This window comes from Cyprinodon tularosa, unplaced genomic scaffold (assembly GCF_016077235.1).
Source record: "Cyprinodon tularosa strain WSP-4 unplaced genomic scaffold, ASM1607723v1 ctg87, whole genome shotgun sequence".
Taxonomy (NCBI): domain Eukaryota; kingdom Metazoa; phylum Chordata; class Actinopteri; order Cyprinodontiformes; family Cyprinodontidae; genus Cyprinodon; species Cyprinodon tularosa.
The window spans coordinates 500,246-572,334 of record NW_024039640.1 but is presented as its reverse complement, the minus strand read 5'-3'; positions in this window follow the sequence as shown (position 1 = coordinate 572,334).

The window sequence follows — 72,089 nt, the reverse complement described above, 5'->3', positions numbered from 1 at the left end:
TTTTTTAATTCAAGTTACTGGAACTTTCAAGTCTGTAAAAACTTATTATTTTAAATTCAGATTACCATCCCCTGTAATAACTTACATTTTTGAGTTCAGTCCCCCCCCCATTAAATCATCCACTGACAGTAAACCATCCACCCATTTTCTTACACTTGTCCCAAGTGGGGCAGGGTCCACCCTGGACAGGTCACCAGACACACAGGACTAACAACCATTCATGCACACACTCAACAATTTAGAGTAGCCAATCAACCTAACAGTCATGTTTTTGGACAAGGCCAGAGTACCCAGAGAGAACCCACACATGCTCAGGGAGAACATGCAAACTCCATGCAGAAAAACCCCAGGCCAGGAATCGAACCCAGAACCTTCTTGCTGCAAGGCAGCAGTGCTACCCACTGTGCCACCGAGCAGCCCTGACAGTAATTCAGTTAAATTTTGCATTTTTATTTGAACCACTTTGGCAAAAACAGGTTTACAATTTCACAAGGTAAACAAGTAATCTTATGCTTAAAGCAAATCAGGTTTCAGCACATATTTTTTTTACTTTCCAACTCCTGTTAAAACCTTACAAATAATGCAATATTGCCAGAGATGACAGGAAACTAGTGCCTTAGTCTTCTCTTGGACGAGTGACCAGATGGCTGAACCAAACTTTAGAAGGGAGCTCCTGGGAAAATCCATGGAAACCCTGTAGCAGCCGGTTGCCATGACAAATTTGAAATGAGCATGCGCAGATAAGTTGACCTCGCTCGGACTGGGTGTCAACTACAACTTCAAAGTAAACTCAACTTAATTTATTGAATAAGATGAACTTTTCATCAGAAACTTATGAAAGTGAGTTCAACTGGCTCACAAAAGACAGTTCAAGTTCCAACTGGCAATTTTATTGTCAGTGAATGCAAAAATCTTAGTAAGGTGAACAATTTTGAGTTGTCGTTTTTACAGTGTAAGCCTGGCTCCAGGGAGGAGACCAGTTTAAAGTCCTGCTTCAAGTTCCGGTTCCGCGTCCTGTCTCGGCTACCCTCTTCCACTGATCCTACCTGTCTGCTCCGGTGCGTGACCACCTGGTCATGCTTCTGGTCCCAGTCAGACTCTGAACCCTCCTGGGAGCCTGTGAATGCCTGGAAGTCTGGATCCTGCCACCTGTTTCCGTTCCTGCCTGATCTGGATCCTGCCTGTTCTGTCTGTCCCTGTCTGTTCTGGATCCCTGACCAGGATCAGCTTCCAGCATGACCTCTGGGACTGCAGCACTGGGGGACATTCTTGGTCTGGACTGTTAAACCAGAGTGTCTGAGATTGGGCGGTGCCCCGCCCCCCCGCCTGCAGTGTCCACGAGCCACAGCTCCACTTTTGTTTTGTTTATTTAATAAACGTTTTGAACTTTCCTACTGACTGTCTCGCCTTGAATACTGGGTCCATCTGTCCTCGGTTCTTGACAAGAAGATGCTAATCAGCTCAGATGTAGTGCACCTGCCCGTCCATCCCTGCTGAGGAGAGAGAGAGAGAGAAAACCTGGCATGCACCCAGAGCCCAGAGTTTGACAAATAACACTTATTTAGGCTAAAATTAGTAAGGGGACAGATATAAATAATGCCGACCAACACTGAATATGATATAATAATAATATAACAAAATATCAGTGTTGTTTTTGTACTGTATTTGGAGAAACACAATATCTGACTTGAATGAAGAAATTGATTAACTGCACTTTTCAGTAGTAACAATTTATGCAGATTTTATATTTTTGCATTTAATGTCTGGAACTTGGAAGCTGTACAAAACCGAGCAGACAGAAATATGAAGCAGAAGTAGTTTTATAAGTTAACAACATGCTTTACAAAGATGTCAGTTCTACTTTAGGCAATGAACCTCTGGGTCTAAAAACCCAGCTGGCTGATTTGTATATATGTTCACATTCACCCATTCAGAATCTTTGTCTGAAATCAAGTTAGTAATTTATCATTAATCAATAATGGGAGTAAATCTTTAGGACTAAAATTCCCCCAAAAAATAAGATCTGGTCCTTTTCTCTTTTGGTGTTTGTCTTCAAGGTTAAATGATGATATAAGCATGTAATAACTGTGCATAACAACACCAATAGGATAAAATGACAATAACAACTCACGCAGTTTATATTAATTACTTTTATTAATTTTGATTGTGACTGACTATTTTATTTTAGGAGGTATTATCTATATTTTCACACTTCTCTGAGTAGATAAGCATAACCACTAAGGACATAAATTATGCAATATTTTCATTTTACTAATATATGGGCAGGCACAGACACGTATTGCATATAAACTTTTACTCAACCTCATCCACTGCATGCTCTGTCTCTCTGCAGTGAGCTCCCTGCTGGGGTTCCAATACAGCTTTATTTAACTGCTCAGAGCAAGTGTAAGCAGGTTTTATGAGATCTGGAGTGGGCTGAAGGGCATGCTAGTGTCACTATTAGTCTGCAGTTCAGCACAGCTTCCTGAGGCACAGATGAGTAGATCAATAAGGGAGATGAGAGTTTAGCAACAGTAAAGTCTGACACATATCTGCTCCAATTCCCTAATGGAATAAAGCACAAGATGAACACAGAGGTACCAAGTCTCTAGATCAACAATTTGCTTTGAAAACGACAGAACAAAAATACTCTGTTCCTCTCTGTAATTTACACAATGTTATAGCCACATTAGTCAATGTTGGATTATGAAAGCAAAAAACATTTTATTATCTTGGCTAATTGCAAACAGATTGCAATCCTGATTTCTGAAAAGCAATCGATGGATCTCAAACTCTTAGAACAGTGGGTCAAGATTCATTCATCTGTGCTTTAAGAGTCATCTTCAGAAACACAGACAGACCTGCAGCCAATTGAAAAGGCCCCCTGCTGAAGATGCATGGTGTTCCTTTCTTAAGGATAATTATTTAATCCGTTTTAAATTTTAATATATGTTATGTATGTATGTTATTAGAAATAAAAACAAAACAGACTTTACTAGTGTATTACAGCGTTGATTGTAATAAAAATAAAACTTGGAACTGTTCTTAAAGTTTAATTAACACATATTTAGGGGATTTGAAACAAGAAAAGTTTTTTTAAAACTCATGTTACAGCTGCTGTTAATTTGTATGCAAATGTAAGTGTGCAGGTGCCAGTTGCTGATTGGTTCCAGGACGATGACGACATGACATCCCATTGGTGGCTTCCTGGAAGTGACAACTATAATTCAGCGTCTGCTCTGCCGATAATGAAAGTGTAGAAGAAGAAATGTGCTGTTTACCTGTGCAAAGAAAGAAACAACGAAAGAAAAATGTCTGAGGACTTCAGTGTTGAGGAAGAGCATGAGTTCTTTGCCGAGCTGAATGCGCACTTTCATCTGGTTTGGTCTGCCGCGGTTTCCGTAGACTTGTGAGCACGCTTTTAGGAAATCCTATACACTACTGTTTATGCTCTAAAAACATTCTAAATGACTTCATTTCGAGTAAATTATGGACGCTACCCACTCAGGACACTTGGAATACATTGGAAGAGCAGTATGGAGGAATATTGACACGTTTTTTGTGGACTTTTATGGACCTTTCTGCCTCGGGCGACATAGACCTCCATAATTTGAATGTCAGCAGACAGCAAGAAGCCTCCCAGATCTCCAGATGCATTTGAGATATCAAAAAAGTACTCCAGAGTGTTGTTCAGCATGGGGGTGAGTAGAAAATGAAGGCTAATCATGTTTTGGGTGCACTATTCCTTTAACTAAGAGCTCAAAGAGATACTAAAGGTTTTGGGCCTAACCTATTGTCGACACACCATTAAAATAATGAAAAGAACACCACTGTGCCCCATAAAACAATTCAGTCAATGTGGGATTTGAACCCTTCCAGCTGGAAAACGTACAGTATTTAATATGCTTATTTTTTATATATTAAACTGTGTCACTTATTTAGTTATTTTTATACACTTTTCCAGGTCCACATTGGTATGAACACTTTTGCTGAAAGCTTTTGCTGCTGTAATACAATAAAGGCCTTTTCTAATAGTCAAGATGACCTTTAGACTTCTTATATAGGTTTAGTGCTTTTAACAGTTCTTTTTTTATGTTTCCCATTAAAGTCATTAACTTTTTAATGGAAACCAGAAACTGCATAGATAATGAGAATACTTGGATGTATTTAAAAGTATAGATAAGTTCAAGAGTGAAAGAAAAATAGAGCTGCACAGTATGCTATTGTGTAACATGCAGTCCTCCTGTTATTAATCAGTAAGCCAGAATGTTGGGTACAGCAGGGAAAACTTGCATGGATTATAAATCCTGCAAATGTTGCTTTGGGAACGTTCTGCTTTAAGCCTAAACCAGCCTTTAAGTGTAGGAATTAGTCCTGAGAGGACAGTGGACAGCTGATTCAGGATAAGGATCTGTTCCAGCACTTCATAACAGTGCTATATGAGCAGGGGAGATATTTCCCACACCTACACAACACCTGGAAGAGGGGAGAGCAGCTACCTGCAACTGTTTACCCATCACTTTTTTCTACCCACCTGAATGGTCTCTAAACTGTCCAACTGTGCTGTGTGCTTTCCACCCCGCCTCTCTTCTCTACCTGCTGAAGGGATATTATTCTACTATTTTTACTTCTAACAGTCCAAATATGTTTACATCTGCACAGAGTCTCTTCCCACTGAGTCTTTGTAAAAAAAAAAATCCCCTTTTGTACTAAAATAAACTAAAAAACTGCACCTGATTTCCAAAAAAAACCGTATTCCCAATAACTTTCATGTTGGATTACTTGTTTTGTGGGTATCAATAATTATATAGTAGCAGCCACTCAAAATGTCTCTTTTCAGTCAAAAGCCAGCCAAATGGTAGCCCACTTCCCTACAACTCCCGGCTAAATCCACTTCAACTTCCAGCCACTGGAGTAAATTACTAGATTACAGGGTCTGACCAGGAGATAAAACTTCTCTTTAGATCTTAATGTCCACAAATCATGACTGAAAGAATATTTTAGTACAAATATTGATGTTTTAAAGTGAATTGTAGGGGACCATCCAAGAACCATTTCTAGGGCTCATCAGGGAAAGTGGAGAAATTTTGAATGGCTACTACGTACATGCCATAACAGACAAGACCATAAGATACGACTGCAGCTGCAGTAGAGAAATTCTTTAATTATGTTTTCCATTCACAACAGTTATATGACTGGTTCTAAACTTTTTTCTGACTGTGTTTGTCCCACCTCTGAAATCAGGCCCTATCCACTAATTTTCGGAATATGTTGAGTACACCACAGAAATTAGTCTAGCTGGCCAGGCTAGAGTTGGTGCCCTCATCCAACTGTCTTAACCTGACTCCGCCAGATGGATTTGCTCCGCATATCCGTTGAAGTTAATTTTGAGAAGCGGCGAAAATACTGGTTAGCTGATTGGCCTATGTTGGTGATAGACGGGCCAAATAAACCAATCAGATCAACGAAGCATATGACGTACTAACAGAGTGACGACGAAAACACAACCACAAGCCAGGCTACTCTTGCCGAAACCAGTCGGGAAAAGAGCCAAAACATCTTTTCCTCTGAGAAAAGCCTCCAAAGCAGTGTTTTGCTCTTATTTCAGTGAAGAAATACTCTGTAATTCTGATAAAACTTGCTCGATAGCCACGCTAACGCTAGTTTCATCGGCTGACGCCGCCATGTTCTGTAGACTGTCGCGCTTCTCGTTGCGTCACACCTCAACCCGCCTCAAATCCAACGCTGATTCAACGTTCGTTTGGTGAACAGCTCCAAATTTTCTTTAACGGAGAGTCTCCAGACTGATCTGCGAGTGAAACCTTGAAAGCTCGCGGGATCAGGATGGTCTCACGAGGCTACAACTGTCTCACAAACTAAAGCTTAATTGCAATCCAGAATAAACTTCCTCTTTATTCACATCAGTATTTAAATTTCAATGAATTTAATAAAAAAAAGGCCAAACATATTTTCTGTTATTGTGCAATTAAATGCTGTTGTGTGTTTATGTTACTTGATTGAATAACTTTTACTTTGAAATGATGCTCTGTAAAAACATGCCGAATTAGCTGCATGTTTGGAAAATAAATGAAAGAGTGATTCAAATAGGCTCAAATCATGGTCAAATTTGATTTAAACAGAACATTTAACTTTTAACTCCAAGTCTAACATATTTCAGTTAAATACGTTTGACTAAACCAGTGAAAGTCAGCTAAACTACTGTAAACTGGAAGTGCAATCCAATAACACAAAATCTGTGTCAGGAATCCAGTTTGTGTGGTCTGTTTTTGTGTTTCCTTTCCTCCTCTACCAGGTGGTGCCCCGTCCTCATTGGGTCTCCCTGCACACCTGCAGCTCGTTGCCTCATTACCTGTGGAGTGTTCTTAAGCTGCTGACTGCCACTACCTTGACGCCAGAATGTTTGCCAATACTGGGTACTCTAGCCATGCTTAGTTTAGCAGAGCCTAACCTGAGTTTTTGTTTGCCAGTTCTTGGGTACTCTGGCCAAGGTGAGTTTGCTGAGTCAAACTGAGTTTCTTGTTTACCTGAGTTTTAATCTTGCTGTTTTTGTCTTTGCCTCTCGGCAGGAAGTCATCCTGCAAACTGGATGTTACAGACCTTCTCTCCCCTGGAAGGATCTTCTGTGAACCAAACTGAGCTGAGGATTAAAGTTTGTGGTTTGGATTAACCTTTTCCCCCAAGGATTGTCTGGGACTTCTCTGAGCAAGGGGTTCATCTCCACAATAACCCGTTCAAGGACCGCAGGAAATCTAAGTTGCAGTCGGCTTCTCCGTTCACCAAGGAACAACCGCAGACTGAGTAAACCCCGTCCGCCCACCATCAAACAAGACAATCACTGGAACATCCCACACAGACTGGATTCAATAAGGACACCTTTTTTTCTGGAAATGTGAGTCTGCAACCTATTCCTCCTCATCAAACTTCCCACTGAGCCTGAACTAACCGCAGTGTCTTCCCCTCACTTTCCAGTTCCGGTTTGACAGTGTTCAGAGCAGCACTGGACTCATCTCAATATTCTAAATAAACCTCTTAAACTTTTCCCTGGTCTCTCTGTTTGGTCTTCTGCATTTTGGGTCAGACCTTTAGATAAAATCATGACAATCTGAAACACTTAAACAAATATTGAAACAAATTTACATTTCAGAAAACAAATCAACAACACATATAAAACTTTTACAAATCTTGAAGCAAATTTGTGTCAGTTTGTTTTCTGAAATGTAAATTAGTTTTCAACACCTTGAAGCTCTCTTCCTAATTCTTTCCTGAGAAGCAATCACTCAGGACAAATTTCTGCCCTTTCTCCTACCCCCTTTCCTGTCGGCCTACTGTTAAGCGAGCCACTTGTGCCGCAAAACTCAAAATAAAAAAAGTAACACATCATGATGTATATGTTTTAAAAAAGCATGAGACATGACAAGAGTTTGACAGAATTTGCAATCTTACTCAGACCAGAGAAATTGCTTACGGTTACAGGTGGCAGTGCTTACCATGCAGGCTCACTTGTTGAAGCACAGTTAATTTATTAAAAAAAAAGAACATCGTCATAATTTTTTTATAGTGTTATTTCATGTGTTGCCCAACTCTCTACTCATCAAGAATGTATAAAATGTTTTTGTTCAAGAACCATGAATAGGATAGGCCTTGCATTAAAGAGTCAAATTAAATACAGTTTGAATTATAATTCATTTATGCAGTTTAGCTTATATATTGATACGGAAGTGTACAAAAACACAGAAAAATGAACAATGATACGGTAATCTCTGCTGTCTTGAATACAGGTTGAGAGTTTGAAAAGAAAAAAGCTGTGATGATAGGGTTTATTTTCTGATTGATTGCCTTTAATATTATGGTACACTTTATTATGCCAAACACCTTCTCCTTCAGAGGAAACTATATATTAACTTGGATCTATATACATATTTATGCAAAACAGTCACAGGTAGTTTATAATACAGTGGTGAAATCCTGAATTGTTTTTCAGCTGACATTTTCACTTCTAAAGGGTCAATTGACAATGACAGACATTAGTCCACAACACACAGTCTGAATAGACAAGTAGGCACTGTTCCTTCTCTCCTGATAGTAAACTCAAGGTTGTACTGATTTTTTTCAAGGGAAAAAAAGTGTGGAGGTAGGTAATGTAATTAGGTGTTAGGTTTGTTATTATGACAGAGCTTGCATTATTTTTTAGATATGTCTTGTATTAAAAAGGCTCAGTGTGTCAGGGTTCTGCCCTTTGTTTAGGTTTCTTTTTAAGTTTTTAGTTTCTCTGTAATTTTGTGTCTTAGTAGTTGCCCCCTTGTGCCAGTTTCCCTTCGTTCCTCTCTAGCTGCTTCTGTCCACACCTGCTCCCAATTAACTAATTACCCCACTCTTGGTTCTGTCTCCCATATAATCCTCCTCTGCAGTTCATCAGTGCTGGTTTCTCTTCATTGCTTTGCTCCCCGTGTGTGCTTATCTCTAGCAACTCCTGGTTTGGGTTCTTTTATTGTTTCTGGGTTTGTGTTTCTGTTCCCATCAGAATTTAAATTAAGTCTACAAGAACTCATCTCTGCCTCATTATCTATGCATTTGTGTCCTCAACTAACTTTGACCAATCCTGACAGAGTCCCATATCAGCTTGTATAAATGTGTACCTGACTAAAAAAGAATGGAAGTGGGAAAATGAAGATCCATACTCTGTTTAATGTTCTGCATCTGCAAAAGCCAACATACTCACTTTGCAATCTGTCCCCATTATTAAGGTACTGTGCAGAAAGACTCAAACATTTTAAACTAACACAGGCACACAATTTCTCAGATCAGCTTTTTTTTTATCACAATCATACTTGACTTCCTTTTGTTATTGAGTCATCTTTGCTTCATTGCAGTGCATTCCTCTAGCTGACAGGGAGACAAACAGACATAATTTGTTTTCCTGTTCGTTCTACTGTCAACTCCCTGCAGATCTTGATCACATTCCCCACATGACTAAACAATCCAAAGTTCTGTTGGCCATCAAACTTTTTTTCTGATCCGTATTTTTTCTCAGGCTGTTGGTCAATTCCTTAATCCAAACATGAAAATAGAAAACACAACACACAACAGCTTACATGTATTAATAACTAACATTACAGATGTTTCCCAAAGATATTTGGAATAAACCACACAAAGAACAGAAAATGTACCACAACATTTTCATTTTTTACAAATACACAGTTCCAAAATGTTGACTATTTCTTTCATTCCTCACTGTGCCTTAGCAGCTGGTTAGCTTGTCGAAACACAGCAATGTTTCAGAGGGAGTCTAACTGGGATGATGAATGTTATCAGCAAGCTCAAACATACGTTGTTATCAGTTCAACTCAATAGCAGAACAATTATTTGTTTTTATGCACTCGCTAAATTCCCATTGATCATAATTTAAAAAGTCACAACATAGTGAAAAAAAACCTGACTGCTTTCCATGAATAATGACAAACTGCTTCTAAAGTGATGCCAACATCTATCTTAATGTTAGAACTTCCACTGTACCAGAAAGCTGAAAATAATGTCTGCACAGCCTAAATCACTGTGTTGACTTTTCATTATGAGCTGTTCTGTCACCAAGACAACTGAAACTCATGATTGCCGTTCATCAAACAAATACAAACCAGCCATATGGGTGTCAACACATTGTGTGAGAAAACACAAGCTGGCAGCAAACAGCGAGAGTGAAAACAGCCTGATATGGGCTCATTGAAAATCCTTATACCCACACAAAACCATATAAATGGCAAATCATTTTGCAGAAAAAAAAGCAATATTCTGTGCAAAGCATTGATTATTTGAAGCTATAATAAATCTGGACATCTACCTCGGCCAACTTGCCAAATTGGAAGATTGGTCTTATGCTATATCTTTTCGAAAAGTCAACAAAAAAAAAAAAAAAAAAAAAAAAAAAAATATATATATATATATATATATATATATGCTTTGCATTTTGAACCCAGACTGATTAGCAAAATAGGTGAACTGTTCTATGGAGTACTTTATTCTCCTCAATGCTATCCTTCAGAAGTTAAATGTATGTAGCTGATTTTAATTGAAAGCTGATTAACAGGCTTCTTATTCTATTGCAATCATTATTATCAGCTGTGCTAAAGCAGGGAAACCTCTAAAACCTGCAGGACAGCGGGCCTCGATTACCGAGGTTTGGGGATGCCTGGTTTAACATACAGGTGCTGGTCATAAAATTAGAATATCATGAAAAAGTAGATTGATTTCAGTAATTCCATTTAAAAAGTGAAACTTGTATATTATATTCATACATTACATACAAACTCATATATTTCAGATGTTTATTTTGTTTAATTTTGATGATTACAAATGACAACAAATGAAAATCTCAAATTCATCATATCAGAAAATTAGAATATTACTGAAGACCAATAAAAACAAAGGATTTATAGAAATGTTGGTCAACTGAAAAGTATGAACATGAAAAGTATGAGCATGTACAGCACTCAGTATTTAGTTGGGCCTCCTTTGGCCTGTATTACTGCAGCAATGCGGCGTGGCATGGAGTCGATCAGTCTGTGGCACTGCTCAGGTGTTATGATAGCCCAGGTTGCTCTAATAGTGGCTTTTAGCTCTTCTGAATTGTTGGGTCTGGTGTATTGCATCTTCTTCTTCACAATACCCCATAGATTTTCTATGGGGTTAAGGTCAGGAGAGTTTGCTGGCCAATTAAGAACAGGGATACCATGGTCCTTCAACCAGGTACTGGTAGCTTTGGCACTGTGTGCAGGTGCCAAGTCCTGTTGGAAAATGAAATCTGCATCTCCAAAAAGTTGGTCAGCTGCAGGAAGCATGAAGTGCTCTAAAACTTCCTGGTATGTGGCTGCGTTGACCCTGGACCTCAGAAAACACAATGGACCAACACCAGCAGATGACATGGCACCCCAAACCATCACTGACTGTGGAAACTTTACACTGGACTTCAAGCAACGTGGATGAAGTGCCTCTCTTCTTTTCCTCCAGACTCTGGGACCTTGATTTCCAAAGGAAATGCAAAATTTACTTTCATCAGAGAACATGACTTTGGACCACTCACCAGCAGTCCAGTCCTGTTTCTCTTTAGACGCTTCTGACGCTGTCTGTGGTTCAAGAGTGGCTTGACACAAGGAATGCGACAGCAGAAACCCATGTCTTTCATACGTCTGTGTGTGGTGGTTCTTGAAGCACTCACTCCAGCTGCAGTCCACTCTTTGTGAATCTCCCCCACATTTTTGAATGGGTTTTGTTTCACAATCCTCTCCAGGGTGCGGTTATCTCTCTTGCTTGTACACTTTTTTCGACCACATCTTTTCCTTCCCTTCGCCTCTCTATTAATGTGCTTGGACACTGAGCTCTGTGAACAGCCAGCCTCTTTAGCGATGACCTTTTGTGTCTTGCCCTCCTTGTGCAAGGTGTCGATGGTCGTCTTTTGGACAACTGTCAAGTCAGCAGTCTTCCCCATGATTGTGTAGCCTATAGAACTAGACTGAAAGACCATTTAAAGGCTTTTGCAGGTGGTTTGAGTTAATTAGCTGATTAGAGTGTGGCACCAGGGGCCATCAATTTTGAACCTTTTCACAATATTCTACTTTTCTGATATGATGAATTTGAGATTTTCATTTGTTGTCATTTGTAATCATCAAAATTAAACAAAAAAAACATCTGAAATATATGAGTTTGTATGTAATGTATGAATATAATATACAAGTTTCACTTTTTAAATGGAATTACTGAAATCAATCCACTTTTTCATGATATTCTAATTTTATGACCAGCACCTGTACATGCGAGTGTGTTTATTTTGCTCCCAGCTGTTTCAAAATAAATATGATGCCGTAAGCATTGATTAAGCTCTACATTGACCTGAAAAATTATTTAATACATATCAAACTAAGCTCATAGTTAGATGAAGCAGTATTGTAGTGTTGCTCTAAATGTTGCCCATATATTGATAATTCTGAAAAAACCATAAGGTCCTGTATTATGCTTGTTCTAAAGACCAGTCAGTTTGCTCAAGGTAGAATCCAAATCTTTTCAAAGATTTTGGCTGTAAGACTGGAAAATGGTGCTGCTGTTCAAGGTGAAGCCTGTTGAGCCAAACTAGAAAACCTTTTATTTTCCTGGAAAAGGCAAGACTTTATTGGCACCATTTTATTTTGCTTGATGTTGTTTTGTTCTTTTTTATATTGCAGCTTTTATATGACAGGACACAGCATTTAACTGTCAAATGAAATTCAATACAGAGGCTCATTGAGATGTTAATTTCAAACATGTCTCAGCATGAACCACAAATAAAACTGACCGTCATCTTTTATTTAACAGCACAGGTTTGCCTCAATAAACACAGATAAAGCACTTTCTCAAATTAAATCTTGACTATATAATAGTGAGTTTTACCGATCTGTCTGAGGAAAGGAAAAAATATAAATCTTTTACAGATGCAGTAAGTTTGAATAAATTTTGCTTTTCGCTAAATTCATTTTGAATCAATCAGTTTTACCAGGCTTGGAACTTGGAGGGGAGCTAAACCCTTGTTAGGGAAAGATGAAAAAGAAGTCTGTGATTTACTGCAAGGAGTCACAAGTATTTAAAACCAAAGCTGAAATTTTACAAGAGTGAAAATCGAATTCTTGCCTGAGAGCTTTTCTGCGGACCCAGGTTACGAAGTGAAAAAACAAAAATCATCATGTATAACCCTGTTTCAATTAAGATCTGATCTAATAGATCATTCCTTATTTTCATATACATGTAATCAGAAACAGAGATGGACTTTTTCCCTCGTTCTTATTTTGCCATGATTCCAGAGCTCCCCAAATGAACACCACAACACAGCCTGCTGGTTCCAGCTCAGAGGCAGATCAGGAAATCTGCCAAACTTACAATAACTAGAGGCAGACTTTCAAATTTCATCACAACCTAAAATTGGAGGAGATTCAAAGGGATTTATTGCAGCTTGTTTGCCTTTGCAGCTTATAAGGATTCAGGTAATGCAGTCAGATGTAAAAATGTAGTCTGCTCACCTATGGGTTTGGAGATCAGATAAATACAAACAATAATCAATGACGATCTGTGCAAATTATCACGTTAGCTACACAACAGAGACAGGAAACACATTTGGGATGTGCCCTGCACCAGTGGCCACTGGAAATCAGCAGTCCTCTTGAAATTCTCCAGGGATAGACGGTTAGGAACAATAAAATTGGAGTTGGAGGTGAGAAGCAATATTTTTGGCATTATTTGTTAAATATTTTTAAAGACAAAAAAGGCAGTTGACATCAGAGACCGAAGTATTAATTTCTATTATTCTGTAACCCATTGAACCTTACTTCTTTACTTTAAACGCAGGACTTTTGGAGGGCAGGGAACTTAAACTGCCGCACAGTTAATTAATGTGTTCCATAATGTTTTGGATGATTAAATGAGTCATTTCAGGTCGAAGAAAGGTTTTCTCGGCCGCCCTGGTGGTCTGTAGGGGAAATACCGTACTTGCAATTGCAGGAACCCTCAGCCCGCACCCACAGGCTCAGAAGTCTTGTGCATAGCGAGAGTCGGTCTTGCTTTACGGCGAGAACTGCTACACGGCCCCAGTGAAAGGCATGCTCGTTGCCAGCGCAGTGGCGATATTTGTGCAGTTATCATGGCGGAACCAGCGAGAATTTTCAAACTCGAAAATTGGAACAAAACAGTCACTTACCGCAGTAGACATGGTGATTCGTTGCGTTCGCCTGTCTGCTAAGCTCAAAACAACCGCTTCTGGCTTGACGGAGAAACCAGGAGAACAGCTGAGCATATTTATGACAATGCACTTTTACTTTCACCCTCTGGAGGAAGCCTCGCTGGAAAATCAACACCGGTTGCATAGTATACCTTTAAGGCAATGTATACGATGTTGTTGAGAGCAGCTAAGCTATTTTACGCTATTATGGTTTATTGATCTTCACCCACTGGTGAGATAATCTGTCACATTCAAATCTTATAGCCTTTAAATCCCAATTTCAATCTTAAGATTTAGAATCCTTAATTAATTTTTAAAAGTCTAAAATGGCTTCTTTGGTGGATCATGGAAACAGTTAACCTCAACCTTAGAAACAAATAATTTACAATCACAACTGCGGAGAATAAAGTAGGAAAGTTCAGTAATAGAGCTCAACAGTACAATTGAAGAGTTACTACTTTTTCTTTTAAATTGTAACAATTGAATAGAAATCATTCTATTCATAGTAATGGAACAGGACATTCTGAGGTCAATTGAGCTAAACACATGGGCCCAGAAGCATTAAACACCACAGCAAGATATTATACACACACTCCCACACACATATGTATATATTTATATTTCTATGTGCTAGAGTGTACATTTTTTAAGCCATTTCATCTCTTCAGCTTCCACTCCCCCTTTTTCCACTCTGCTAACTTTCCATTAGAGGACTGGCAGATCTGATCAGATAATGCTATACTTGACTCCTTTCCTTTGAGAATCAGTGGTAACATTTAATCATATGGCTGGAAGCTAATGGCCTCAGTGGGATCAAAGAGGAGGGTCTGAACAACTGGTTTGGCAGCATCTGACAGGGGACTGACCTGCTCGCTCCAAAACCTTTCACTTGCACACTGCAGTCAGGGCAGCTCTTTTCACCTGGAAACAAAGAGTAATTTACTAGGCTACAAGACGAAGAGGCTATATCTCCAATGGACTATATCTTTAATAATACACCAACCTTCTTTCACTGAATCTCTGTACTATTATGACTGTAATGTGCCCCATAAGCTTATCGACTTATTGAATGTAGATTGAAAGCCGAAGCAGAGATCTGGTATTTGTTCAGCATTTTATCTCCTTCTCTAAAAAGGGAATTATTTCTCTATTTCTATGGTTAACTTTTCTCATTCATGCACGGGTGTGTAGACATGGGTGGGGAGGAAGGGTGTTCTATTATTGATGACACAAATTTGTATAGACTTTACAAAATTTTGGCTACTTGTGCTTGGTGCACTTGTTCCTCCTCTAATGTACAAAATGTGAAAAACAATAAAAAATTGATCACAAAAAAACTTTTCTTATTCATGTATCAAATCTGAGGTTTCTTAACTTTTCTTTTACAGACAGTATCAATGGAAAAAATTATACACTTACACTTAAAAGCAGCAGCATGATGAAAGAAGGCTTCAGCTAAGACAGTGCATCAGAGCTTTGATGTTTTAGAGCTTTGAGAGGTCAAAGAATGTCACAAATACAGATGCACTGAGACTTTTATTCTTTGTGTTCTGATTTTACCCAAATTCAGGTTCTCTAATCATAAAGCTTTAATTACCCCAAAAAAAAAAAAAAAAAAAAAAAAAAAAAATATATATATATATATATATATATATATATATATATATATATATATATATATATATATATATATATATATATATATATATATACATTGTTGGGATCTGGAGGTCTGTCCACTTTTCTCCACCACAGGGCGTTCTAGGTCTCCTGGAGCTGGAGCTGACTGCACCACCTGCGGCTCGTTTGCTCATCAGGAGACCAGTACTTAAGGAGGCGGAGAGCTACACCCTGGCGCCAGAGTGTTTGCAAGTTATGGTTAGCAAGCCTGAGCCAACCAGCCTGTCTGAATCTCTGACTCCCAGAAAACCTGAACTTAATCTGTTTTGTCCTCTCTGCTTCCCAGGTTGAACCTGCCTGAAACCTTGCAGAGTTTCTCTGTTGGAAATCTGTCAGTCTGATCTCTGAAGAACCCTGGAGAATCAAACCTGTCAAAGACCTGCCTGCCCGCTCTCTGAAGAATCTGAAAGGGAAACTCAAACCTGTTGTCTGCAAACTCTCAAACCAAGCTCTGCCTCCGCCAAGCCCTCAGCCTGCCGACAGCCTCTGGACCCTCCTGGTTCCCCCTCTCTGCCGCCCAGCTCAAACTCCAGATCAGGTACAGACCTGCACACACTCAACCCTGCAAATTACCTGGACTTCAGCTAACCACTCTGTCCCCCTCTGCAGTGAACCCAGTCGAGACCAATCCTGGATCTGATAATCCCTTGGAACAGTTCTTTATTCAACTGTGTTGTTCAATAAACCTTTCAACTTTTTCTCCTGTTTCTGTGTGTTCTGCATGTGGGTTAGGAACCTAAAACCAAACATGACATATATATATATATATATATATATATATATATATATATATATATATCATATTCTTTTTGATACAGCAGAGCTTGAAATTAGTCTAACGATTTGATAATAAATTGTTTTTGATGTATTTCTTTTTTCAGATATAGTGAAATTAGAGCTCCACTGTTTCCTTCATTCATTGTGGAAAAAAATAAACCTCCCACAGGAAAACCTGTTAGAACCATGAATGCCTAAGGCTGTTTTACAAATAATCAAAAACTACAGCTTTGTTATTGGAGACAACACTATTGGCAAACATAACATAAATCCAATCAAATAAAATTGTATGAACATTAGGATATGGTCACCAACACGTATATGTAGACACAGTCATAAAGCTCCCTTTGCAATAGCATGAACTAAAATAAAGTATCACAGAAGGAGCAGCATGGGAGATTCAAATGCCTGGGGGGGTAGTTAATCTTTATACACAGATCTGCAACATGCTTTAAGATTAGATGAAGTCCTGGTTGCATAAAGGATTGGGCTGTGAATAGAGAGAAAGAAATGGATGCATAGATAAGCACAGAGAAATACCTTGTTTAGATTATACCGAGTTCAACGCCACATCTTTAGGATATATTCCCCATGCTTACCTACTTTCCTTCAAGATTACATTACTGTCTTTGAAAGTCAACGAGAGACATTCAACTTAAACTTTAATTACTTTGCCTCCATTAAGGTGAAACCAGTTGGTTGATCCTTTGGAGAGTTTTATATTCCCCTTTTTACCTGAATTAAACAGCTATATGTGAGTTGAAAGCAAAGTTCAGTAAATTATACTTTGCTCTGTCCTACCTTATAATTATTTTCCAAAGACAGAGAGCCACAAAAAGACAAAAATTACTTATTAGGTGTGGAGTAAATGGAGCAACCAAAACAGAAAGACCTCCTTAATGAAGGATAGGACTCTAAATTAGGCTTTTTGAGAAAGAAAATAATAATCTCGTAATATTTGTTAATAATGCTGTACTAATGGTTGCATTATAACCTTGGAAGATAGCAGGTGTACAGTGTAGTATACATTTGTTTTTGTTTGCCTCAACCAAAATCTGTTGGCCGTGCTTATTGAGACATCATCCACTTGCCAGCTTCGATGAATGTCTGAGTGTTCATGCTGCATTCTGGGCGCGACTTCCGATATTTTTTGCCTTTCCTTAATGCTGGAATTTTCCCTTTTTCTTCGTTCACTGTGGAAATTCTGACTTGCTTGATTCTGAAACAAGTAAAAAAAAAAAGACATCTTACCCATGTTGCTATGAATGAGTGTCTAGTTTTATAAAGCCCAACGTCATACAAGTTTGCCTTTTTAAATGAGTGGATCTGTTGTTTTGAGTCTGAAGTCGTTTTTATTATGAAGCTCATTTTCAAGTCAAGTCAAATACTTAAAAAAAGAAAAAATGGCAAAGACCTTACAGAAATGCAGAAGTACATATGCTCATCCAAACCATAGTTGTGAATGTAATGCAATGCTTTAATTATTCTTGTCTGAAATCAGGTTTACTTACTACATGGAACTGAGCTGTTAAAGTTTTTTAAGAAGCAAATAACTCCCATATAGTGATGGGTTTCTCAGACGAATCCTTAGGAACATCATGTACTGATGTGTTCACCACAGGAGAAAGGAAACTTTTGAAATCAAATTTTCTCCTTAAATCATATAATGCCTTAAAGCAAAAAGAGACAGAGCATAGCAATTTTATACTCTTCCCATACAACTGCTGTTGTGGGAGGTGAAAACATGGGCAAGTCTTTGGCTCAGCCAGTGCATCCAGCCCATGAATGTAAATTTGATATTATGATAAACTATGATAAATTCTGGCCAGAATTGAAATGAAACGTTGTCATTAACTTAAAACTATCAGCCACATTCAAGAAGAACACAGCTATTGCTGCAACATTCACTCCAGCAACCATCATAAATGCTTTAGACTTGTGAATACTTAAATCTAGATTTAAACAAAAAAATAATGTAAGATATTTCAGAAGCTTAAAATAGATTATTAACATTTGGACTCTAACTGTAACAGAGTGGAAAATCCTCCAGGCACACCCCTACCCACGAGGATCTACCCTAGCTGGTAAGTAAGTTAAATAGAAGTTGATTACACTTTACTCTATTTCCTAATTGGTATCATCTAAATACACCTAAGTGACCCAGTTAATTAGTATTTGCAAAATTAGAGGATTTTTCTTTGTCCAAGTACACATCTGCAAAATAGGAAAAATCTTAATTTGAAAAAGCTGTGTTGGAAATCGAATAAAAACTGTTTATTCTTAAGCCCTATTTACACTACCGTCTGAAAATTGATCTGTTCTGAGTTTGGACCGAGCTAAGATCAGTTAACCGTGCTGAGCTTGGTTCCTTACCACCATTTTCACATCATGCTAGCACAGTTCCTCGCCTCCTAGGGACGATCTATGGTACTACTGCCCTCTAGAAGGAGCAAATCAACGTGGCAGCTCCCGTAACTTTCAGGAATTGTGGTTATAATTGTGATTTTTTTTTGTTTGCGGAGAGTCAGGCGAAGAAGCCAGGCTTTTGTGAATTTACTTGACAGTCGGCTTTTTGGAGGTGGATAAGACAAACGATAGTCTAATCAGGTCTTACAGATACAGGAAACAATGACAGACAATGAGGTACATCACACTGCTAAAAAAGAATCATCACTGGAAATTGCGTGGCATGGTAGGGAAGCTAGTATTTTTTATAAATGTCTGAAATTTCATGATGACGGAGGCTGACTGTAAGGAGATGAAACGGTCTGCTCATGAGCTATTTGTTACCTGAGAAACGATTCAGAACTGAACTGAGCCGAGCCCTACTGATGAACTAGTTCCATTTTAGCTTGGTTTGGTTGTGTCTGGCACGGTCCAGTTCAGTTTCGTGTACCATTTACACTCAACAGTTATCCCAGTTACGGTGCTCGGACCGAGCTCAGCACGGTTTCAAAAAGGTAGTATAAATGGGGGCCTTAGTTTTTTTGTGTTTTTTTTGTGTTTTGGAGAATCTTGAAGGGCACTGAATAGATGCAAACCGGTATATCAAATGATGGTTATATTCTCTGGAATTTGATGCAAAAGAAATACATGTTAATATAAATCGTATCAACTTCTGTTAAGACCATGTTCTTGTTTGCATAGAGATTTTCTGTTCTCTTCATTTTAGCATGTCTAGGCACCCTGTGTAATTCCCTTTTTGTTATTTTCACCCTGTCACATCATGGCAAAGACATAATAGTTGAACAAAATTACCAAAATCATTTAGATCAAGAAAACCTGATGGTTCATATACGATAAAGAGAAAAGGCAGAAACTTGTCAGGAAGGCTGGCAAGAGCCTGAGAGCAATATGCAAGAATTTCTGGCTAGTACGTGTATATATATATATATATATATATATATATATATATATATATATATATATATATATATATATATATATACTTACTCAGAGATACTGCGCAGAACCCTCAAACTCCCAGGCCTCTGGTAGAGGACCCGAGCTTGAGGATGACACATACCACCCCACGAGGGGTGAGAAAACAGTTTTTTTATTTTTTTTATAGATATGTAAATTAAGTTATGTGTAATAAAGTGATGTGACACAGGGAAAAGGTATTAAACTTACTTAAATGTATTTAATACTTTTTACAAAAGCTTTTTTTAGCTTCAAGGCGCCTCCTGTATGAAGAAGTTAGCTGCATGCATTGCTCAGGTGTGATTTTGGCCCATTCTTCCACACAAACAGTCCTCAAATCTTAAAGGTATCATGGGCCTCTTCTTTGAACTCTCATCTTTTGTAGTTGTACTATTGGATTCAAGTCAGGTGATTGACTGGGCCATTCTAGCGGCTTTATTTTCTTTGAAACCAATTGAAAGTTTCCAGTTGAGAGTGGCTGTGTGTTTAGGGTTATTGTCTTGCTGAAATGTCCACCCAAGTTTCTTTTTTAGGGCTCTGGCAGTGTTCCTTCTGTTCCTCCTTACATAAAGGCAGGCTTAGCAGTCCTGCTCCTGGATTGTTGCCTTCTTAAAGTTTCCTCCACATCTCCTGGTGTGCTGGTCTGACTCCTGGTCTGTATGCCCTGGTGCTTCAGGTTTTACAGACTTGTCGCCACGGAGGTTTTAGGTACACCTTATTTTGGGGATGAAAAGAAAAAAAAATACCAGAATTTAATTAATTATTTGTTTCAATCAAGAATCATCAAATACCTATACTTATTTAAGGCCTCATTTAATAAACTTATGGAGCAGTATGGACTTGTAGGTTAAATATGAATCAGGAATATTTCTGTTATATTTCTCATTTTTGTTTCTTTTTTTTTCATTCATTCATTCATTCATTCATAATCAAACAGTGTCATAAATTGAATATAATGTTAATACAACAGATAAACACACGCAAACATACAAATAATAATTTGCAAATCAACAGAAAAATTACTATTAATTGCCTTTTTTTAACAAATAAATTTTCTAAACCACAGATAAAATATTTTTAGCTTTTGGGGGTGTGATTCACGATGTCTGCTTTCACACTCCAAATGTAAAACATTCTAGACCACCTTACAGCCCCAATCAGGAGGGACAAGGGCCATAGTACAACTAATTAGAGGTTTCACAATTACTAAATCTAATAAAATAAATAAATAAATAAATAAATAAATAAATAAATAAATAAATAAATAAATAAATAAATAAAAAAACAGATCAGCATCAATTTAGAGAAAAATTAGTAAATTTAATATCAGCAACATCTGGAACAATAAAACAATAGGATAAAATTCTGCCTGTGAATAGTTAGATGGTTGTAGCAATCTTTCACACAAATCTGTCAATAACCAAGGTTCATAAAGAATACATCTAAGCCAGTGAGAAAGCTTCATTTTTTGAAAATCATTAATAAACAATGCTTATGAATACTGGTAGAAAAATCATCTTTTAAGCCAACATTTCATTGCTGAAAAGCAGAAAAAACTAAAAGTTGTAATTTTATAATTAAACCATTTGATTTCAGCATAGATGTGAGGGTACATTTTGTCCCTGGCTACTACTTTCCAAATTGAGAGCAGGTTAGATTCTCTGAGCAACTCATTTAAAACCTTTTGTGTTAGAAAGAACAAAATGTGCTGGGATTTTGATCAATGGGAAAATGGTTCTTCTGCTGGATGTGACAGAGGAAACATTATGAAGGAACAAAAGAAAAAAAATCTCTGCAGCTGCCAAGATTTAAATATTATAGCCCTTTTAGATAATCCATCACATTTTTCAATGCGGCTCTATCTACTTGAGTTTCTTTATTTTAACTCACTTATTTATAAGTTCTGTTTCTATTAATCCTTTCTGTTCAGTCAGTTCTTCTTTTTATGCAACCCCAAATGACAGTTTTATATGAAGTAAAAGTCATATAGCATTTTCATCTGAAACATTTCCATTGCAATAAAAAAAAAAAGTCTCAATTGATTTACTATTTTAAAGTTCCATGGGTGGTGGCAATTTATCTCTTCGCTGCTCTGTAACTTTTCTTTTGGGGTTTGGGTGAAAAGAGAGTTTGATTTAGCTCTTTTCAGGAGCTGAAAGGGGGAAAAAAAAGGTTTTTTGAGCAAATACTGTGGTTGACGTTGATGAGTTGACGTTGAAACTACAGAAAGAAAAATATAGCTTCTTCTGATTTAATAAGAAGTTTGTTTTATTAAATGTCAGGGTAAAAACTCAACGGAACAAGTTCAGATACAAATTACTTCGCAGCAGTAGTCATAGGTTATGTCTGGCAGATGTTTTGATTTATTGAATTTCACACTGTGTGAATTCACACAGCGATTTCATCCTCTCTCCCCAAATCAAAGTAACAGGAACAGAAGATAACCAGAAGGGGGGAAAAAAATAGAACTTTAAAGTTTAATCTTTTTTTCTGTATCGGTAACGAACACTTTTTCCTTGCAAACTGTACATCAGATGTTTGGAAACATAGGAAACCTAATTGATTCAATTTATACACTAATTTGGTCTGTTTATATATTTTTTTCTTTTAATTATACTCAAAAAGAAGAAAATGTATTCATATATATATATATATATATACACCTCTTCCTCACCCACTGTGGGTGGTTTCCCTCTTTATTTCTCCAAGCTCCTAAACCAGCTTAAAGGGTTCTGCACAGTATTTTTGCTGTTCGTAGAACTGCACTTTTCTGCACTGTCTGATGTATTTCCAGGAATCTGCTGTTTTCTCCAACCAACTCTCTTTGTTTAGTTCCTCATGTGTATATATATATATAGATCAGTTTTAAAGTAACAAGCGACACACAAAGCTCACGTTCAAAATTGTGTGTACACACACACACATATATATATATATATATATATATATATATATATATATATATATATATATATATATATGTATTATGGGTGTGCAAAATAATCGTTATGACGAATCATTGCGATTCTAAAAATAATCGCGATGCTTTTATTTTCGCCATAATAATCGATTCTTGAAGGCAAGAATCGATTATTAATAAAAAATAATTAACATATAAAATACATTAATGGTTGGCGCACATCAGCCAAACCAAGTGGATGTCCAGCAGATGTCGCTGCGGATTAAGGGTGTGCAAAATAATCGTCATGACGATGCATCGTGATTCTAATTTTTGTGATCTCCTGCATCGATTCTTGAAGGCAAGAATCGATTATAAAAAAAAAAAATGAACAAATAAAATAGATTATTGGTTGGCGCACATCAGCCAAACCAAGTGGATGTCCAGCAGATGTCGCTGCGGATGTGTTGACGCTCGCTGCCTTGTGTCACAAGCATGTCCGGCCGCGGGATACTGTGACGAGTCATATGAAATAAAACATGGAGGACACTATGAAAATTCGCCCCGCGGCTCACATTTCAAGTCAGATGCTTGGTTTCATTTTGGCCTTAAAACAAAGAAGGTAAAAACGAAATTGATATGATACACGTCATTTGCAAAAGGGGAAATATACATTTGAATGTTTTCATTTCATTGGTTTAAAGGACCACTGAGGCCATGTAAACGGCACTGATTATCCTTATTTTGTTATCTTAAGTTTGATAAATCCTAAGATCTTTTTGTCAGTGTGTCCACGCCAGTAATAGTAATATTTGTGTCCAGTATTTGTTTTCGTGGCAACACCTCCAAAAGTCGTTTCAATAAATACAGCTATGTATGAATTCAGTTGCTTTCAGTTATGTATCAATTGGAGACACTATCCAGATCATACAAAGCCAATCAGCCACTGGTAAGGGCTGTATCTTTTTCATAAAGTGTTTAGTGAATATATCGCAATATTTCAAGTATCGTGATGCATCGTGATAGAATCGCATTGTGACATGTGAATCGTAATTTGAATCAAATCGTGACTTCTTTGCCAATACCCACCCCTAATTATATATATATATATATATATATATATATATATATATATATATATATATATATGTATATGTATACTCATGCCCAGCAGAATCCTTATGGAATAAGCAATTGATTACACAGTGATAGGAGTAATGCGTTACACGTTACCCCCAATATTGTGTAACTGGAGGTAAGATTTACTGTATGTAGGGGAAAGAAAATCAATAATTTTACATTTTGTACTTCTCTACACAATGTTATTTTTTTTTAAGTGCAGCCTTAAAAAAACTGTAAAAAAAAATAGTAGTATTATATATAAAAATAGTAATATAAACATATGACTGTATACTTACGGTTCTATCATTTCAGTTGGATTTGGAATTCTGTGTTTTTTTTATCCAGTCTTAGTTTCATTCAAATTGATGTTGTATTTCATAAAAAAAATCTTGTCCATCTAAGCACCTTAATTGTCATTTAGACACAAAGTGGTTTCCTCTAGTGCTGAATAAAATCTTATCTGTAATAGCCTTGTATCTCTACAAAAAAAAAAAAAAAAATCTGTAATCTAATCTCACCTTTGGCGCAGATTACACATTTCTTTTTCCCCCCTGTCTGCTCCTTGTCCTTGGCAACACCTGAATGCTGAAACCAGCTGAATATCCTTCGGCAGTAAGAAAGTGTATGTATACAGGTGCTGGTCATAAAATTAGAATATCATGAAAAAGTAGATTGATTTCAGAAATTCCATTTAAAAAGTGAAACTTGTATATTATATTCATACATTACATACAAACTCATATATTTCAGATGTTTATTTAGTTTAATTTTGATGATTACAAATGACAACAAATGAAAAATCTATTTTTCTTTGTATGGTTTTCTTAGTATGTTTGATTTGGTGATAAGTGGAGGCGTTGCAGAGACAAGGGTGGAACAAAACGGAGAAATAACGGCTGTTTCTCTGTAACTTGATTTTGACGCTTTGTGTTTCGCGCTTCGCATGTGCGACTCCACTGCCTTAATTCCCATCGTTCTGAGCTTGAATCGCTTCTTGCACAAATTCCACTGAGCCTCATGTACAGGTGCTGGTCATAAAATTAGAATATCATGAAAAAGTAGATTGATTTCAGTAATTCCATTTAAAAAGTGAAACTTGTATATTATATTCATACATTACATACAAACTCATATATTTCAGATGTTTATTTTGTTTAATTTTGATGATTACAAATGACAACAAATGAAAATCTCAAATTCATCATATCAGAAAATTAGAATATTGTGAAAAGGTTCAAAATTGATGGCCCCTGGTGCCACACTCTAATCAGCTAATTAACTCAAACCACCTGCAAAAGCCTTTAAATGGTCTTTCAGTCTAGTTCTATAGGCTACACAATCATGGGGAAGACTGCTGACTTGACAGTTGTCCAAAAGACGACCATCGACACCTTGCACAAGGAGGGCAAGACACAAAAGGTCATCGCTAAAGAGGCTGGCTGTTCACAGAGCTCAGTGTCCAAGCACATTAATAGAGAGGCGAAGGGAAGGAAAAGATGTGGTCGAAAAAAGTGTACAAGCAAGAGAGATAACCGCACCCTGGAGAGGATTGTGAAACAAAACCCATTCAAAAATGTGGGGGAGATTCACAAAGAGTGGACTGCAGCTGGAGTGAGTGCTTCAAGAACCACCACACACAGACGTATGAAAGACATGGGTTTCTGCTGTCGCATTCCTTGTGTCAAGCCACTCTTGAACCACAGACAGCGTCAGAAGCGTCTTGCCTGGGCTAAAGAGAAACAGGACTGGACTGCTGGTGAGTGGTCCAAAGTCATGTTCTCTGATGAAAGTAAATTTTGCATTTCCTTTGGAAATCAAGGTCCCAGAGTCTGGAGGAAAAGAAGAGAGGCACTTCATCCACGTTGCTTGAAGTCCAGTGTAAAGTTTCCACAGTCAGTGATGGTTTGGGGTGCCATGTCATCTGCTGGTGTTGGTCCATTGTGTTTTCTGAGGTCCAGGGTCAACGCAGCCACATACCAGGAAGTTTTAGAGCACTTCATGCTTCCTGCAGCTGACCAACTTTTTGGAGATGCAGATTTCATTTTCCAACAGGACTTGGCACCTGCACACAGTGCCAAGCTACCAGTACCTGGTTGAAGGACCATGGTATCCCTGTTCTTAATTGGCCAGCAAACTCTCCTGACCTTAACCCCATAGAAAATCTATGGGGTATTGTGAAGAAGAAGATGCAATACACCAGACCCAACAATTCAGAAGAGCTAAAAGCCACTATTAGAGCAACCTGGGCTATCATAACACCTGAGCAGTGCCACAGACTGATCGACTCCATGCCACGCCGCATTGCTGCAGTAATACAGGCCAAAGGAGGCCCAACTAAATACTGAGTGCTGTACATGCTCATACTTTTCATGTTCATACTTTTCAGTTGGCCAACATTTCTATAAATCCTTTGTTTTTATTGGTCTTCAGTAATATTCAAATTTTCTGATATGATGAATTTGAGATTTTCATTTGTTGTCATTTGTAATCATCAAAATTAAACAAAATAAACATATGAAATATATGAGTTTGTATGTAATGTATGAATATAATATACAAGTTTCACTTTTTAAATGGAATTACTGAAATCAATCTACTTTTTCATGATATTCTAATTTTATGACCAGCACCTGTATGTTCCCTGGTTTTAGCCATGGAGAAAACTCTTGGCTTGATAGACAATTTTCATTACATTTACACTTTCTCTTATTTTTTTCAGACAAAAAGTCAATGGCGCATCTTCCAAATGTCCCCGGCGCAACAACGTTTTTATTGGTTCCGCTATCGGGACGGAGCCAATAATGGCGAGCCGTAATTTTTTAAATAAAAAAAATTGTCAATTTTAATGTTTTATTTAGATTACAAAATAAATCGTAATAAAATTTATCCAATTTATGTTTTAAAAATTAAGAGCTATGAAAGACTGATTTTAGACATTTTAATACCAATTAAGGCCTTAATTTTATTTTGAAGAATTTAATGCCTTTTAAGACTTTTTAAGGACCCGCAGGGAACCATGATCTAAGAGACTTTGAACAAAACCTAAAAACAGAGGGTGATTTTTCTAAAACATTGATCTTGGATGGCTCTAAATACTGTTTTAGATACTCCATAAACCTATGTATGGAATTTTATGAAAATTCACAAATATTTCGACTTTATCTTTATTGCCTCACTGTGAATATGTTGTTAGGACAACAGTGTCTCTTTGAAAATGTGGCTTTTTTGCAATTTTTTCAAACTTTAAGTTCTAACACTCCCAAGAATGCATACAAGTTATCATACGAGTTTCTTTATCCTTGCCTAAGAACTGTGTGTCACGAAGAGAGTCTGCCCTTCTTACATGTACAACCTGGAGCTGGAAAGATGGAAACTAATCACTGAGCTGAGATTTATTACGTTTAGGGAGGTTCTCCTGACATGACAGCAGATGTGAGAAATTGTTTTGAGAATTGCTGCAGGGATAACATCCCTAAGAAGCAATAAAATACTTTTGCAGCTCAATATAGGTACTGTGAAGTTGTAAATATAAAGAGCATATTTCATTAAACACATTTTGAGGAAAAAGTGACAGGGTTCCCAAGTGGTAACCAGGGTGTTGATTTCACACTACATTTTAGGTGTTTGTTTGGTAGGCCGAAGTTTATATTATAGCAATTTAAGTTATTTAACCTAATAGCTAATCTAAGAAAGTTTCGTTGACCACAATTCTGCTTTGTTATAGTTATAGTTATTTTGAAGGCTTTATCATATTTTTGTTATTATAAATTCATATATAGGTTTATAAAAGGATTACAGTGATTGAATATTTTTGAAGAAATGTCAAGACGCTGAGATAAACAGCTAAGAAATATGGTTAAAATCTCTCAAAAAAGGCAATCAATAGGGCCAGTCAACAAATAAACATTTGTTTTCAGAGAATGATATATAATTTGTAGGTCTCTAAAACGATGGATCAGTTAAATAATAATTCTCCATATTTCAAGGAAGACAACTGAACCCTAAATGCACTTATGCCTTGAAACTTATTCCTAGTTCTTTTGCTTTGAGCACTTTAGATAACATTTATTTTTTACAGTAAATGTGTCAGGTTTGGTGGAAGTTACTTGAGGACCCAAAAGCAGACACGAGTTCTTGTTGATCTAACTTCAATTCTGATGGCAACTGAAGCAAAAATCCAGAAACATTGAGAGAAACCAAAACTTTGAGACACCAGAGAGAAACACCCAGGCAGCAAAGCAATGAAGAAGAAAAAACACAGCACTGATGAACAGCAGAGGATTATATATGGCAGACAGAACCCAGAGTGGAGTAATCAGTTAATTGGGAGCAGGTGTGGACAGAAGCAGCTAGAAAGCAGCCAAGGGGGTAGGAGACTGGCACAAGGGGGCAAAAGAGAGTAACACAAAGACACAAAAGTAAACAGACACAAAAAAACAGTTGAATTTATTTCTGTTGAAGATCAAATGTCTGCAATGATTCAAAGCAAATTGCCATGTTAAAATATTATTAACAAAGAATGTAAATTCAGAACATTGACGACCAAGAAAAAGATTTTCAGTGATGCATGAAGAATGTTCCTGACTAACCTTTCCAGCATGTTTCATTGTGTGACATTTGGAACAATTTATTTTAGTCACTTTGATTGGTCTGTGGAGTTCTAACAGTTCTTTTTTTTAGATGTTCTTCTTTTTCCCCGATCCTCGCTATACAGTTTAAGAAGAAAATGGACAGAAAAAGCCATAATAGATCAATAGATCTCTTTAAATGGAAATAAAAATAATAATAATCTGATAAAAATCCATGATTAGAACATGTTGGTTTTAATTAGAATGCCTTGGCTGTTGCTTCAGACTTTACAGCGGTGTTAAATAACTCAAATGCTGTGGTTAATATCATAAATCATGGCTTGAGATAAATACTAAGTTAGTCACATCTTACATAGATAAACCCCATCTTTTAAGTCAGTGCAATACTTTGTAGATTGGTCTGTAATTCGGCACATAAACAAGAAAACATTTTGTTGTATGAGATTCATTGAATAAGACACAGACTGAGGGATGTTGTAACAGCAGAATTACAAAATATGTCTTGCGAGACTGCTCCCTTAGAGGATAAGATAAATGAGATCAGGATCAGTGTTGATAATGTTCTGCTTTTGTGACAGTGTGAGTCAGCAGCTGCTAGTCTTTTTAGATGCTTCTTAATTAGCTGTCCAGAAATGTTAAAACAGGTTGGGTATGCACAACAAAGTCAAGAAAATATAACTAGTTAGCAGAGATGGCAAAAGTAATCACTTTCCGTACTTGAGTAAAAGTACAGATACTTGTGTTAAAAAATACTCTGGTAAAAGTGGAAGTACTGATTAAACTTCTTTACTCAAGTAAAAGTAACAAAGTACAGGCTTGTAAATTTACTTAAAGTATAAAAGTAAAAGTAGAAACCTCTTTTTTCATGCCGTTGCCTACATTTTAAATGGATGTCTGCCAATAGGACTAGATCTCCGTTGTGTTCATTTTCAATCATCTCGTCGTCCATGCTACTATGCTAACGCCACCGCCACCAAGCTGCAATGATTTGCCGCGAATGAATACCGCGGAATCTGTCGATTCACCTTGTAGTGGTGCGTCAAATGCAACGTAGATTCCCATCCAATTAGATTGAATTTGGTATTGATGACGTGAAAAATAATAACGGTAACTCCATTGAAATGATTCAAAACTAAAGTAACGAGCCAATTTTTTAAAATGTAAGGAGTAAAAAGTACAGATATTTGTGTAAAAATGTAAGGAGTAGAAGTAAAAAGTCGCCATAAAAATAAGTAGTAAAGTAAAGTAAAAATATCAGAAAAATCTACTTGAGTACAGTAACGAAGTATTTGTACTTTGTTACTTCCCATCTCTGCTAGTTAGTGTCATGATTTTAAAATGTTTGGCCCACATGCAGACACAGACAGGGAAACAAGGGGCAGTTTAAAATGTTTATTAGACTACACACAAATATGAACAGTTCAGTGTTCGGGGTTTTGCAGGAGGAAAGAGGAGACTGATTAAGACTAAAAAAAGCTAAAGAATCCTGCGCTGTTGCTTCTCTGTTTACCGTCAGGTACGGACAACCTATCCAGGGTGGGCGAGTGGAGGAATGGGTTCTGTAACTCACAGCTTTTCGATGGGAGGAGGTGGCTGAGTGACAGGTGGGATGTAGGCGGGGTTTCCCGAGCAGCACTGCAGCGGAGGCAGGTTCGAGGAGCAGCTGAAGGAACCAGTGTGAATCCAGGAAAGGGGTCTCTTGTCCGGCTCGGTCGCACCGAGGGGGCTCGAGGGAAACACCAGAGCAGAATATGAGCAGCAGGGATTCAGACACCAGTCTTCAGAGCACGAAGACAGGTGGGTAGGGATGGGAATCGAAAACCGGTTCCTGTTCAGAACCGGTTCCGTATTTTCCGATTCCATGGCATCGTTTGGCAGCTCGCTGAACGATTCTTTTTTCGATTCCCGCAGCACCAGAGCCTAGAGCGCCGGCTCGACTTACGTCACGTTTTTTACGTAAGTTACGTAAGTTACGCAAGTTACGCAAGTTGGAAGAACTATTCGAGGAGGAAGACAACGAGCTGCGGTCACTTTGTGAATCAAAGCCCCGTCTTTCCTTAGCCCAGAGGGTAGATCAGGAAATCCAGCTCTATAAAAGCTTGCCCTCCATCCCCTGCAGGGATAGCGCCACACTGTGGTGGTGGAACAAGCAAGATACGCTGCCCTTGCTATCTGGACTGGCTGAAAACTACCTCTGTGTGCAGGCTTCCTCCACCCCATCTGAGAGGGTGTTCTCCACGGCTGGAGACACCATAAGCCCTGAAAGATCCTGTATCCTTCCAGAAAAAGCAGATATGCTCATATTTCTGCAAAATAACTGTTAATTTTCCCTACTACTGTTTTATAATTAGTATTTTTTGTTATTTAAAATAGGTTATTATCCCATCATTTGTTATTAGACATTGTTGGTTATTAAGTTTGTTCTTGTATTCATTTTTCATTTAAACACAGATGTTACTCCAGTTTCACATTTCCGGTGGACATCTTGATCTTGTTGAGTTTGTAAGATTGTGCAATAGTTAAGTAAACAAAGTTGATGCTGATAATCAAACTGTTTTCCTTTTTTCCCAAAATTGGAATCGAAAAAAGAATCGATAAAGAATCGAATCGTTTCATAGAATCGAAAAGGGAATCGGAATCGTGAAAATCTTTTCAATTCCCAACCCTACAGGTGGGTGAGTAATCCAGAGCTCAACGAACTGAGGGAGACTGTAGACAGGTTAGAATCAGGAATCCAAAACATCAGGTTTCAGAGATCTGTCGACAGCACAGAGGCTTAGGCGTATCACAACTTCATAACACTCTGGCGTCCTTCAGCTGACTGAACACTCTTCTTAAACTCAGCAGAGCAGCCTCAACGATCCGCAGGTGCGGGACCACGCCCACCTGTCAACAACAACCACCTGTCGAAGAGAGTAAGCAGCACACAGAACACGGAACCCACACAGCTAACATCTAATTTTACAAATAACTAAACCATTATAACGTGAGTTTCTAAAAGAAACTGAGCTCCAAAAATGCTTTATATATAGGGCTGGGCAATTAATTGCATTTGCAATATAATTGCAATTTAACAAAACACAATTTTAAAATCCCAGAGGGACTCATTACATTTATTAGGTCTAACACACTAAAGCATCTATATCTCGAGGTGGAGGTAATTATGCTTAAAGTTCCTTAAGCGTGCATATGAGGGTCCATCAAATATCATCCCTTCCCTACTTTCCAATGCATGAAGCTTCTCTGTTTATTATAATTTTTTGGGTTGAATATGTAGCTTGCATTGTCTGCCTTTTATCTTGCAAGATTTCTGCTGCACTGATTTTTAACAACATATTTAGGTGTATTTCAGGTGTGACAAAGGACTTAGGGCTGTGTAGACTGGTACCAGCAGAACCAACTCCTAATCAATGCAGGAAACCAAGGAGATGATAGTGGACTTTTACAGAAGCAGATCCACCCCATTGACACGGGTGAACATCCAGGGAGCAGATATTGAGACACTTAAACAGTAAACTGGACTAGACTCGTAACACTGCTGCTCTCTGGGAGACGGGTCTGTGCTGAGGAGACTGAGGCCTTATTTTGTGGCATCAGCCATCTTCTATAGCGTAGTTTGTTAAAGCAGTGGCTTATCTGTGTCTGAGAGGAGACAGTTGGATAAGCTCATCAGAAAGGCCAGCTCTCTGATTGGATTCCACTTGGACTCAGTTCAGTTTTTGGGAAACAAAATTACTATAACTAAAATAACCTCTTAGGTAATTAGCAACAGGGGGGGATTTACCATTAGGCAATACTAGGCAGTTGCCTAGGGCCCCAAGTTCCTGGGGGCCCCATAAAATATATATTTTTAATTTATATTTGTGCACATTATGTTTTTGATGAAAATATAACATTAAGTGTGTCTCTGCCCCCCTTCAGTGTCCACCATATTGGATCAGTCCATTTGCTGCAAATTTTCAGAAAGGTCCAAACAGACAGCAGCAAACCAGTTGAAAACAATAATGCGAAGAGCAGTGTTGCCAACTTAGTGCTTTTGTTGCTAGGTGCTTTTATTCCAGAAAAGCACCTAGTGCCTAATTTAGCGATTTTTTTTCTGTTAGTGGAGACTTTGGCAACAACATATAAAAGCAGCGAACTCTGCTCTCCAGAGCAAGTAGATTGATAACCCCGCCTCCTGTTCTCCTCTATCTTGTCTGCTGTCATGATTCATGCAGCTATTATTTCATCCAAATGAAAAATTGAGAACAAATAAGCAGATCATTGCTTGTCTACAGTGCCTCTTTGGAAACACAGGAAGGAGCAATCGGCTAAGTGAGCTTGGTGATTGGAAAAAAATCTTCTATTCCTTTTGAGACAGCGTGAAAAGTGAGCTCAGTTCAAAACATAGAGAGGAAAACAACAAGAAAAGGGACAAGAAGAGAGGGACGAAACCTGCAGAATGGATGTCTATTTCATTAACATTTCTGTATCTCTATAATGGGTCAATTCAGCGGGCCCCATGCCTGTTTTTGCCCAGGGCCCCAAATTTCCTAAATCCGCCCCTGATTAGCAATGTATTCCACTCCATCCATGATGCTCCTTCAGTGGCAGACTGCTGCACGGTAAATGCACGAGGTAGCGTTATCACAGATCCTTCCTTCCAGCAGCTCTAAGACTTTATAACCATCACTTCTTCCAACAAGCTCAATAGGTGTTTTCACTTCATTTTTCAGTCACTTTAAATAAAATGCTGCTGTCATTTACTCATCTCATACCTACTTACTGTAAAAAATGTCTACAGCTGTATCTTTTTTAATGACTGCACAGTATTTATATATTCAATTTTTAACATATTTAACAGTATTTGTGACCTTTTAAATTAAATCATAAACGATGGATAGAGGAGGTAATGGCAAACCTAAAGCTAGAACATCTTCGATTTACGTCACAGGGTACCATTAAGAGATATTTCAAGATTTGGCAACCTTTTATTTCTTATTTTGAATCCGAGGTTCAATCTGCTTCAGCATAATCAGCAGTTTTTTTTTTTTCTCTGTTTGGCGGAATTACTATCATTATGATTGTTATTCATACTTATGTTTTTGGTTTCCAATCCATGGATGTCTGGAACATGGGTTGTATGTGCGGGTGTAGTAATTGTCTTATTGATAGTTGTTTTTTTTGTGATGTCGGTGTGATGTAATTATGGAGTTTTTTTGTTTTGTTTTGTTATGTTTTGTATGCCCTGGAAGGGGTGTCTCTTGGTTTAATATGAAAAACTAATAAAAACAATTTGATTATTATAATTAAATTTGAGTTGATATTTTTTGTCAATTTTTTATGTCTATACTCACGGGACGCTTTTACATGCCTGTTGCTTAATTTCCTCAATGTAAGAGTCTATTCTAGACTTCCCTAGTCTAGTCTAGTCTTGGTCAGTCTAGTCCAGGCATCCCCAAACTCGGTCCTCAAGGCCCCCTGTCCTGCAGGTTTTAGAGGTTTCCTTGCTCCAGCACAGCTGATTTTAATTGAAAGCTGATTAACAGGCTTTTGGTCTACTGCAATCATTATAACCAGCTGTGTTGAAGCAGAGAAACCTCTAAAACCTGCAGGAAAAGGGGCCTTGAAGACCGAGTTTGGGGATGCCTGGTCTAGTCTATTGTTCCCACCAGTGAAACAGCTTCAGTCTGGGTGGTTTGACAGCTTAATTAATAACAATTGGAACAGACATAGTGCAGAAATTAGTTCCTGTGAAGCCAATCTGTTGCTAAATGTCCTAAGATGCCACTAATCCTTATAGACAGTGAGAGCTGTGACAGAACACTGCAATAAAGTGGGTGACATTTATAATACACACCTCAATATCTGCACTGGAAACCAGCTAATGCTCAATTCCTGAACATTGATCATCTTGTAAATCTTGAACTGACTGCCTTCGCATCATGTCGAGCTTCATCAAAGGTCAAACAGTAATTGCTCTTTACTGGAGGGGGAGAATATTATCTGTTCCTGATGACTTTTCTCCATCCGGTAGGTGAGTTCATAAAAATCTTAATCAGTACACCATCAGTGGTGCACTAATAATGTTATGTTTTGTTAAGAGTTCCTCTGAAATGTGAAATTAAAGGAATGCTCTCTGCAACATGTGTATTTCCTTCCAACATGTTAAAACCTTATATTGAGTACTGTAGCATTTTTATTTTTTCAAGGCTATAGGTTTTTTCTCTTTATTTGGATAAAGACATTAGAAAGATTAACCAAAAACAGGAAAGGACAAACATTGTTTAGATATCTAAGCTAAAAAGTCTAACTTAAAGTAATTCGATTTTTCTTGATGTGTATTTTCCTATTTTAGATAATTTGGCTGTTGTATAAGCTGAGTTATCTTTAAAATCAGAAAGAAAAAAAAAACTTTCTAACTTCAAGTGAAAATGATCTCTTATTTTGAGTTTAGAAATACTCATTCATTTAAAGCAAGAGGCTATTTTCCATTCCAAGTTAAGGATTAAAATTAAACAGTTAAAACGTTGCTTTACTCTAAAGAATCCAACCCAGAACAAGAAGATTTTATGGCCTAGTGACATGAGATGGATACATCACGCTCTTAAATAGTTTTTTGGAGGCTAACCCATTGTGAAGTTGCACCATTAAATAAAGTAGCACAGCGCAGTTCCTTTATTGCTAATGTGTAATTTGCTGGGGTAAATTTTCCAACAGTAAATACTGTTTGTGTCTCATTTACATGCAACATTGCACTCCTCCCTAATCTCCACATTAGGATGTTGAGGAGCATCCATATGGAGCTAAACCAGTGATATATGGTACTGAGAAAACACTGAAAAACTAAACACTGCAAAAAATCTGAATCTAGATAAGTCATTTTTTCTTAAAATAAGTGCATTTGTTCTTGAATTGAGGAAGTAAAAGAGACATTTTCCCAATTGAACATGACAATTTACGCTTAAAATAAGAAAACACAATTGCATTGTCTTATTTCAAGTCCATTGTATCTAATTATCTTATTTTAAGAGTAAAAATCCTCATTCCATTGGCAAACTATCTCATTTACCTACTCAAATTAAGGGTAAATATATTATTATTGAAAGAACAAATGTCTCATCATCGGGATTTGCTCCGTGATCAGAGGAAATGTTACTTGGCGCAGAACAGTTGTGAAAATTTGAAGTTCAGTTTAATATAATAATACAACTCTGTGAATAGTTCCATCTGAGATTAATGAAAAATAGTTGTTTTAATGGTTACTGAGTCAGATATGTGGCGGTAATGTTTGGTTTATCTAAAGGTTTTAATCTGTTACTGTGTAAATGGGTTTGGCTGTAATTTAAGGACAGATTCTAATAGATCTGCAGGGTGGGGACTATAAATCTGATAGGATTTTAATTTTTTTATTGTTGTTTTGCACAATATGCTTAACTAAGTATTTTTTGTTGTTGAATATTAGAGATTTTGCAGATATATTTTGTAGATACATTGTTTAGATTTACTTATATATTTCTAACCCTTTTATAGAATAGAATAGAAAATCCCTTTATTGTCCCACAATGGGCAAATTTACAGCAGCAAAAAGATTATTGAAAATGGTCACACAAATGAGGACCTTAGAGAAATGTATAAGAATAACATAAGAGTTAAAATATAAAAAATAAAATTCTGTAAAGTGTTTTAACAATATAAAACTGGAGAATTAATAACCAATATGCAGCTATGGACATTTTTACAATAATGGATATTTGAAAATAGCAGCAACATCAGAGATGTGCAGAATAACAGCAGCATGTTATTTAACTGACTAAGGTTTCTATCATTACATTTGATTTGATTTGTTCCTGCTCCCGCTGGTTGGAATCTTTATTCCACTCTGGATTCTTGTGAGTGTAGTCTTTGTTCACTTTAACTTTAAAAAAAATAAATAAATAAACAAACAGTTTTGAAAACCTCGGTATTCATTCTTTTCCTGCTTTGTGTGTCAACTTTCACGGTTGCTAAGCAACAGAGCATACGGCGGTAAAACCCGCCGTAGGGTAGACCTGTTCGAATTTACAGACAGAACTCTTCCGGCCTCCTTATTTTCAAGGACTTCGAAGGATCCAGTCTAGGTAGACCGCGTCTTTGGAGGATGCAGCCCAGGTTTTTGAACAGAGCCTCTGAATAAGAGCAGGGCTGCCTGCACTGACGCGGCTCAGGGATTACGTCACACGGAGCGTCGTGCGCAGTGAAATCAGGACATTTCCTTACTTTCTAAAAAGAACCCGGGACGCCCGGGACAGGACGTGAAATACGGATATGTCCCGGGAAATACCAAGTACATCCCGCTGCAGCCTGCGGGAAGGCGGGACTTGACATCAAGCCCCGCCCACATCAAGGACAGCCATATTGGAAATGCTAACGTAACAGGGCAGGGAATATATAAAGATATATGTAAAGATATGTTTTCATCTTACTTGTGAAAAGTTATCCCTCGAGCCCTGACGTAAATAGTCTGTAAATTTAAACAAAAATACGCGGCACAGTGCTGAGGCATCATTGGTGTGTTCAGCTTGAATCAGCATGTTTGAGTAGCAGGTCGACCGCCCCAATATGGCGGCCGTAATTCCTGCGCCGCGACAGCCAATGCGGGGTCTACTGATATTATATTATTATTTGAACTTCCGCACCAGCAAGTTTTTTTTTTTTTTTCCCGCTTTTTTATTTTATTTATGAATGTAAATATAAACATACAAGGCATACAATAAATTCACACTTGTGATTTTTTTTTTTTTTTTACATGGATTGAGCTTGTTCAACATAAAAAAAAGTATGAAACTAATCCAACAGGATTGTAAACTAAAATAAGATGAAAATAAAAACATAAATTTCAGGGGCCATTTCAAATTAAATTAAATGCTTCGAGTAAAGAAAATAATTTAAGGGCTTTCTTTTCTTCAACAAGTCTAAGAGATTTACTGAAAAGATTCAGCTCATTTCTCCAATGAGTCATACAAGGTTTGGTCTTAAAATATCTGCACTTGTGAATGAAGAACTTTCCAAATAACAAAAGAGTGTTGAGTATGAAGTCTACATTCTTATTTTCAACAAAAACACCAAAAAAATTTGACTTCACAGACAATAATAATATCAAAATCAATCGCATTCAACCCACCATCTTCATAACTTTTTATCATATCTATCTTTCTTATATATTGACATCTGTTCCTCCATATGAACTTGAAATTAACTGTATTTATCTTTTTAATTGTCCTAGCTGAAATGGGTAGGGAAAAGGCAGGGTAAATTAGTCTAGACAGACTATCCATTTTTGATAACAGAACTCTTCCAAATATTGAGATACCTCTCTGGAGCCATCTGTTTAAGATTGATTTACACTTGTCCACATTGTTGCAAACATTCATATTTTCAATTGCATTTTTATCTTTAGAGATAATAATCCCCAAATATTTTACTTCTTTTTTTACCTTTATGTTATATAGGGAATGTAGATGATAATCATGTAATGTCAAGATTTCACATTTATTCAAATTTATCTGCAGACCAGAAGCTTTTGAGAATTGATTAATATAATGTAATGCTAAGGGAATTTGATCTTCATTTTTTAGGAATAAAGTTGTGTCATCTGCTAGCTGACTTATTATAATTTGTCTGTCCATAACTTTCAACCCTTCAATGTTGCTGGTTTTGATTAGGATAGATAAAATTTCAGCAACCATTATAAACAATAATGGTGATGTGCTGCAGCCCTGACGAATTCCCCTCCTAATCTCAAATCTAGAGCAGGTGCCATGACCTAAAGCTACTGAGCTATTAATCCCATTATATAACATTCCAATTATATCTATAAATTTTCTTCCAAAACCAAAATGATCTAAAGTTTTTAAAATGAAAGGGTGTTCAACAGAATCAAATGCTTTATAAAAATCAAGAAATAAAATAAACCCATATTCTTGAACCATGTCACTATAATCAAGCAGATCTAATACAAGTCTGATATTATTATGAATTGACCTTCCTTTCAGAAAGCCAGATTGTGTCTCACTAATTATAGAAGAGATGCCTTCTTTCAGTCTAGCAGCGATCGCTCCTGAAAGAATGTTATAATCTGTATTAAGTAGAGTGATTGGTCTAAGGTTATCCAGTATCCTTTTGTCTTTCCCAGGTTTAGGAATCAATGTAATTAATCCCTGTTTCATGGTTGACATTAATTCCTTTTCTTCTATACATTCCATTAAAGCTTTAAATAGCAAACCTCTTACTTCTTTCCAGAAAAATTGATAAAATTTGTAGTAAGCCCATCTGTGCCTGGGGATTTGTTTAGGGCCATTTTAGAGATAACCAAGTCAAATTCTTCAATTGTAAAATCAGACTCGCATAAATCTTTAAAGGAGTCTTCAATACAAGGTATATAATTTTCAATCTTATTTTCAATCCAGCAAGTATTTGGTTATATTGCTTTTCTTAATCAACGCTGGAGATAGGCACGAGCAAACCCCGCGACCCCATGAGGGATTAAGTGGGTCAGAAATTTGATGGATAGATTTTTTCTTAATCTGCGATGGACTGGGAATCTGTCCAGAATCCACTGCACCAGCCCTAGCGACACCACTATAGGGATAAGTGTGCGTGTATGATAATTATTGGATAGATAAATGTGTCCTCAATGTAATGTACATTTGTCTCTAAACTACTAATTTAATTTACATTTTATGACATTTGTTTTTCATAGGGTTTGAGGATAGATAAATACATCTTCATAATAATTCCTTATTGTTGTTTATTTTAGACTGTTTGTTACTAATGTTATTTTAACATCTGAAAATTTAATAAAGATTTAAAAATAAAAAGGACATACCACGTGACAGACATACCATGTGACATAACATTTTTTTGGCCATTTCTCTCGCCAGCGCCTATAGGCAAGAGCGGTCAGCATTTTCAATATGGGATGGCAGTTAACAGTGGGTAGAGGAGGTTCAACCAGACAGGGTGGTGATATGTACAGACTCTAAAGCAGTGTTAGAAAGTATCCAGGGAGAAGGAAATGATAGGAAAGAGTTAGTATTAGAAATTATGCATAGTTTATTTAGATTATATAGAGGTGGCATTAATGTCTGGTTCTGGGTTCCAGCTCACGAAGGGGTAAAAGGAAATGAAAAAGCAGATAAATTAGCAAAAAGGGCTTTAGAAATGACAATGAAGATGATACTTCCTTTCGGGAAAGGGGAAGGAAAATCATGTATTAAAATGAAAGAAATAAAAGAATGGCAAAAAAGGTGGAATGAAGATAAGAAAGGGAGAAAATTATATAAAGTGCAAAAATCAGTACTAATTAGAAATATTGATGAGAGAAACAGAAGGGAAGAAATAATTATGACTAGATTAAGAGTAGGACACACCTATTTAAATGACACTTTACATTTAATAGGGAAGAAAAGTAATAATAAATGTGAAGGATGTGGAGAGAAAGAAAACGTAGAACATGTATTAATGAACTGTAGAGCATATGAATCTGAAAGAGAAAATCTGAAAAGAATTGTTGGAAGGACAGGAAAAGAATGGAGTCTTAAAGGAATATTAGGAAATGAAGGAAACATAATGGATATTTATAGAGTAAGGAAAGCTTTATTTACTTTCCTTAAAAACACAAGATTAATAAATAGAATTTAATAAATGTAGAGAAAATGTTGCTACACACTCGTGTACAGTAGGTGGCGGTATGCACCTAAAAGTTACTTGCAGTCCGCCATTAATGAAAAGAAGAAGAACAAGAAGAAGAATTTCCAATATGGCTGTCCTTGATGGCTTGACATCAAGCCCCGCCTTCCCGCAGGCTGCAGCGGGATGCTTCTCGGAAATACGGACGTTTGGTCACCCTAGCCTAGTCCAACCTGTATATCACCAGGAAGTTGTTTGCGGTCGCGAGATCGGAGGGATACACACGAGGGGTGTTGCTGCAGGAGCTGGTTACCGGTGCTGTGCCGTTCGGAGCAGGGCGCTAGTAAGAAACTGTTAATTGGCCAGGTCAGATGGCGAGCTAAGGAACCATACCTGTGTTCGAAGGCCAGGAAAAGCCTAAAGTTGCTCAAGACAAGCTGAAACCTGGAGGACTATTCCCGCCTGCTCTGGTCGGGCCGGTAAGAGGCTCTGTAGCTCTTCCTCTTCTATTTCCCTTTTGAACTCTTGCGTCCCTCCACGGTCCGCTTTGGCCGGTGTCGTGCCAAACGAGTTATCCCCGACAAAATTTGTATCCCCTGCGTCGGGAGCGCGCATTCAGCTCCGCCTCATTACCAACACATTAGGCGTGGAAATAAAGATATTTTTCACTTGTTAGTGCTATCGTAAGGGATTCTGCTTAAAACTAGACTAATCACTAAGTATAACACGTTCTGAGAAAGCAAACGGCTCTGTGGTATTCTCCAGATGTGTAACGAAAATATAAGGTTTATGTTATTCGATTGTCGCATGACTGTCGCATGTCTGTCTGTTGAAAATAAAAATCGACCTTTCTGAGTCCATCACAGCTGTCTACTTTTTCGTTGTTATTTTTGTGTGTGGATAGAACCGCATGAATGTATTATATAAAGCTAATTTCAAGTTTGAATAAATGAATAGTGAAGAAAGTTACTGCCAAAATGATCAGATCTAATGAGATTTTAATTCAGCCAAGAACCATATGAAGAACACAAGATGTGTCACTTAAAAAAATAACAATATATGAGGAGTTTTTAAAAAACTACTTTATTGCAATTTTATTAGAATAAGATGTTAAAAAATATTTGGACTTCACATTAAAAGTTTTATTGTTTTCAAGCACTGCAGCCCATTGTTATAAATGCTGACCAGATGGTGTGTCAAAAAGTTTCCTCTCTAAGGAAACCCAGCAGGTTTCAAGTCTCTCTAAGCAGCATTCTCTCCTCCTGAAAGATTGTAGAACCACAGTGGATAGATGTCTGCATTTTTGATGTCTTAGCAGCAATCACTCATATTGAGCATGCATGAAGTGACAGTGGTTTCATATTCATAAGTTACACTGCTATCCTTAGGTTGGGAGAATTGATCTTTGCATATCTTACTGGGTTTTTGAGGCACTATTGGCTCATTTTTTTAAAGTAGGCTGACAGGAAAGGGGTTATGAGACGGAGGAAGAAATGCGGTAAAGGACCTTAGGCTGAGGACTAGGGCCTCTGTATGTAGCACCTGCTGAAAATTTGAAGCTGTTGGCTCTTTCAATGTAAAAGTTACGGGGGGATACAAAAAATATCAGTATCAGCCTGCCAAAATATGTATCCCCTTCTAAAATGGACTAAGAGTATCCCACATTCTAGATTTTTGGCACATAAACACCTCTTATAATCACCAACAACTGTAGGAATTTTGAAGCTGTTGGCTCTTTCAATGTAAAAGTTACAGGGGGATACAAAAAATATCAGTATCAGCCTGCCAGATCTGCATGAATAACCCATCACCAGAGAAGGCCTTTGTTTGTCCTGCTTGTTTTTGTTAGAAAATTTTTAGTAGTTCTGACTATTCTGTATATAGTTTATATGAATAAATAAACATTACAGTTGTTGAAAGTTTGAAAGGTTTTTGGCATTTCATATAGATGCAGTTGAAAAACACATGCAGTTTAACCACTCTCTGTGCTCTGTAAAAGGATGACACATTTTTGGCAGGCCGATACTGATATTTTTTGTATCCCCCCGTAACTTTTACATTGAAAGAGCCAACAGCTTCAAAATTCCTACAGTTGTTGGTGATTATAAGAGGTGTTTATGTGCCAAAAATCTAGAATGTGGGATACTCTTAGTCCATTTTAGAAGGGGATACATATTTTGGCAGGCTGATACTGATATTTTTTGTATCCCCCCGTAACTTTTACATTGAAAGAGCCAACAGCTTCAAATTTTCAGCAGGTGCTACATACAGAGGCCCTAGTCCTCAGCCTAAGGTCCTTTACCGCATTTCTTCCTCCGTCTCATAACCCCTTTCCTGTCAGCCTACTTTAAAAAAATGAGCCAATAGTGCCTCAAAAACCCAGTAAGATATGCAAAGATCAATTCTCCCAACCTAAGGATAGCAGTGTAACTTATGAATATGAAACCACTGTCACTTCATGCATGCTCAATATGAGTGATTGCTGCTAAGACATCAAAAATGCAGACATCTATCCACTGTGGTTCTACAATCTTTCAGGAGGAGAGAATGCTGCTTAGAGAGACTTGAAACCTGCTGGGTTTCCTTAGAGAGGAAACTTTTTGACACACCATCTGGTCAGCATTTATAACAATGGGCTGCAGTGCTTGAAAACAATAAAACTTTTAATGTGAAGTCCAAATATTTTTTAACATCTTATTCTAATAAAATTGCAATAAAGTAGTTTTTTAAAAACTCCTCATATATTGTTATTTTTTTAAGTGACACATCTTGTGTTCTTCATATGGTTCTTGGCTGAATTAAAATCTCATTAGATCTGATCATTTTGGCAGTAACTTTCTTCACTATTCATTTATTCAAACTTGAAATTAGCTTTATATAATACATTCATGCGGTTCTATCCACACACAAAAATAACAACGAAAAAGTAGACAGCTGTGATGGACTCAGAAAGGTCGATTTTTATTTTCAACAGACAGACATGCGACAGTCATGCGACAATCGAATAACATAAACCTTATATTTTCGTTACACATCTGGAGAATACCACAGAGCCGTTTGCTTTCTCAGAACGTGTTATACTTAGTGATTAGTCTAGTTTTAAGCAGAATCCCTTACGATAGCACTAACAAGTGAAAAATATCTTTATTTCCACGCCTAATGTGTTGGTAATGAGGCGGAGCTGAATGCGCGCTCCCGACGCAGGGGATACAAATTCTGTCGGGGATAACTCGTTTGGCACGACACCGGCCCCTTCCACCTGCCATCGTCCTCTTTGGGCCCTTTGGACATTTTGGCTCTCGGGCCGTGACTTATTGCGTTTTGTGTCACTCATGTGAACGTTTAGGACACTTTTTTTTCTTTCTGAATGATGTACTAGTACTGAGAAGTTTTTTTTCATGTTGGTGAGATAACACTGTATATATATATATATATATATATATATATATATATATATATATATATATATATATATATATATATATATATATATATCTTTAAATGGCCATTCTTATATGTAAATATTATGTTCTTTGACTTTTTTCCACTTTCTAATATATGGTGGCAAGCAAAATCAATTCATGTGTTGAGTCTAACTCCACTCCTAGAGCCGAACAGAGAAATCTTCTGATCTAGCTCTATACTTACCTGTTATGCATAATTAGCTGTGACATACATGCTACATAATCCTTATCATCTACCTGCAGTGAATTTATGGAAGTCTCCATTCTATCTATCTATCTATCTATCTATCTATCTATCTATCTATCTATCTATCTATCTATCTATCTATCTATCTATCTATCTATCTATCTATCTATCTATCTATCTATCTATCTATCTATCTATCTATCTATCTATCTATCTATCTATCTATCTATCTATCTATCTATCTATCTATCTATCTATCTATCTATCTATCTATCTATCTATCTGCTTGCCTGTCCGTCCGTCCGTCCATCCTCTAATCTAGGCTGCAAAACAGTGAAACGTGTGACTTTGTAACTGATGGACAGTTACAAAGTGACATAAAAAAAGCATCTCTCTGAGAAAAAGCTCTTTTGTAAAATAAGAGCATCATTATACCAGTAGCAATGCCAGAGTTTTTAGTTTATTTGTCCTGTGTTTTGTTTTTTAATGTCAATGGAAGCTGTCACTGGTTTAGCTCCATACATGCACAACTCAATTATCTGATCACAGTATGTATGTTCACATAAACTTAAGATAGCCTGGGTATCTAGAAGCTGTCCTGCAGTAGAGACCTCATGATTCACTAGTGCTTTCTTGCTGCTGTAGTGATTAGAATCTTAAACTGCCTCATGTGATTGGTTAGCTATACTGCAGTCATCCATTAAATAATATTCTGCAGCAGATGGTGATATTTCTTCAGAAGTGTGTAACTCTTGGTTGTAACTGTGGCAGCAGCTCTATCGGTATGGCCTCGGTTTACTCCTATAACAGACTGATTACTTTGTCAAAGGGTCCTGGATAACAGAGTAAAAACCCTTCATCATTAGATAAATTCAAACTTTTATTTATTGATTAGTTATGTTTTCCGAAAGGCTCAATCTTGGGAAATAATTCAATAACTGCCCTGAGGAATATACTGCAGTAGTTCACTGTGAGTCACTTCAAGCTGACAGTAGTTTATTTGGTCCCCCTGATTTAGAGTACTGTTTATACGGAAGATGTTGGAGGACATTTCCTATAAATTGAAAAGCAGGCCATGAAACAGCGTAGAGTCCAATGATAGTTAAAGCTGAAGTTATAAGTTTCTGAATACTAAATTAGCCACGGACAAGAAATATGGATTGTACAAAAAAAAAAAAAAAGAAAATAAATAAAGAACCCCTACTGTGTGATTGTACCAGAATGTTTCCCTAATTACTCTAAAGAGCCTCCTACTTTTAACATATTAAAGCTCAAAACAATGTGAAGTGAGGTTGCTCAGTGGAGCAGTGGGTAGCACTTTTCCTTTGGAGCAAAAAGGTTATGGGTTCGATTCCCGGCCTGCAGTTTTTCTGCATGAAGTTTGCATGTTCTCCCTGTGCATGCGTGGGTTCTCTCCGGGTACTCCGGCTTCCTCCTACAGTCCAAAACCATGACTGTTAGATTGTTTGGATTCTCTAAATTTTTCTTAGGTGCGTGAATGGTTGTTTGTCCTGTTTGTCTGGACTGGCGACCTGTCCAGGGTGGACCCCCCCCTCTCGCCCATAGACAGCTGGAAATAGTCAAATGCCTATAAAAAGTTCAAGTTGTCCACTCTTCCACAAAAACCAGCTGCAGCGTGTCCTGCGGGACCCGCATCTTTTGCGACCCCGCTTGGGATAAGCGTGAGAGAAAATGGATGGACAATTTAAAGCTCAAAATAATACATTTTTAACCACCAGCAGATTCTTTTCTGCAAATTATTTGTTTGCTGCTTATTTTGTTATTCTGAAAGTTAAATGGAAGAACAGTGATGTCTTATCTGGAATTAAGACTCTTTATCGTTAAGCTCCTGGTTCTTTCTTGGCAGATCCTGATCATGTTTCTCTATCTTGCTCTTTGTCCTTTCAGCAGAGTTGAACCTCTCTCTCTATCAGAGAAACAATAACTCTGAACACCTGAAAGAAGCAAATGCATAGAAAGAAACATCCATAAAAGATGAGGACAATGCTGGAATTGATACGAGCGAGAACTTTTATTGAAGGAGAAAGCTTGGCAGCTAAACTAAACAGTTTTCCTGAATAAACATTGGCAAGATAAAAAGATAGTGAGGAAGGCGGCTTTCAGAAGATGGGATAAGGATAGAAAGGGAAAACCGAGAGATAAATTGTTTAAAGGGAAACTTGAAGCAAAAAGATGGAAGATCTGAGCTAAACATAACAGAAACAAAGTCTACTTTCCTTAAAATATCAACCCACATCTTTACGTCTTTTTCAGGACACTTGCTTTAAAATTCGCTGGGTAAATTATTCTGCACTGTTAGATGTCAAGCTAAGTAGTTACCATTTGGACATCCTTTGAATAGACTTTATTACAACCACTATTGAGCATTTTTTCTTTGGATAAATTTTACATGCATAAGTGCACTGTCACAAACAACTACAGGTGCTTGGTTCCAGGTACTTAGAGATTCACTTCCATACAGAAAGCCCATATTCTGATCTTCAGCTACCACAGTATACATGTCAGATTAAATAATACTACTTATACTTCACTGATAGTATAAAGATGTTACTTTATTGTATCTCTTTTACTATATCCGTTGGTTGGGTTAGGTTTTTACATCTCTGCAGGTGATAAAGCAGACAGAAGATGTTTTATCGTTTTCTCCCTTTTATCTCCTCTTTCCTTCATATTTTCTCCTTTTTTTCTATTTTTCCTGCATAATTATAATAAAGCTATTCATATGCATAAATCAAGCGGAACACTATGATGATAGCCGTACTGCTCCACTTGTGAAAGTAAAATCTGTTGGGCTCATTTTGGCAACGAGGCAATTATTCTTATTGCCACATCACCCGACAGGACAATGTTAAAAAAATAAATAATATTAATAATCATAGGGCCGGATCTATCAAAGGTTTGCGTGTATAAAAACGTGAGCTATTTCACTGCACACGTTAAAAAATGTACAAACTGATCTATCAACAGCGTGCTAAAAGGATTTGGTCTTTGCTAAATAGCGCCTCTTATCCATTTAGTACTTTTTCTGCAATGAATATGCAATATGGGGCGTTTACACGCAAAAGTGCGTCTTATGGGAGGAGAACATGTAAATATATTAATTTAGCACTCGCAAAGTGAGTTATTAAACCTGAAAGCAATTTTGCTAACGGTATCTGACTCTATACATGTTTCAAAAGAAGGTGCAAATGGTCTGTATGCGTAATTGCGCACACATGGCAGCGGTTATTGTCGCAAGAAGGAGACATTGAAATGAAGCAAGGAGACGCAGAGAACGCATTTTTTCACTCCGTGTGAATATTTTTGGATTGAACGAGGAAATGATCATCAAAGCATATAGTTTATCCAGCATTGCCATTTTGGAGCTGTTGGGGGAACTCCGAATGGATTTGGAGCCAGCCACAAGGAGGACCCACGCAATACCAGATGTCACAAAACTCCTTGCAACATTGGATCTCCCAATCTAGTTTTTCAGAAGTGCTGTCTGACGTTCTAAATGCCATGTCGCCCTGACGCCCTAACAGAGAAACCAGACCTCCCCCCTGCGCCTGTGGAGCAACATGCCAATGCTGCGGGGATGCGTACGCGCAGTAATCTCATCCACAGTCACTTCTTGTGAGCCATTTGGTATGTGCATTTTTCTACAGGCCAATAGAAAACACCTGGTTTTTTTTGTTTTTTTTTTACTGCAGTGAAGTAGAAATTCAGCCACATACAGTACCACCTTAGGGAATAAAGGTTGCCAAAGTTTTTTCTTTATATATATATATATATATATATATATATATATTTTTTTTTTTTTTTTTTTTTTTGTGGGGGTCACTGTAAGATTTAAATTTCTTAATGCACTAGTTTGTAGAAACTACAAGCTACTTTGCCGCAAACCACAAAACACGCAAAACCATCATTTAAATAGGGCGTCTCCAACAGTTTTGCACCTGCCACCAGTTACGCTATCACTCTTGTTAAATTGCCCGCAAACCATGGTTCAGCCCCTCGCGCAAAATTCCAGAGCGCAAATTACTGCACGCAGAATTGGATCTTGAGAAATCCAGCCCATAGTCTTTTTTAGTGTTTTCCACTTTTTAGGCTTCTTTCTCTCATAATTATTATTTGATAAATCAATAAAGTGCAAAAAAGGTACTAGCCTGATTCAGATCTGTTTTTACAATTGTTTTTGTTCTTATAATTAAACAATGATTTTTATAAAAGATGAGAAAAACATACAAATTTTGGACAGCCGTTCTTGGTGTAAATCTTCTAATTCAGCAGTGATGGGAGTAACGGCGTTGAAAGTAACGGCATTACTAACGCCGCTACCTTTTTTTAGTAACAATCAAAATGATTACTCTTACTGTAACTATAACGCAGTTACAATTGCCGACACCCCATTACTGCACATTACTCAGGTCGCACAATTAACCTTTTTTCATGATAGGACTCGTGCGCGCATCATGAGAGAGGGGAGGATGGAGAGTGAGGAGGACTCCAGCGGCAAAACAGCGCTTTCCAGATGGAAATAGCGGTGTTACGTCGAGCTGCGTTTCCCCATCAGATACGGTTTCCCCTGCATCTCCGCACAGCGCAGGCGGCACGATTCACCGCGCAAGCGTCAGGAAACGCGCATGCTCGCTAAAGGCGTGTATCAGCCGCCCTGTGCTCGCGCCACAGGGGAACTATGGAGAGTGTGAACGATCATTAGCCTATATGGAGAAAGGGAGAACTATGGATGGATTGATGGATGGATGGATGGATGGATGGATGGATGGATGGATGGATGGATGATGGATGGATGGATGGATGGATGATGGATGGATGGATGATGGATTGATGGATGGATGTAGGGCTGCAACAACGAATCGATAAAATCGATAAAAATCGACTTTTAAAAGCGTTGGCAACGAATTTAATCATCGATTAGTTGTGTCGCGCGATTAATGCGTCATCCGCCGCCGCCGTCATCCCGGGGAAGCAAAAGAAATATGGCGGAGCGAGTCAGCGCCGCAGTTGCAGTGTTGCCAACTCAGCGACTTTTCAGACCCCTCCAGCGACTATTTTAAAAAAAAAAGCGACTAGCGACAAATCTGGCGACTTTTTACGGTGTCACTGGCGGCTTTTGGAGACTCTTACGTGAAAGCATGTATCGTTCCTACTCTTGTCCTCCAGCGGCAGCTGCTGCCGTGGGGCGCCTCCCCCATCCCAACGCCTTTCTCCCTCTCCCACAGGAATCCCTCTCAGCGCTGCAGTCCGAGCCGCAGGATTTTAGTGAGGAGTTTACCCTCAGCGTCCAGACTGCAAATGAAGCGCGCATGCCCCGGGATTGATGGCACAAATTGATCACAATAATTAAAACAGCCTGCGCTTTGTAAAGTGAAAAAAGTCGTAACATGCGACTTTTGTAAAAACAAATGAACATGGCACGGAAGCACCACTGTTATGACGCAGCACCTGAAAAGAAAACAGGTTGGAGCCTTCGATGGCAGTGAAGAGAGCTGATCAGCAGGATGAGCGGCCATGTTTGTTTGGTTTTAAAGTGGGGAAACGTTACGTTAGTTTCTCAGGTAGCTCATCTGATGCTTTCCTTACCGTGTTAGTAGGTTACAGACAGTGATAAGGTTGGCTACTTATTTTACTTTTAATTTCATTTGAATTAGCTTAAGCAGCGTTTATATTTTCTTTATAAATAAATTAAATTGCAAATTATGAGGGCAAGGCTTTTAAAGTTTAAATCTTCTGGCAAAGATAAAGTAAAGAAGATCCTGCAATTTATGGAAGTAAAGCAGAATAAAATCCAGCAAGATCAGTAATATGTCAATTAATTAAATGTAAATATCTGTCTTTGGAGGATGTGTTTTTTAGCACCCCTAGTTCTCTCATTTTTATTCCAAATACAATTTATAATTTGAATCACAGGGCTATTTTTATCTCTATGGTTCAGTATTTTCTCTAGTAGCAACTTTAACTGCTATACTTTCCTGTCTTAAAAGGCAGAACTCTTCTAGTCTAAAAAAACCTCATTTGTTGAAATGGGGGGGGCCTATTGTTTGAACCCCTTAGGGGCTTTAAAAAACAAAAATGTCTTTTTTTGCGCTTTATGAAACAAAGTACCCTATATTTTGTGGATGTACAGCTACATTTCTCATGTAAGTTTGCGTAGTTTTAAAACAAACATTTATTTTTCATATTGCACCAGTGCAGTTAATGAGAAACATGTACTTGTGTGCTTGTTTGTTCTGTCTAAAATGTTTATTTTGGAATAAAGAGGTTAATATAAAAAAAATATTTTGTGTCCGATTCATCGATTAATCGAAAAAATAATCGGCCGATTCATCGATTTTTCAAAATAATCGTTAGTTGCAGCCCTAGATGGATGGATGATGGATGGATGGATGATGGATGGATGGATGATGGATGGATGGATGGATGGATGATGGATGGATGGATGATGGATGGATGGATGATGGATGGATGGATGATGGATGGATGATGGATGGATGATGGATGGATGGATGATGGATTGATGGATGGATGGATGGATGGATGGATGGATGGATGATGGATGGATGGATGATGGATGATGGATTGATGGATGGATGGATGATGGATGGATGGATGATGGATTGATGGATGGATGGATGATGGATGGATGGATGATGGATGGATGGATGATGGATGGATGATGGATGGATGGATGATGGATTGATGGATGGATGGATGATGGATGGATGGATGATGGATGGATGGATGGATGATGGATGGATGATGGATGGATGGATGGATGGATGATGGATGGATGATGGATGGATGGATGATGGATTGATGGATGGATGGATGGATGGATGGATGATGGATGGATGATGGATGGATGATGGATGGATGATGGATGGATGGATGATGGATTGATGGATGGATGGATGATGGATGGATGGATGGATGGATGGATGGATGATGGATAGATGGATGGATGGATGGATGGAATAGATAGATAGATATAGCTACATGTTGAAGTATCTATAACAACCCAAACACAGGATTTCAGAATTAGACATCCCCAGTTATTAATTTCATACACTTGCAAAAGAAACGCAATAGTTACTTTTACTACTAACTAGTTACTTTTATTGTGGAGTAACTCAGTTACTAACTCAGTTACTTTTTGGGAGAAGTAACTAGTAACTATAACTAATTACTTTTTCAAAGTAACGTGCCCAACACTATAATTCAGCCACATCATAGGTCTGTGTGCGTGACTGACCTGTCTAAGGTCGCACCGCAGCATCTCTCACAGATTTAGTTTACATTTAATTGTGAAACCCTAATATTTTAATTATTGTGCTTTAACCCATTCAGCAGTGGGTGTGCATTTTATGCTATAGAATACTGTTAAATCTGAGCTCGAGGGCTCAGAAGAAGCCTTTTTATTTTTCTTTACAGCAAAAGTTGAATTATAGTTCAGATGTATTGAAATTAACATTTTCAAAAACGTTAAATGTGTATTTGCTCTCCCTAATAATAATAATTCCAACAAGTCTTGAAATGTCAAGATGTTTTCTTTTTCTCTCTTGTAAATTAAAGTGGGCATTTCTTCTTTTTGATCACCAGAAATGTCTGTTCTATATAATTGTATTTTGGCTCTTTCTAACTAATTAAATTACCAGGAGAATGAGGCCTAAATTGAACTAGATGCCAGACGTCTTTTTCTGCTTCTTTATTTATTTAATTTTCGTCACACCCCCTTAATGAGTCTTTAAAGTCCACTTGCTGCTCAATTTCCCCTGAAGTATATATCAATCAGCTTAAATGTTCAAGGCACGTACACAAGTGGTTGAGAGTCAAAAGGTTTGATCAGTGAAATCCATTTTATGAGATGCAATAACCTGTAAACTTGCAACAGGCAAATAAACTGGAGGAGCTGTACCATCTGGTGTTTTGAAGAGAAAATGTCCTCTTACCGCAAAAACACATTATAATGAAATCTAATTTGAAGAGAAAATAGAGTCGTGAGTTACCCGCACCATCTTGTCGCTGTCTTTACCACTTTTTGTTTGCTCTGGGTGAAGCATCTTCGAAGTGAAACACTCATGAAAATAACAAGTTAAAACCGAAGAAAGACAGACGGAGCAATCAGTTCTAGCATTACTGTTTTTATTTTAGGACATTGACTTCTAGAGTGCCTTTTTACATATATGGCTACATAAATCTGTCCACAATTTCAGATAAAGAAGAGTTACGACGTACTTGAATTCAAGAACAATAAAACTCCATCCTCTACTGGATGGTAAATAATTCAATTGCATGGGCTGTTTGCAGTGATAGTACTTTTCTTTTCTCTTTTCTTTTGTTTGTTTGTTATAAATATATGGCTTTACAATGGAGGGCTCCAGACCGGTCTTGGCCTGCAGTGACCAGTTTTATCCCAGCCTCTTCAAAATACAAAAGCATTTTTTCATCACACCCCAGAATATTATGCCATCTTGATTTTGACAGCTACTTGTTAGTCTACTCCACCAACAGACAATAAGTCATGATATAAAATGTCAGATTTTGATTTTCAACAGTAAATTTCCAATAAAAAAACTGAAATAGATGCTATTAGTTTTTAAAGCTTTTTCTTATAATTCATGTGAAAAATATTTATCACTGAGGTATTTTTAATCCATAACAATTAAACATAAAATGATTAATTAAACCCAGAGATTGTGTAGTGATGTATGGTTGCATTTTAAAATTAATTAGTTAATTATCGTCATGGTTTTGGTTATGTTGTGCTTTACTTTGCTCCTTGTTTTCTAGTTTTATTGGTTAAATTCCTATTTTGTTGTAATTTCTAGATTTGTTAGTTCTCATGTTTTTCTCTTGTCCTCTGTTGCCCTCTTGTGTGTGTGTGTGTGTGTGTGTGTGTTCCTTTTGTTGAGAGCTGGAGTAGTACCACCTTCCTCCAGCAGAGTCCGCCGTGGATCCTCCGGAGCCGAGCCTCCTGCACAGCTGAGGCTCATTCCTTCATCAGAGGGTCCACACTATATAAGCTGTCTTCAGACCTTGTCTTAATGCCGCAGTGTTAAATCCAGTTTGGTTAGCACCTAAGCCAAGATCCTTCTGAGTACTTTGTTGACTTTGAATCCAGACTGGATTCTAACCCTTTTTGTCTCTACTTTCAGGAAACCTGTTTTTCTCCTGTGAAGCTCTGGAAGAGCTTAACCTGCCGAGTCTGCCCTCTGAGCCAAACCTGAAGACTCCTCTCTGGATTTCCATGCAGCTCTGGACCAAGAGCTGGAAACTCAAAACCAAGGTCTGCCCTCTCTCTAGAAGTAAGACGCTGAAGCAGCTAATGGACTCTGCTGAACAATCTCTGGACCCAACAGTTCTCCTCCCAAAGCTTTAACCAAGAACCCTCAAGGTACAAACCTGAGACTCTCAAAGTCAAACTCTTCTGATGCAACGCTAACTGAACTGTCTCCCACGCAGATTCCAGTGAACCAGCCCCCCAGGCCTGAACCAGTACCAGTGTTATTTCCATGTTCTTGTGAAACAATAAACCTTTGTTAACCTTTCAACCAGTCTCCTTCTCGTGGGTTCTGCATACTTGGGTCTCTCTTGTGAACCCATCATGACACCTTTCCCCTTGGCTCCCTCGTTGTCTCCTCTCACACCTGCTCCTTGTCAGCTCGTTAGCCCTCCCTTTGTCTCTGTCAGCTATTTCTGCTCTCCCTCTGCTCTCACTCTTTGTTGGTTCCTCTGTTGTTGCTGGTCCAGTCATCGCTGTCGTCCCACCTCGTCTCACCCTGGCTCCTTGTACGTGTTTTCCCTTGATGTCTCCATGGTTCTGGTCTGTTACATTTTTAGTTGGATTTTTGGACTGCCTTTGTTAACCATTTTTCATTAAAACTACAAGTATTCACCTCAGCCTCTCTGTCTCTGCATTTGGGTCCTCCAAACCTCAACCAAGACGTGACAATTATGATCATTGAATGCCAAGAAGTAGCTCAACAATTTAGTTTTTTAATTCATTTTGTGACTTAAACTCTTATTTGTATTTCTAAAACGATGTCCACAAATATCCTGGAAGAACCGGTCTTATATGACCATGACAAAAGCTTTACTGAAATAAGATATTTGCTTTTACTTATCTTACTGCACACTTTCTCTGAGATTAAGCCTGTGTTATAGTTAATAATCAGAGGTTAAAAGTTTTTTTTTTTTTTTTTTTTTACCAGAGACTCTGTAGAGTTAAATGAGATGAATCCTTCAGTGTTAATAGTTTTTACTGTTTTTATTACATTTAAGTCCAAATATGTTCAAAATCCTCGGCCATCATACTAAGCAGTTTTTGCCGTTTTTTTTCTTTGAAAGTCCAGAAATGCTGTTAAAGGAAAGGTTTTTTGCTTTTGGCTGAAGCTACTGGGCATGTATTGACTTTGTCTTGAAAGTGTGAAATGTTTGGGGAAAAAGTTTAGTCTGCTCTGATCCGTTATGATTCAGTGAATCATTATATCAGGTTATATGTTAATAGATTATGTGTACTAACATTCTTTCAAATTAGGATTAGTTTACAGGAAAAAACTATATAAAATATGGTTATTATTAGAAATGATACACCTCAAAAAAATGAATCTGGATTAGAAACGATGATACATTAGAATAGAAAGGAGAATATCAGACATATTCTTTGTGAGGAAAGCCACAGAGGGAGGTGTGGAGGAGGAAACCAGCAGAGAACACAGAAGACGACATTTGGAGAACATGATGTGATGGATGAGAACTGAAAGATACAAGCTTCTCTGAGCTTAAAATGGAGCAGATATTTCAAAAAGACAGAGAACAAGATTTGTTGCTTTTTTTATTTGTCCTTTACACTAAAATTTGTCATGAGTTTCATAGTTTATGTCTGTCGTGTTTTAACACCTGTGGTTGTTTTCCAAAATTCGGCAACTAGCAGTTAGATACAAAATGTGTGATTTACGATGCTGATTTTCATGGGAGGGTCATTACTCTATCAAAACATTTATGTTTTTTTTTTTAAGAATATTTTTAATAGCTTTCTAGTCTTTTACAAACTAATTCAGAGCAGACTTACCCAAAACCTTAAGGGAAAAGCTTAGATTTTTTTATACAGGGAGTCTGTCTAATGTCTAATGGTTTTAAATTCTAATCTACTTTCACAGATTCAAAATTTATGTTGCAGTGAAGCTGAAGTGTTCAGGGTTTTCCGTCCTTTTAGCAAATAAGGGGGGTTGTACAAAAGCAGAGAAAATAAAGTAAAAGTGACAACATAATGGAAAGCATCTGTTTGATTCAGTCCCCATGTCCTCCAACTCTTGCTTATTTAATGTCAGGGTTGATAATGCTTTCTAAATTCTAAGTATCTCAGCTCCAAAAGATGTTTGTAATGGATTGGAAAGGAAGGGAGGATAGGGAGAAGGTGGCTATAAGTGTCATTGCAGCAGAAGTTCTGCAAGAACAGGAAGAGACCCACAATCAGTGGGTCAGTCCAGTTGTAAACAGCAGAAATCATTTGTAGATAATCAAAATACTTATTAAAAAAGCAAAATAAAATTTCGATTTTAAAATTGGACAAAAGCACTGATAATATAAAGTAATGAAACTAACGAAGTTTTAGCTACGATGGTGGAGGAGAGGATGGAGGTGGGTTGAAACGGGGTTATGCAGGCGCGCTGGAAGCTCTTTCAAGCGAGGGGGGCTGATGGTTGGGTTGGAAAACTCATGACGTCATTATGGTGAGGGCTGTGGCTGATGTTTTTAACATAATATTGTAGGCCTACATTTGTCGCCAAGAACTGCCATTTAAAATAAATCGGAACAAAGCATGAACATTTTAAACTTCATTTCTTCTCTTTTAATAATTTAAAACAAACAACAGCTCCCAATCAACAGGATCAGGAATACTTGAATGAAACATGGCCTAAATATCGCCTAAACTGAGCATTGAACATCTTGAAAGTCCATTCGACTATGGATATGGGGAATGATTTCATATCTGAAACAAAAAACACACAAAAAAAAACAAACTAATTTCATATTTTATCACTAATTAGCTTAATACAGACATAATATTTAGTGATATGCAGCCTTATTCTAGCGTAGACTTCTTCAGCCACAGGACTACGACAAATAGGCACAGCATATAGAAATAAATAAGAAATAAATGACGCTAAATAAATGCTCGGCAGCATTATAGGGGAATTAAAACCATTTCTTACCTCGAAATAGTCAAAAATACGTTTCTGCTGCCTATTGCTAGCCATGCCTAAACGAATGTGAGGTGGCGGAAGCTTCCGGGGGAGTAGCCTAGTTTTTTATGAAATATTAAAATAATGAATCATTAGTTTATATCTTATACACAGCCCATCATTTTAATCCCATATCAAACACAGTATACATACATACATACATATACATAAATAATTTCATGTTTTTAAGTAAAATTTTATATTACTCCACAGCCCCCCACCATGGGGGGCTGATCCTATGACGAGTGAGGCTGCAGTCCCCGCAGCACCCCCCTTCCCGTGCCACTGGGGTTATCTGAGTAAAGTCACACAGCGCAACCATCGCCTGCACACCAGGCAGCAGACAAGTTGCAGATCGGATGCCTTTTAATGCTGCGTTCACACCGGACGCAGCAGGCGCGGCAGAAGCAGCGAGTTTACATGCAAAGTCAATGGTTGACGCGCGTCAAGGTGCAGCAAAAGGTCCCGCAGCGCGTTTTGAGCAGCAGGCGCAGCGCGTCTGAGCAGCTGAAGTAGCGGGCATGTTTAAGCATCTGATGCGCCGCAAACGCGCTGCTGCTCGAGATGGAAAAATTTTACTTTTGATGCTCGACGCGCCGCGCCAACCAATCAGAGAAGCTGATCTGGGAGCTGGCAGCGAGACAGACACATCGCTGATGACACAGAGCGCTGTGATCACTCCTCTGAAACACTTTATTGACGCATAAATTAACTTAAAATGCAGAAATCTGCCGGCAGAATATGTTCGCTTTTATTATCCTGCTGCCTGCAGTTTAGATTATTTCAATGAAAAACACCTACCAGCTGCCGCGGTGAACCGCGAGGAGACGACCTGGCCAGAGGCTGCTGTTGAAGGGATTCCTACTGACAGATGCACCGCTGGTATGTGGGGGTCTGAGCGGCTCCGACAGAAATAATATTGGAAGGCAGGATGGTAATCTGGATGAACTGACTGCACTGATTAAGTTTTCAGGTGGATTTTCTCACTTAAAAACATATTAAAACTACTTTATTCCCACTGATCACAGCAATTAAAGCTGCAAGGCAGAGAAAGGATAGTGAAGCTCCGCCCAAAGTGCGTCAGACACACGTTTGCACCGCGCAGCCAGAGCAGCAAAGCTGCTTCAGCCGTGCGTCAGAATTAACTGGTACAAGCAGCAAAAAGGAAGCAGCAGACGCGATTTTGCTGCTCCTGTTGCGTGTGAACGTAGCATAAGATGAACTTCGGATGCTGATCTGCTTTCGTGAAGGTGTGGTTCAAAGCTGATTGGCTGTTTTGCAGGTGGATGTAGGAGAGCAATCAATTTCTTCAGTTGAACTACTCTCTAGGTTCCATTTAATCAATATACTACAAAAAAGGTAATAGGGTAAATCTTAAAAGCAAACCGCCCTAAAATAATAGACATGATTTGACTTTATGAATTTGATGCCTTGTGCAATATTTGATTCATCATGACTTACAATTCAAGCTTGTCATCCACCACTGTCATTGAGCCACTTTGAGGTCTCAATGACAGATGGATTAGGTCATATAATGGTGCCACTGAGTCTGGGATTACCAGAAGTAGTTTTAGGCTAATTTGCAAGATTGTGCACAAAAACAAGAAAAATTACCCTAGTTCTGTTTTGTTCTACATTTTGAATATAAATGGATACATTTAGTGGGAATAAATGTATTTATCTATGTAAAAATGTACAGCACAATTACAAGACAAGAGGACATGGTTGAGTAAATGCTAACATGTACGGTTGTGATTATTCTAGAAAGCATGATGAATTCAATTCAATTCAGTTTATTTATATAGTGCCAAATTCACAACACATGTCATCTCAAGGCACTTTACAGTTCAACCAGATCATCTAGTCAAATTGATATAAAGTTTTCTATCTAAGGAACCCAGTTGATTGCATTGACTCATTGACTCAAATACAATCCTTCACACTAAGCATGCTTGTAGCGACAGTGGAGAGGAAAAACTCCCTATTAACAGGAAGAAACCTCCAGCAGAACCAGGCTCAGTGTGTCACGAGAAATCCCAAACTCCCAAAAGTAGAGATGTTTTGGACCAATCAAATGCAGTGAAATGTATGATGTCAACCAGAGACAGATTGCTGAAGAAAATTAAACATGTCTGCACCAGTTTCAGCTGGAATAGCTTCTATTTCTGTTTTTAAAAAAAACAGGCAAAATAATGTGTTTTCTGCTTTTGTTGATGGAAAGATGTATGCAAGTTCATCCAGACCGGATTTGGTAAGACTATCAGTTAAATCCGTGAAACAAGTCCCTGCTGCTACTGCTGCTCTAATTGGCTGAAATCTTGATATGGGAGGCATGTAGCCAATCAGTTTGAAGAATCTTACTGATTCAAATTGAACTACTTGCATCATTCTGACTTTTGCCTTGTTAAGTTATGATACCCTGCAGCGTAACTTCTGATTGTTATTTTTTATCATATAATCAGTCTAGATTTTGCTTCAGATGAATGGGCTCTGTTGAATTATTAGCTGCCCTTTCCCCAACCGTAGACATGTCACGATTTGGTGGTTTTGGTTAGAGGACCCAAAAGCAGAGATGAGTAGGTTGAGATTAATAAAGTGATTTAATAGGTAAACAGGCTCTGAGGCAGGAGTCAAAAATCCAACAAAATACCTCACAAGACAGGAGTCAAAAATCCAACAAAAATATCCTAAGAACCAGAATCTAAGAGTCATCAGGGAAAAAGCAAAAACTAAGAACCAGGAAGAGACAAGGAAGGAAGGACAGAGAACTGACCAGAGGTTTGATGAGAAGTAAGACGAGGATCCAGCAAACAAGAACTGAAGAAGGAGGGCTTTTAAAGGGAACAGAGACAAAGAGAGAGCTGACGAGGAAATTGGCAACAGGTGCTGGCAGAAAAGAGAAAACAGCAAGGGGGGACAGAGCAGAAAACAGAGCTAGGAATAGAGGACACAAGAGGGCAGCAGAGGACAACAAATGGAAAACCTGGAGGACAGGAACTAACAAGAAAACAACAAAATAATAATTAGACACTAAAACAAGGAGAAAAGTAAGACTGAATACTCTAAATAAACATAACAAAACCAAGACTGTGACAAGACAAGGAATCAAAGTTATTTGAAAGTCTTGCCAGTAATATTACAGAACACCTATTAATCTCATATTGTTTTGTCCTTTCATTCATGCATTGAAGAAAAGCATTGTCCAATCTCAAATAGGTAAAAGTGTTTCAGTTTGATCGAAACTATCTATCAGGGAGTTTTTTTTTTATCCTTTCTATTGTTTTTGCATATATGGTTGGTGTGAGGGATTGCTGCATTGTCGACAATATAATACAATGCTAATCTTTGACAAACATGGATGTCACCAGTAAAGCACATTCAAATGAAAATTACTCTTAATTAAAAACACTTATCATTTATTGAACAGCATTTTATAATTTCATATTTAAAGTACTTTCAGAGCTTTAATTTCTGAATATGACCGGACTTTGCCTTTAATAAAGGTAGCTGGCACTCCAAATCTATGTGGGTTTAATTTGGACAGAAACAGTCACTGGTTTCCTGTTGTTTTTTAGGGCTTAGCTGCATCTAGTAAAGTTATGCTGCTCTTTTATCATGCTTTGTAAGTTAATCAGCTTGAGTCCAGCTTACCATATTGCAATAACATAGCTTGTACAACTGTTTTTCACCTCTTCCTAACCGAACATCACAGCCCTCATGATTTAATCCCTTCATTGACATTGTTCCCAGATTTCAAATGTCCCAGTTGTCTTCTCCCTTTATGTCCACCTTACAACACATCCAGACAACCATCTGCTCAGTGCCCCAATCCAATTCAAACCTTTGACCCCCTGATGTGTTTCTAGCTGTTCCATTTTTCATGGGCACCACTTTGGCTGACAGGAGGTCAGCAAACACCGAACAGCGTTAAAGCATGACTCAGTATTTCTGAGATCATTATGCATTTCAGATGCTGAAGTGAGGCAGATTCGTATTCACTCAGATGTTTTAAGTTTGTATAGCCAAGTGTCCTTGTCAGATACTGTGCTGTTAACGCTGTGCTTGAAGCGGGGTGAAAATCTTTCAGCTGTCAAGGTTGCAGCTTAATTGAAAAGGACAATTCATATCTATTTATCTCATGCTTAATCTCTCTCTCTTTGCCTTACAGGAAGCACTGACACTCTCTGAAAGTAAAGGGAATAGCTGAATAAATTTAAGCTTTTTTGCTTTCATCATAATATAAATTTGAAGCAGCATTTAAAAGAAAATAGGAGTTTTGAATGTGATGAACTACAGACTACCAAGAACAACTTGGGACACCTTTTGATAACATTTCTTCCATCTGTCAATCCAGACTGACAGCCTCTGGTCATTGACAAGCTGCAGGATACTATTAAATACAAATGAATAAGTAAATAAATAAAACAATGGCCAGCTTGTCTATGTTTTGGAAGATGCCTAAAGAACTGTCAATTTATTTTATTTTAGCTGCGTACCAATAATTAATTTTACACCAAAGATTAGCATTAGCATTAAACATTAAACTTACCTGTTTAGAAGAAAAGAATCAACCTCTGCATGGCTTCTCAGTCCTTTTTTCTTCTATAACTCAGCTCCAATTCTTAAAAGCTTTACCGGTTTTCACCCTTGTTTTGCTTCTTTTAGTGTTTTTTTTTGGCTTTAATCTAAGAAATATAATGCAGAGAAGAAGCTATTACCCAGCTCTTTCACACCTGAGCCCCCTTCTCACATAACCTAAACATACTCTTCCTATTGGTGCAAAATCTGTTTTTACATAGGCATATTAACCAGAAGAAATAATTATACATTTCAGACCTGTCAAAACTTGTAAGACTATATTTTTAGGCAAGGCAAGGCAAATTTATTTGTATAGCACAATTCAGTACAAAGACAATGCAAATTGCTTTACATGATTAAAATACGGGAATATAAAACAGAATCAAAGCAAGTAGGAAAAAAAATAAAAAAATAAAATAAAATAAAAAAATGCAGAAACAAAAAAGAATATTAAAAACAGTTGGACTAAAGAAAATATGTTTTAGTTGAACTGTTTAACTAGAACAGTCGAAGGCAATCCTAAACAAATGTGTTTTTAGTCTTGATTTAAAGCTACAGTGTGTAATAATTACAGGGATATACAGTCAGAAATGTAATATATTATACATAACTATGTTATTTATCATCATCTACGAGCTCAGCCTCTTAACCTTAATATTTGCGTTGCCTTAGAATTCGTTATTTATAATTACATAGGAGCGGGTCTCGCAGCCATGGAGGCAGACATCTTTGCGCTACGGCAGCGCAGAGCCAACAAACTAGCGATTGCGAGATCGCCCATTATGCTCGAAAGTAACTACGGCAAGTTGAGAGAGATGAAGTGAGACGGTACTGAACACACAGACTAATGAAATACTATCTGTAAAATTATCTATGTAAACAAACCTCATCACTTGAGAAGGTAGGTGATGCAACGTCGTGGAAGACATTTTGTCCCGTAACGTTCGCCGTACTGTTGGGGGGGAGAAGCGGTGGGGGGGAGATGTTCATGTTGCTGCGGTCTGCAGTCTGGATGTTAGATGTCGCTAAAAATTACACACTGTAGCTTTAAAGGAACTCAGGCTTTCTGCACTTTTACAGTTTTCTGGAAGTTTGTTCCAGATAAGTGGAGCATAGGAACTAAATGCTGCTTCTCCATGTTTAGTTCTGGTTCTAGGTATGCAGAGCAGGCTGGAGCCAGAAGACCTGAGTAGTCTGGAGGGTTGATACACTGATAGCAAGTCTGTGATGTATTTAGGTGCTAAGCCATTCAGGGATTTGTAAATTAACAGAAGTATTTTAAAGTCTATTCTCTGAGATACAGGGAGCCAGTGGAAGGACTTTAGAACTGGGGTGATGTGCTCTACCTTCTTAGTCTTAGTGAGGACACCTTTTTTCTTATTCCGGTGTAGACTTGATTCCCCTAATCTTGTTTTTAGAAGAAAAATAAACCATCTAATGAATTTATTAGAAATATTTCAGAAAAAATCAGAGATATAGAGGCTAGAGTTGCCAACTGCAAATAGTTAAACCTTGAAAGGCGTCGTTAAATTTATTTCTACACCTTCCAGCAAAAATGTTGACATCAGAGCAATAGGAAATGTTAAAGATGTTGTGATGTCTTGCACAGTGCGAAGGACACAGAGTCTCTATAGAAGCTGGCTGAATCCCTCCCACTAAGCAGGATGGATGAAGTTTACAGTTAAAACAATTGATGAGTGTGCCGTGTGCGTAAATTAGATAAATGAATAGTTAGTAGAACAATAACAGGTATACTGATGTATGCATTTTTAAATCGTGACATTTGATGACGTAGTGTCGTAATTTAAAAGTCATAATTCACTATTTATTGTTGCATTTAAATAGTTAATTGCATTTTTTATAACTTAATGTTATATTAAATCATTTCTTGGCTTGATTACATGACTAAATCCTACATTTATTTAATGGGACATTTACTGGTACACTCCATGTTGAATTTATTTATTTCATGGTATATTTATATTTATATATTTCATAATATATGTATTTTTTGGTAATTTTGCCTCTTTAATCCAACATGGTAGACATGCTCTAGGTTTTTTGGATAACTTTAAATTTAAAAAGCCAGACTAATTACTTCAGTAGGTCTCAATTACAGCCCTACAGATACTATGAAGCTGCAATTGGAAAGAGCTGCTTTAAAAATAAATAAATAAATAAAAAATCTCCATGCAGGGAACAAATAAATAAATATCACTGAAGCAACAACAATAAACAGTGATTATTTTGGGAACTGCATTTATTTGGTCTGGGACATTAGGTGCAAATATTTTTTTTATTTTATTCAGATTTTTATTTCGAACAGTTTAAAAAATGAGATGTGTCTGGTACAGCCAAGACTTTACATTATGGTTAATGTATGGCTTTAAAAAATAGACTAGGTCCTGGCCAGCAAACCATTTTTAAATTTCTGTGGAGGAGATTTCTTTATTATATAGCAGAAATGATGGCAGGACCCTGAAGTTGGCTTTAGTTATGCATGGTTTCTCTGTAGTATGCTAGGAGTCTTTTAACAGAAAATCAGACATATTTGAACCGGTCAAATTCTCATTTAAAAAAAGTCTTGAGATACATTACATATATTTAGTCCATAACGAAAAAAAGTAAAAAAAAAAATCATAAAAACCTCCTAAATTAATGAGACATTAAAGGCATACTAAGCAACATTTTTCAGTTAATTAATGTGTTCCATAACGTTTTGGATGATTAAATGAGTCATTTTTGGTCGAACAAAGGTTTTCTCGGCCGCCCCGGTGGTCTGTAGGGGAAATACCATACTTGTAATTGCAGGAGCCCTCGGCCCGCACCCACAGGCTCAGAAGTCTCGTGCATCGCGAGAGTCGGTCTTGCTTTACGGCGAGAACTGCTACACGCCCCCAGTGAAAGGCATGCTCGTTGCTAGCGCAGTGGCGATATTTGTGCAGTTATCATGGCGGAACCAGCGAGAATTTTCAAACACGAAAATTGGAACAAAATATTCACTTACCGCAGTAGACATGGTGATTCGTTGCGTTCGCCTGTCTGCTAAGCTGGCTTGACGGAGAAACCAGGAGAACAGCTGGGCATATTTACGACAGTGCACTTTTACTTTCGCCCTCTGGGGGGAGCCTCGCTGGAAAATCAACACCGGTTGCATAGTATACCTTTAATGCTGATTGTATGTTGACCTCTGAACAGAACCACATTGCTACATCACACCTGAATTACTGACATAGCTTTTATTCACTGACAGCAATAAACAGATATTTTCATTTTTCACAAGGTCTCATAACATCATACCTCTGAGTATGTCCTTCTTGAGATCCTTGCAGCTTTCTTGGTTTCAGTGAGATATCACCAAATTATTGCCCATAATAAATAAATATGGTCGTTTGGTGCTTTAAGGCTCTTTTCATCAAGTTATTAGGCACCTACCTGTGTTTTGCACCTTGGGAAATTGGTTTTCTCAGCTTGAAGGTGCTATTTTTCAAGAACAAGTAATAGCTCATGTCCCAATCAAGTAGTTTACTTCCACACTTAATGAAAAATTTAGAGACAATCAATGAACATGTGTTGTGAACACATACTCATGTAAACACATATTGTTGGATCTTTGGACCCTTAATTTATTTCAATTTAAGACTAAATAGTGTTTTCTATTTCAATCACATTTTATTAGAGTATTTATAAGGAACTGAATTAGCAAGACAGAATTTAGTAGAGTTGCTTTAAGGTTTTTATACAGACAGTACAACATAAGTGTCTGTTGTTATTTGACTGAACTGGCATCATCTGTGCATAAAATGGTTTAGTAATCTACATCTAGACTTATAAAGGGAGGAGAATAAGTATTTGAACACCCTCCTATTTTGCAAGTTCTCCCAATTAGAAATCATGGAGGAGTCTGGAATTGTCACCTAAGGTGCATGAAGCTCATAAATTTCTGCAATTTTTAATTGCCCATAGGAGTGAGTGGATTTTTTTTACATCTCTGATGCTCTGAGTTAGACTGGCAACTATTGAGAGTTTATTCCTTCTTTCCATCATAAGCTTTTCAAGATTCCAACAGCATCACTCTCAAAACCTAAAGAAGATAATTGAATATAGAATAGAAAGATTGCTATAAACAACTGGTTTTCCTTAGATAGAAAACTTTGAATCAATTTGACAGGATGATCTGGGTGAACTGTAAAGTGCGTTGAGATGACGTGCTGTGAATTGGCGCTAAAGAAATAAACTGAATTAAATTGAATTTCCCCTATGGGGTCGGGAAAAAAAATACTTTCTCATTGGTGTCACTGTAATTTAATGATTGCACATGATTTAATATTTTAGGCGTCTCCCATATAACGCACATCAGAGACTTAGCTTTAATAGAAAACTTCAGGTAAAAACAGTATTGGTTTAACTCAATAGCTAAGTCATAATTACTTAAATGTTTTTGATCAATAGCTTAAAAATCAATCCTAATGTTAAAAAGTGATGCCATTTTTTTATCATTCTATTGTGATCAATACTTTGACCTCTTTTTCATATCATGATTAACCCTCAAAACCCTCATGATTAAACAAACTACATGTGTCTGTCGTCTGGATTACAAGATTTACAGTAAGGCTAGATTAATTCTGTTGTCACTGTAGTCATAACTTAACCTGACTCCGCCAGGTGGATTTGCTCCGCATATCCATCTGGAAACCTTCCGTTGAAGTAATTTTGGGAAGGGGTGAAAATACTGGTTAGCTGATTGGCCTATGTTGGTGATAGACGGGCCAAATAAACCAATCAGATTAACGAAGCATATGACGTACTAACAGAGCGACGACGAAAACACAACCACAAGCCACTTGATAGATCAAACTCTTGCCGAAACCAGTCGGGAGAAGAGCAAAAACATCTTTTCCTCTGAGAAAAGCCTCCAGAGCAGTGTTTTGCTCTTCTTTCAGTGATAAAATACTCTGTAATTCCGATAAAACTTGCTCGATAGCCACGCTAACGCTAGTTTCATCGGCTGAAGCTACCATGTTCTTTAGACTGAACTGTCGCGCTTCTCGTTGCGTCACACCTCAACCCGCCTCAAAGCCAACGCTGATTGGACGTTCGTTTGTTGAACTTTTCTTTAACGGAGAGTCTCCAGACTGATCTGCGAGTGAAACCTTGAAAGCTCGCGAGATCAGGATGGTCTCATGAGGCTAGCCATAACTATGCATGAGGGGAAAGAAATCACAATTTCTTTCTGCTGCTTATATGTCAATATGGTACACCGCACACACTACATTTAAGAGATTTTCCAAAGACAGAACAGAGATGTGCTTTTGTTACTGTTGGGTACTTTTGTTTTTGTTTTTCAACAATGTTTAAAAACTCATGATGTGTACATAAATGATTGTAAAGTTTTGGCATGGATCTAAATTTAGAGTTCAGTTGATTTCTGACATCAAAGCTGTCCTCAATTTTGTATTATTGACCAGCATGTTTTGCAGCTTTAAATCTTCAAACGCTCCATCTGAATAAAGGTGAGCACGGCACCAGAAAGAATGTGCAGTTTATCAGCAGGCTTGCTGTAACAGCTCCCATAACATTTCAACCTAAACGGCACACGCATAAAGCCTGACTTAGATAAAAGATCCATTCACCGTAAACATGAAAGACATAAATTCATTCAGCAGGAGCTTTTATTTTGAAAAAAAAAAAAACAAAACAAAAACACAGAGCTCAGATAGTAACGTCATTGTTTGTCATAAAAACAGCTTCACCGTAATAAACAACTCCAATTTCTTTAAGGTGTTTGGAAAAAGAAGGGTCTTGAAAGGTATTCTGTCTGTTTCCAGCACTTCTAAAGAGATCTTCTTTCTCTAACATTTCTTTTTTTTTGTAGTTCACTTTTATCAGAGACTTTATGAATAATACCTGGTATTTGTACCTGGATCACACAATAGCACTTTGCTCTGAATTAAACTTTAATTAGACTCATACTGGGAACATAAATAGCGGCACTGACACCTGTGTTGGCCAGCTTTTTCAAAGTCAGGCCGTGTGAAAAACAATTGGTGCTGTGAAGATAAAGGTCATAGTACTTGTTGTGGGTCCAGCTGCACTTTCATGGGAGAATTCACAGCGGTGCTGAGAGAAAGGTAGGACAAAGACCATCACAGGATCCCCTGCTATCAGACTTACTACGTGCTGATGGTGTTTGTACTGATTTTACACCAAACAAAGAGTTGAAAATACATTTCTGCACTTTCTGGCAGGTTCAGATTGTGTCAATTTTTTTGTGATATTTCTTTTCCATTAAATTATGCAAACAACAATTAATGTTTCTATGCAGTATAAATATGTATGTACTAAATAATGCTTTTCAAATTTGTCTTATTCTATTGATGATACTGTGGTGACCATAGTCTTGTCTTTGGAACTTGCCATTGACTTGGTTATTTGTTATTTCTGTCTATGAAACTACAGGTGCTGGTCATAAAATTAGAATATCGAATAATAATTCGAATAATAATTTTGATGATTACAAATGACAACAAATGAAAATCTCAAATTCATCATATCAGAAAATTAGAATATTACTGAAGACCAATAAAAACAAAGGATTTATAGAAATGTTGGCCAACTGAAAAGTATGAACATGAAAAGTATGAGCATGTACAGCACTCAGTATTTAGTTGGGCCTCCTTTGGCCTGTATTACTGCAGCAATGCGGCGTGGCATGGAGTCGATCAGTCTGTGGCACTGCTCAGGTGTTATGATAGCCCAGGTTGCTCTAATAGTGGCTTTTAGCTCTTCTGAATTGTTGGGTCTGGTGTATTGCATCTTCTTCTTCACAATACCCCATAGATTTTCTATGGGGTTAAGGTCAGGAGAGTTTGCTGGCCAATTAAGAACAGGGATACCATGGTCCTTCAACCAGGTACTGGTAGCTTTGGCACTGTGTGCAGGTGCCAAGTCCTGTTGGAAAATGAAATCTGCATCTCCAAAAAGTTGGTCGGCTGCAGGAAGCATGAAGTGCTCTAAAACTTCCTGGTATGTGGCTGCGTTGACCCTGGACCTCAGAAAACACAATGGACCAACACCAGCAGATGACATGGCACCCCAAACCATCACTGACTGTGGAAACTTTACACTGGACTTCAAGCAACGTGGATGAAGTGCCTCTCTTCTTTTCCTCCAGACTCTGGGACCTTGATTTCCAAAGGAAATGCAAAATTTACTTTCATCAGAGAACATGACTTTGGACCACTCACCAGCAGTCCAGTCCTGTTTCTCTTTAGCCCAGGCAAGACGCTTCTGACGCTGTCTGTGGTTCAAGAGTGGCTTGACACAAGGAATGCGACAGCAGAAACCCATGTCTTTCATACGTCTGTGTGTGGTGGTTCTTGAAGCACTCACTCCAGCTGCAGTCCACTCTTTGTGAATCTCCCCCACATTTTTGAATGGGTTTTGTTTCACAATCCTCTCCAGGGTGCGGTTATCTCTCTTGCTTGTACACTTTTTTCGACCACATCTTTTCCTTCCCTTCGCCTCTCTATTAATGTGCTTGGACACTGAGCTCTGTGAACAGCCAGCCTCTTTAGCGATGACCTTTTGTGTCTTGCCCTCCTTGTGCAAGGTGTCGATGGTCGTCTTTTGGACAACTGTCAAGTCAGCAGTCTTCCCCATGATTGTGTAGCCTATAGAACTAGACTGAAAGACCATTTAAAGGCTTTTGCAGGTGGTTTGAGTTAATTAGCTGATTAGAGTGTGGCACCAGGGGCCATCAATTTTGAACCTTTTCACAATATTCTAATTTTCTGATATGATGAATTTGAGATTTTCATTTGTTGTCATTTGTAATCATCAAAATTAAACAAAATAAACATCTGAAATATATGAGTTTGTATGTAATGTATGAATATAATATACAAGTTTCACTTTTTAAATGGAATTACTGAAATCAATCTACTTTTTCATGATATTCTAATTTTATGACCAGCACCTGTACATGAGGCTCAGTGGAATTTGTGCAAGAAGCGATTCAAGCTCAGAACGATGGGAATTAAGGCAGTGGAGTCGCACATGCGAAGCGCGAAACACAAAGCGTCAAAATCAAGTTACAGAGAAACAGCCGTTATTTCTCCGTTTTGTTCCACCCTTGTCTCTGCAACGCCTCCACTTATCACCAAATCAAACATACTAAGAAAACCATACAAAGAAAAATAGCTGCAAAAAAGACTTAGCACTGGTTATGTTGTGGCTTTAAAACTGATTTGTTTTGTTCTCTGCTAAAACAAAGTTTGTGAATTCAGTTAAATAATTGTTAAAATATATCTGTCATTTGTGTGTTTTTAGCTTTCTTCCTGTATGGGAAGCTTTTCAAAATTTGAAACATTAGTGCAGTGGTTTATGTTAAAATAAACCTTTGGGTTAAGTTGTCGCAGGCGTCTTTTTTTTGTGTTTCTTGTGAATTTGGTCTTAAATTTTTATTTCGAGTGGCATTAAAAAGTCTTAAAAAGTCTTGAATTTAACCTGCCTTATGCTGTAGGAACACTGTAGATACCGTGCCATTGATAATAAGATTTAATTTAAAGAAAAAGTGTATATTAAAAAATTTCTTTATAATTACTTTTTTAAATGCTGCTGTGAGTCTTTTAAAACTTTAAAAAAGAAGACAATTTATGGTTGGGATGGCTGAGTGGTTGAATTAAAAATGTCTTATAGACAGTTGCAGACAAACTGCATATACTTTCATGAGATATGAGGACAGCAGGAAAAGTTGGCACCCAATAAAATATTTTATGCTATCTCTCAACATTTCAATAGGTGTTGTTCACATTCACCTATATTTTTGGCAAACGGTTGAACTAGATTCTGAAATGCATAAAGCCAAAACAATCCTGGTCACAAAGTGATGGCTGGATTCTAGGGCTTTGCTTTTTGGGAAGGTTTTACTATCAGTATTTAAAGTGTAGCATTAAACAAACAATGATCTTTATGAACCAAAAAATGTATTAGAGTTCAGTGGCAGATGTAATTTAACACACAACCAATCAGAAAGAAAATAGTATTCAAATAAAATAGAGTTTTTTTAATTCTTTGCTAAAACTAAAAAGCTGGCTATAGTTTGGAAGTGATTTATGTGTTGTTGTTTTTTCCATTTTATAATATTTAAAGAATTGTGAGAGAAAAAACTATCAAACATCTTTCATAAATGTATATACTTAAACAAAATTACCATACATTTATCATTATAGGCAAGACAAACTTTCCTTTAGCTCAAGGCAATGCGAATATAGTTATGTCTTTTTTGTGAGTGTTTTAAAAAATATATAATTTAAGACCAGATATGTGATCCGGTGTTCGTCTCCTCTTCTGCTCCTCATAATTACTTTTATATGACTCATACTGCTAAATTAGATTCTGTGTTTATGTCTCTCTACCAAGAACAAGCTGCCATTCATAAAGGCAAAATCCCTTGACAGAAATATAAAAGAAGAGTGAGAATGGAAGCTTTACAGAAGCCCCTCCAGCATAGCGACATCTCCATCTTAAAAAGTCAGACTGTGATGCTGAGAATCAGTATGCTCAAGCGCAACGCATCATTTACTGCCTTGCTGCCATTGTAACTTAACTTGAATACTCTCCTCATAAGCTTATATTTGTTTTGGGATGCTTTTGTAACCATCCAAGCCAGGTGCTCTCTAATGAACCACAACTCTGGCCTTGTTCTAGAAGTCTACCTATTCAGACAAGGTACCTTAGCAAATGTATTGTAGATAATCAAGGTCTCTGAACTCCCCCTAGTGTATCTGTTCCATGAAAATTATTAAATTGGAAACTGGTTTAAAGCACAAGAAATCATACTCCAAAATATATATTTGTACTCAAATATATATATTGGGATTTTATGGGGGGGGTATCTTTTAATTAATGATAGTCTGCTAAACTGATATGCAGGCCAAAACTCTGAAATAAATGGTAACTTAGGAAATTACACGCAACTGCTATGTTTTACTGTTCAATTTTTATTTTGGTAAATGTTATTTTCTTGTTCAAATATTTAGTTGATAAGGTTTTGTGTGAATCATTTCTAACAATTCTACTTTTTGTATATATATATTGTTCATTGTTTATTCTTAACACACCTTTTCCTCCTTGTTTGCACCTTCTTTGACTCCTATGCCAATATGTGACAAGTGAATTTCTCCGCTGTGAGATCAATAAAGCTCATCTAATCTAATCTAATTTTTCCAATGTGCTACTATCCCAATTGCGTTTTATAATTATAACAAGAACAAAGGAGGAGCTAGAGAATTTCATCCAGGTTTTTTCATATTTCACAATAAATATTGACCATCCTCCCTCTCATCCCCCTTGAAATAGCAGGAAATGGTTTGGTCCTGCCTTGGTGCATCAGGCCTCCCAGTCTGTCAGCAGGAGTTTACAAGAGCTTTGACTTAGACTTGGAACCGGAATGATGAAGGCAGACTTAAAGCATGCTGGCACAATGGATTGGTCCAGCGAGGTGTTGAAAATGTCTGTGAGGACACCAGCCAGCTGACCTGCACACTCCATGAACACCTACCGAGCTATGTCACCGGGGCCTGGGGCCTTTCTTGGGTTGACTCTTCTCAGAATCTTCCACACATCAGCTGTGTCAAGGTTGAGTGCGTCCTCTCCCTGATGTGGAACGGCTTTCACTGCTGGAGGGCTGTTTAGTACCAGGGCTATAGTCCCACACAAACATAATTTTATACAAAGATAACAAATAAAACAAATGAACAAAAAAATGTGTGAAAAAGCAACAATTTAGAAAAACCTTCAGCTACTGAAGAATGAAGGGCCCCCAAAAAAGTCTGGTTTTCAGAAAAGAACAGAAAGAAAAGAGAAGGAGGAGAGATTGAAGAAAGGCTTCCAATACAGTGACCAAGTTTTTCAAGAAAGATTAGTCACATGAGTAGGGGTCAAATTACAGGTAGATTATTAATCTGTGGAGTAACGGCTAGCTAATAGCTGGCAAAAAGTTCTTAGATAATCCTCCTCAAGGTCGGAGCGGAATAACATCATTGATGATTCCGGCTGGCCAGGTATAGCTGTATGTCCTAAAATTAAAATGACGGAGGTTTTTTTATGTTTTGCTTTGTTTTATTTTTATTTTTTAAGAAAAATTAAACCAGGTTAAATCGAGCATTTGTAATGAGCCTATCTGTAACACTAATTAGAGCATCTGTAAAACAGAGGCCAAGCAACTAATCCAGAAAGCAGAGGTGGGGACTCGAGTTTGTGACTCGTACTCGAGTCGCACTTAAGTCACATATTTAATGACTTCAGACTCGACTTAGACTTGCATTTGAAGGACTTCAGACTCGTCCGAGACTCGCAATTTCTGACTTGTGAACAATATATTTATTTTTAAGCATTTTTTGTTTTACTAACTTGACTGATTGCCGCTCACCTTACCTGCACACAGCAGAGGTAAAAAAAAAACAAAAAAAACGGCAGAGGGGCTGTCAAACAGTCATGTAGCACTGATGTAGCTGACCAGTTTAAGATAATGATCATTCCATAGATTTAATAGTGACCTTTAAGCTATACCGTCTCAGTGAAGGAGATGAAAACACAAGGAGAAACAAGCAAGCACTAAAATAGACTTGAGACTTGACTTGGACTTGAGCTCTCAAGACTTGAGACTTCACTTGGACTTGCAAAAAATGACTTGT